At 37.8% G+C, this 72,089-nt stretch overlaps 3 protein-coding genes, 1 long non-coding RNA gene and 1 other non-coding gene across 8 annotated transcripts in view; 3 read left to right on the top strand and 2 right to left on the bottom strand.

Moving 5' to 3' along the window:
• Positions 1 to 17,296: 17,296 nt before the first annotated feature.
• On the bottom strand, positions 17,297 to 18,844 carry LOC140183914 (uncharacterized). Its single transcript, XM_072233744.1, has 3 exons — positions 18,746 to 18,844; positions 18,228 to 18,629; positions 17,297 to 17,511 (listed from the first exon to the last, which is right to left on the bottom strand). Exons 1-3 carry the CDS (start codon positions 18,806 to 18,808, stop codon positions 17,497 to 17,499), a joined length of 480 nt encoding a protein of 159 aa, XP_072089845.1. The 5' UTR covers positions 18,809 to 18,844; the 3' UTR covers positions 17,297 to 17,496.
• A 96-nt stretch (positions 18,845 to 18,940) lies between these two features.
• LOC140183913 (uncharacterized) lies at positions 18,941 to 19,648 on the bottom strand. The gene is made up of 3 exons (XR_011880498.1): positions 19,410 to 19,648; positions 19,121 to 19,324; positions 18,941 to 19,033 (listed from the first exon to the last, which is right to left on the bottom strand). It is a non-coding gene; the product is annotated as an uncharacterized lncRNA (long non-coding RNA).
• A 7,624-nt stretch (positions 19,649 to 27,272) lies between these two features.
• Positions 27,273 to 27,380, top strand: LOC112714685 (small nucleolar RNA R71). The gene has a single exon (XR_003159323.1). It is a non-coding gene; the product is annotated as a small nucleolar RNA R71 (small nucleolar RNA).
• Positions 27,381 to 47,020: 19,640 nt separating this feature from the next.
• LOC112799739 (protein MRG1) lies at positions 47,021 to 53,570 on the top strand. Of its 4 annotated transcripts, XM_025841774.2 has the most exons (11): positions 47,024 to 47,451; positions 48,117 to 48,170; positions 48,374 to 48,387; positions 48,860 to 49,005; positions 50,204 to 50,239; positions 50,898 to 50,938; positions 51,278 to 51,379; positions 51,845 to 51,924; positions 52,040 to 52,209; positions 52,655 to 52,739; positions 53,316 to 53,570. In XM_025841774.2, exons 1-11 carry the CDS (start codon positions 47,314 to 47,316, stop codon positions 53,404 to 53,406), a joined length of 957 nt encoding a protein of 318 aa, XP_025697559.1. In that variant the 5' UTR covers positions 47,024 to 47,313; the 3' UTR covers positions 53,407 to 53,570. The 4 variants fall into 4 exon arrangements, with proteins under 4 accessions (XP_072052399.1, XP_025697559.1, XP_072052395.1 ...); XM_072196298.1 differs by lacking the exon at positions 48,374 to 48,387 and having other exon boundaries at positions 47,021 to 47,451; positions 48,117 to 48,174; XM_072196294.1 differs by lacking the exon at positions 48,374 to 48,387.
• A 15,475-nt stretch (positions 53,571 to 69,045) lies between these two features.
• LOC112799716 (probable cadmium/zinc-transporting ATPase HMA1, chloroplastic) overlaps positions 69,046 to 72,089 on the top strand; it is a 9,720-nt gene continuing 6,676 nt past the window's right edge. Inside the window, exons 1-4 of the mRNA XM_025841760.3 lie at positions 69,046 to 69,896; positions 69,986 to 70,136; positions 70,250 to 70,434; positions 71,240 to 71,386. Of these exons, the coding sequence (XP_025697545.1) occupies positions 69,387 to 69,896; positions 69,986 to 70,136; positions 70,250 to 70,434; positions 71,240 to 71,386 (993 nt within the window). The 5' untranslated portion in view covers positions 69,046 to 69,386. The remainder of the gene's footprint in view (positions 69,897 to 69,985; positions 70,137 to 70,249; positions 70,435 to 71,239; positions 71,387 to 72,089) is intronic.

Below are 72,089 nucleotides of genomic sequence, written 5' to 3'. Positions count from 1 at the left end.
AAATGAAACTTTCGATTTTATAAAATTTCGGCAGCATCTCCTCTAAAACTCGGATTCTGCCACCCTTTTTGGGTCCCAACCAAACCAAACCAAATGCCTGTTAATCATTCATATCATTTCCAATTACCATTATCACAACAACAACACTCAACCCAAGGAAATTACAAAATCCAGAATTCAATCAACCAATCCTATAAGTCACAATTTAAACCAACTTCAATCAGCAGCATCAATCAATAATTAAGAATTCTCGGTCTTCTCAAATAGTTTCAATCCAAACCATTCCTCAAACCCTTTTTGAATCATTTCCAAAATAGCAAATTATTCTCAGTAAACAAACCATTTTCAAATATCAAGTCCTTTCCAAATTTGTTTTAAAATCAAATTCCGATATCAAATCGGGTTCTGTTCATACCCTAGGTCGAGCTCTCCGACCCGGGATGTTTTACAGACAAAGCGACCGACCTCTTTAAGGTTAGGAGGACCCGACCTCTTCTCAAAGAGGTCGGTCAAATCACAGGAAGGCTCAATAGAGGGCCCAAATGGAGGAACACACCCCAAATCCTAAGGCAGCCCAAAGCCTACAGAGAGAAGGGCGGTTCCCTTGAAGATAAGATGACCTCAATTAAAGATAAAATAAAGATAAGATAAGATAAGATAACTAACTTATCTTATCTAAGAAGGTCACTCTATGCCATTATAAATACACTGGAGCACCCATGTATAACTCATACTCTGATTCTACTCAATACCTGCTTAATACCCTTGCTAACTTAAGCATCGGAATCCCTTGCAGGTACCCCCACCCTCTGGAACGAAGGATCAGCACTACCATCGTGTCCAACAAGTCGGACACAGCGGCTCCAGCCATCGTTAACAGGTCAGATACAACAGCTCCGACCAAGTACCGAAGATCTCATCCAAGATCGACCTACAGTTTCAAGTAACCCTCGAAACATTGGCGCCGTTGCCGGGGACCTAGAAGTCATCCCAGTACCATGGCGGACGACCATGACAACAACCACGGCTCAGATCTAGAGGATAGAATGCCGCACAAAAATACAGACACTACACCAAAAGATACTCCCCAAATCAACAAAAAGAACTCCCCAAACGAGGGAGCCCTGGATGCATTTCAAGATCGGCTAAAACAACTTGAGGAAGAAGCTCTACGCCGACGAGAGGCTGAGAAGGACCTGCAAGAGAAATAAGGCGACATCGGGAATTAGAGAACAAACTCCTAAAACTTGAAGCCGATGTCAAGACTAAAGCCGTCCATTCCACTCCCGAAGATAGCACCCGCAAAGAGCAAGATCCATTCACCAAAGAGATCATGAAGACAAGAATCCCAAAAGACATTAAACTCCCAGACATGACCTTGTACGATGGCACTACGGATCCCAGCCATCATCTCAGCAACTTCAGGAGCAGAATGTATCTCACAGACACCTCAGATGCAGTTCGGTGCAAAGCCTTTCCAACTACTTTAACAAAAACAGCAATTATATGGTTTGATAACCTCCCTCCTAGATCCATCTCGAGTTTTGATGACATGGCCAAGAAGTTCCTGGCTAGATTCTCCATCCAAAAGGACAGCTAAACATGCGCCGAGCTTACTGGGAATCAGACAAGGAGAGAGGGAAACCCTGCGCAACTACATGGAGAGATTCAACAAGACCTGCTTGGATATACAAAACCTGCCAACAGAAGCCGTTATCATGGGCCTCATTAATGGCCTGCGAGAAGGGCCTTTTAGTCAATCTATATCAAAGAAGTACCATACGTCTCTGAACGAGATGCAAGAACGAGCGGAGAAGTACATCAACATGGAAGAAAACTCCTGATTAGGAGAGACCTCAAAAGCCGGGTTCACCTCTCGGGATAAAGATAAAGATTCCAGAAAGAAAGAAGATCGCCATGGAGATAAAATAAAAAAATACCACAATTACACCCCTCTTCGGATGTCTCTTGTGGATATCTACAGAGAGGTTTGCAACACAGAAAAATACCTCCAGCTCGACCACTCAAAGGCAAAAAAGGAGGAGGAAACCGGGCTGAATATTGTAAATACCATCGGATCCGAGGGCACTCCACCAACGAGTATTTTGACTTAAAAAATGTCATAGAAAAGCTCGTATGAGAAGAAAAGTTAGATCGATACCTGGCAACCCATGATTATGAACAAAGGAAAAGAAGAAGAGCAGAAGACTTCGGACCAACTGCGCGGTCATCCCGGACGCCAGAAAGACATATCCACATGATACACGGCGGATTCGCCGGGGAGGAATCTCCAAATTATCCCGCAAAAGACATCTCAAAGACGTATACCACGTCGCAGAAAGGAAGGAAGCACCCGACATCCCGGCAATCACTTTTACCAAGGAAGACGCATCCGGCATCGCGACAGGGCATGACGATCCCATGCTCATCACTATTATACTGGTAAACACAAATTTTCATCGCACACTGATAGACCAGGGGAGCTCTGCCGATATCTTATTCAAAACCGCTTTCGACAAACTTAGCTTGGAAGAAAAAGAGAGCATATCCGGACAGCCAGTTCGGGTTAGGAGACACCCCGGTTCAACCAATGGGATACATCCCGCTCCACACAACTTTTGGAAAGGGAAGTTAGTCAAAGACACTCAAAATAGATTACATCGTTGTTGACGTAAGCTCAGCCTACAATGCCCTAATAGGTCGGGTAACGCTAAATCAACTTGGTGCAATAGTCTCGACCCCGCATCTATGCATGAAGTTCCCGACCACCGAAGGAATAGCCACAGTAAAGGTAGATCAGAAGATGGTGCGCCGTTGTTACAACGAGAGTCTAAACCTTAGAGGTAGAAGAGAAGAATTGCATACAATCGAGCTTGGAGGAGTTCGGAGGTGGGAAGAGCTTCGCCCACAACCTGAAGGAGAAGTAGAGAAAATCCAGATCGGGAACACCCCAGACCAAACAACCAACATCGGCATACTCCTAAAAGAGGACATAAAAAAATCACTCATACAGTTCCTACGCGACAACGCCGACCTCTTTGCGTGGAAGGCCGCAGATATGCCAGGCATAGATCCCAAACTAATGTGCCACAAGCTAGCAGTCTACCCAGGATCTCGGCCGGTACAACAAAGGCGCAGAAAGCTAGGACCAGAACGCTCTCAAGCAGTGGAAGAACAGGTACGAGCTCTACTGGAGGTAGGCTTCATAAGAGAAGTCAAATACCCGCTATGGCTTGCTAATGTCATTTTGGTAAAAAAGTCAAATGGAAAGTGGAGAATGTGCACCGACTATACCGATCTCAACAAAGCTTGCCCGAAAGATCCTTATCCACTCCCAAACATCGACACACTGGTAGATGCTTCCTCCGGATACAAATACCTCTCCTTTATGGATGCATACTCGGGATATAACCAAATCCCAATGTACCCACCCGACCAAGAAAAAACCTCTTTCCTGAACCCAAAGGCAAATTACTGCTACATCGTTATGCCTTTCGGTCTCAAAAACCCAGGAGCCACTTACCAAAGGCTAATGAACAAAGTTTTTTTGGATCACATCGGAAAGATCATGGAGGTCTACGTGGACGACATGCTAGTGAAGACGCAAAATGAAGAGATGTTACTATCCAACCTGACACAAGTATTCAACACCATAAGACGACACGGCATGCGACTCAATCCCACGAAATGCACCTTCGCAGTGGAAGCTGGTAAATTCTTGGGTTTTATGATCACACAGAGAGGAATCGAAGTAAACCCGGACAAGTGCAGGGCCGTACTCGACATGAAAAGCCCGACTTGTATCAAAGAGGTACAACAACTCAACAGGCGATTGGCCACGGGAAGGAGAACCACTCATCTTGTACCTCGCAGTAGGAAATCAGGCAATAGCCTCAGCACTGGACCGAGAAGACAACAGTGGGTAACAACCCATATACATTATCAGCAAAGCATTACAAAGGTCCGAACAAAACTATCAGAAAATAGAAAAATTCGCTTACGCTCTCATAATAACATCTCGATGACTTCGTCCATACTTTCAGTCTCACACCATTAAAGTTCGGACCAACCAGCCCATAAAAGGAATCTTACAGAAAATAGACATGGCAGGCAGAATCTTGCAATGGGCAGTCGAGTTTTCTGAATTCGACCTTCAATACGAAGCACGGACGGCCATCAAATCTCAATATCTGGCCGACTTCATTGCAGAATTTACGGACACACTAGAAATCCCCGTAGTATGGAATCTATATGTGGATGGCTCCTCGAACAAAACGGGAAGTGGCGCAGGCGTCATACTTGAAAGCGACCAGGGGACCCAAATCGAACTCTCCCTCAAATTCGAGTTCCCTGCCTCAAACAATCAAGCGGAATATGAGGCACTATTAGCTGGTTTGAAGCTGGTTGGGGAGGTGGGAGCTCAAAAACTTATCATCTTCAGCGACTCACAAGTAGTCACTTCACAAATAACAGGAAGCTACCAATCCAAAGATCCCACTATGAAAAAGTACTTGGACAAAACCAAGGAACAGCTTGGACAACTCGGGGAGTATGAGATCCAACACATACCCCGAGAACAGAATGCCCGGGCCGATGCACTCTCAAAACTAGCCAGCACCAAACCAGGAGGCAACAATAGAAGCCTTATCCAAAAAACTCTATAAAAGCCATGAATCTCAGACGAAGAAAAGGTCCTAGCCATAACAGGTCGCGATCAGGGATGGATGACCCCCATAATTAATTACCTCATGACAGAGGCCCTCCCTACAGATGAGAAAGAGGCAAAGAGGTTAAAACGGGAAGCACAATACTACACCATCATAAACAATACTTTATACAAAAGAGGGATTTCAACACCATTGCTAAAATGCGTGCCGACTTCCAACACTAAGGATATCCTAAAAGAAGTACACAGTGGCATTTGTGGCAATCATCTCGGAGCGTAAGCACTAGCCAAAAAATTACTTCGGGCAGGATTCTATTGGCCAACTCTACAAAAAGAGGCCACAGAATTCGTAAAGACATGTTCGCCATGTCAAAAGCATGCCAACTTTCACACCGCTCCGCCAGAGGAGCTCATCAGCGTAACCTCACCTTGGCTATTTGCAAAATGGGGACTCGATCTTCTCGGACCTTTCCCTCAAGGGTTAGGACAAGTTAAATTCCTCATAGTAGGAATAGACTACTTCACAAAATGGATTGAGACAGAACCCCTAGCCAATGCCATAGCTCAAAGAAGTTGGAAATTCCTATATAGAAACATCGTCACAAGGTTCAGAGTCTCATACTCCATCACTACAGACAATGGTACCCAGTTCACAGACACAGGCTTTAGAAAGCTAGGGGCCGACCTAAATATAAAGTAACAATTCACCTCTGTTGAGCACCCCATGCCAATGGGCAAGCCGAAACTGCTAACAAAGTTATATTAGCAGGGATAAAATGGAGATTACAGGATGCAAAGGGAGCCTGGGCTGAGGAACTCCCATAAGTCCTATGGGCGTATCAAATGACTCCACATTCCACAACAAAGGAGTCACCCTTCCGATTAGCTTACGGAATGGAAGCAATGATCCCAGTGGATGTCGAAGAAAGATCACCCAGAGTAATTCATTTTAGCAAAATAGTCAATTCCCAACTTCAAAGGGAAAAGCTCGATTTACTTCCAGAAATCCGAGAGAAAGCTCGAATAAGGGAAGAGGCGTTGAAAAGACGAATGGCCTCCAGATATAACCGAAAAGTAATACAGCGGGCCTTTGTTGAAAACGACATTATCCTAATCCGAAATGACATAGGAACAACTCGACCCGGAGAAGGAAAGCTGGCAGCAAACTGAAAAGGACCCTTCCGAGTCATAGAAGTATTGGGAAAGGGCTGATGACATGTCATCATATACCTATTTTTCTATGCTTTTCATACAAGAAATTGATAATTTGTGCTTAAATATTGAATGCTTTTGTACTTAAATGATATATTTTCTTGATATTTTAATTTTATAGATCTTGTAGAAAATAAGAAGAAAAAGAAGCAAAGAAGCACAAAAAAAGGAGAAAAAAGGAGCTTTGGGGTACACTTTGAAGTTGGGGCACACTTTGGAGCCTTAGGCCACGCTTTTAAAAGCGTGGCCCATGACCAAATCAAAGAAGGAAGCAGCCAGCACGCACACTGCCCTGCTCTTGCCAAGGGCAGGGCAGAATCGTGATGCAAAGTGAGGTTGGAAGCAAGAATTTCGCCAAGGTAAAATCTGGGCGCTCACAGCATGACCATGCCTCCTTCAAAGGGCTATAACTTGAGCTACAGACGTCCAATTGATGTGCTTCCAGTTGCGTTGGAAAGCTGACATTCAGAGCTTTCCAACGATATATAGCAATCCATATTTGGCGTACAATTCAGGCAGGAACGAAAGGCATCTTTAAGGGCCATGAGGAAGCAAGAAACTAGGCCTTACTTTGGTGCCAAGAAAGCCAAGGAAAAATGGGTAGCGTGTGCATCGGCCAAGTCTCGAACACGGGACTTCAATTTAGAAACACTGCCCTGCCCTCTGCGAGGGCAGGGCAGCATTTTGTTGTGGCACGGCCAGCACCATTCTGGCGCACCAAGGAACAATTCGGTAGCACCAGCAGCACGCACAAGCACCAAACTGGCGCACCAGAATTTTCTGCCCTGCCCTCCGCAGAGGGCAGGGCAGCATCCTGCAGCACACACCAACGCACCACGCTCGCACCAAGGCCGCACGCATCAAATCCTGCCCTGCCCTCCACAAGGGCAGGGCAGCCTCCTGGGAGCAATATGGGCCAAAATTCAATTTAATTCAATTCTTCACCAAATTGAATCAAAGCCAACCAAACCCATTTCTCCTCAAATCCAAAGCAAGCAAAGCCCACATCATCACTCAAAGGCACATGGATCAATTAAATTAGGATTTTCATTTTTGTAATTTGTTTTAATTTCATTTTTATTTTTTATTTTGTAAAGCCTATATAAAGGCATCAATTCCATCTCACTAGGAGGCTCCATTAGAAAAAGGCTTGCTCTATTAGGGAGTAGTAGTAATAGATAGCTCTCTCTTAGTTTTCTTTTCTGTTTTTTTTTTTCTTGAGTGAGATTGGAGGAATTCTGTTTCATTCTCACTTTGAGAATTCTATTTGTTTACTTTCTGCAGATTTCTAAGAAATTGAGGATTGAATTTGAGTCTTCACTGATTGCTTCTCTTTTTTCTTCTGCAATTATTCTCTGTTGGATCAAGGAAGGGATTGAGATCTAGACTTGTTTTCTAGTCTCCTCCATCCCTGAGATCTTCAACTTTCCCTTAGCTATTGAAATTGAGCTGCATTTTACTTTCTGTTTCATTCCTCTTCTGCTACATTTACTTTTCTGCAATTTCCTTTCCTGTATTCTGCACTTTCACATCTTTGTTCACATTGAGCTTGATTTAATTTCCTGCACATTTACATTTTCTGCAATTTAAATATCTAGTTGCTTAATCTATTGCTCTCTTAAATTTTCTGCACCCAATCCCCTTTACATTTCCTGCAATTTACATTTCGTGCAATTTAAGTTTCAGCTCTTTTACTTTCTTGTTCTTTAAGCTTCCTGCCTATTTATATTCTGCAATTTAAGTTCATTGCTTTTTACATTTTGCTGCCACAATTCTCACTTAAATGTTAGCTTGACTAAACTAATCACACACTAAAGTTGCTTGATCCATCATTCCCTGTGGGATCGACCTCACTCTTGTGAGTTATTATTACTTGATGCGACCCGGTATACTTGCCGGTTGGATTTGTGTGTTGGAAATTCATTTTTCCACAAAAACACCATCAAGTTTTTGACGCCGTTGCCGGGGATTGATTAGATCAACAATGATTAAGTGGGTGAGAAGTCTAGATCAAGCATTTTCTTTGTTTTTGTTCTCTGTTCTAAGTTGAAACCAAGGTGTTTGTGTTTTTGCCTCACTAAGAAATTCTGTCTCTGTGACATGACTTTCAATTTTCAATGGTGTTGTGTTTTGCAAAATTCAAATGGAGTTCACCTCATCTTTTAGTCAAACAAACTTCATGGGATATTGCCCGCCATCACAATATGATTCAAGTCAGTATTCTAATTATGGTTGGGAATATCACCAGGAAGACACAAATTCTGAGCACTCCAATCCATGGAGATTTGCTTCAGAACCCCAAGATGAGCAAGAGAATTATGAGGGATACCAACCACCACCACAAAATGATTCATATCATTATCCTCATGGTGGATGGGAGTATCACCAAGAAACTGCAAATTCTGAGCAGTCAAATCACATGAAAAATTATCCACCCTCACTTCCCAGTTTCTCATTTGAAAACTCTTCATCAATTAACTATGCCTCAACACAAAATCCATCACATGACTCACAACCAACACAAACTTCCACAAGCCAAGGACTCTCAAGGATTGAGTCCATGCTCAAAAGATGTTGGGAGGAGGAAAAGAAATTCTGGAAAAGAAAAGAGAACTTCTTCACAAACATGGAAGTGCACACAGCTCAATTGTTGAGAGCAACGAAGAAAGTGGAAAGGCAAGATGAGGAAGCCTCTGTGTCAAGCAAAATTTTAATGAAAAATGAAGTAGAGGAGCAAGAAAGTGAGGAAGTCATTCCAAACTCAAGTGAAGCAGAGAAGTACATAGAGGAAAAGCTCATGGAGCCACCAATTCAAAAGGCTCTGGATGAATACAAAACTCCAATAATTCCAAGTCTTGAATTCAAGAAAGTGAAGGCAATTAACAAAAGCACCGAGAAGAGGATTGTGACCAAGCTACCAAGGACAACATTCAAGAGGAGGTCAACCACAAGCAATCCAACCCCTGAACCAATAGCAAGCAAGCTCAATCAAGCCAATTTCAAAAGAAAGCTTGCTGAAAGGAGACCAAGACAGGGGATAATAGCTGAAACTTCTCCTTCCTTGAAGTCATTCCTCTTAACAAACTGGAAGAAGAGGAAGAAAGGGAAGAGCAACATGTCAAGCTAATGACACTAAAAGAGCACTTGTTGGGAGGTAACCCAACCGTAGGTACATTTCTTTCTATGCTTTGTTTAAATTCAATAAATTGGCATATGGTTACATTCTAAGTTTGGTGTTGCCTTGCAACAAATTATTTTCAATCTTTTTGGATGATTGCATCAAATCAAAAATGAAAGTGACACACCAAGATTCTAAGTTTGGTGTGCCACTTATTCTCTATGCAACTCATCCAGCAACATCACTTGTCTGCATAATCATAGTGCCTTTGCATTGTTATTTTTCTTTTATTTTTGACATTTCGTTTGCATTCTCTTTGTTTTAGTTACTTTTTTTTCTTTTATTAACTGTTTTTGTAAATACATCACCAAGACATCCTTATTCATGACAGACTATTCATTTGGTGATTGTATTTAACAAATAACAGTTTCTCTTGTTTAGTTTTAGTTAAAATAAATTGACATATGATTGCATTCTAAGTTTGGTGTTGCTATGCAACAAAATTTGGTTCAAATACTTACAAGATACTTGCATCAATTCCAAGAGAAAGTGTCACACTAAGTTTTGTGTGCCAATTATTTTTTTTTATGCAATGTATCATGCACACCCTCTTATGTTTGCAATCAAAATGTCTTTGTCTCTTGTGCCTTGATTGTTATCTTTAATTTTGCTTGCTTAAAACACATGTGCTACTAACATATCATTGTGTAAGACATTCATGATCCATCTTAGCCCCATAGCCACTGTTCTAATTATTGCTTGAGGATGAACAAGCATATTGAGTTTGGCAAGGGAAAGAGGAAGAATAGAGGAAAGAGGACAACAATAATGAAGATGAACTACAAGGTTGTAGAGTTCCTTTTCTTCTCATTTATTTCCAGCACTTTAAATTGCATGATTGTCTTATTATCTTCTCTGTTTACATGTGTGGTATGACTAAGCATAGCTTGAATCTTGATTTGTAATATGTTTCTGTGGCATTATAACTACCAACTTGAATCCTGTGAGTTCAAAAGCAATAAAACATCATGATCATAAACAAACAAGGAATTAAAGAAGATTTTAGCATGTGCATAAAAGTTTTGGAAAGCTAGTGTGATTGATTGTTGCTCAATTGCATTGGATTTTATTTAATTGAAGCTTTTCATCTAGTATATTTTGTGAAATCTTTTGAAATCATGAAAACCTTGAAGAAGCAAATATAATTAAAGCAAGAAAAGAAAAAGGGAAGGAATGAGAAAGCTGAAGGCTCTGAGTACCAATGGCAATTTATTTGCTAAGTGCTTGTGGTGTTTATGTATCAAGCCAAATGCTTGAAAACAAAACACTTAGAAGTCAAGGCTAGGCTCAAGTGCAAAAGCACTCCCTCAAAGCTCAAGGTTCTGAGCATCAATGATTAGAGAGTCAAAGAAAAGAGAAAAAAATGAGCTTAATGAAGTCCTCTAATTAAATGCTTGTGGTGCTTATGTATCAAGTGGTAATACTTGAAAACAAAGCATTTAGAAGTCGTAGCTTTGTTATTAACTCATGGGGCAAAGCACCCAAAAGGAGAAGCTAATAAAAAAAAATCAAATGCTTGTTTCAAGGAAAAATTATAAGGAAAAGATTTCATAAATTGAGCTAGATAGAAGCATCAATCATTTACATTTCTTTTGTGATTGTAGCATGCTTAGAAAACTAGCTTACCATGAACATTGAGTTGCTATTCTTCTTACCTTGGATTGTCAATCTTTATTGCATGATTCTTTTCTTGCTTGGGGACAAGCAAGGTTTAAGTTTGGTGTTGTGATGACATGTCATCATATACCTATTTTTCTATGCTTTTCATACAAGAAATTGATAATTTGTGCTTAAATATTGAATGATTTTGTACTTAAATGATATATTTTCTTGATATTTTAATTTTATAGATCTTGTAGAAAATAAGAAGAAAAAGAAGCAAAGAAGCACAAAAGGAGAAAAAAGGAGCTTTGGGGTACACTTTGAAGTTGGGGTACACTTTGGAGCCTTAGGCCACGCTTTTAAAAGCGTGGCCCATGACTAAATCAAAGAAGGAAGCAGCCAGCACGCACACTGCCCTGCTCTTGCCAAGGGCAGGGCAGAATCGTGATGCAAAGTGAGGTTGGAAGCAAGAATTTCGCCAAGGTAAAATCTGGGCGCTCATAGCATGACCATACCTCCTTCAAAGGGCTATAACTTGAGCTACCGACGTCCAATTGATGTGCTTCTAGTTGCGTTGGAAAGCTGACATTCAGAGCTTTCCAACGATATATAGCAATCCATATTTGGCGTACAATTCAGGCAGGAACGAAAGGCATCTTTAAGGGCCATGAGGAAGCAAGAAACTAGGCCTTACTTTGGTGCCAAGAAAGCCAAGGAAAAATGGGTAGCGTGTGCATCGGCCAAGTCTCGAACACGGGACTTCAATTTAGAAACACTGCCCTGCCCTTCGCGAGGTCAGGGCAGCATTTTGTCGTGGCACGGCCAGCACCATTCTGGCGCACCAAGGAACAATTCGGCAGCACCAGCAGCACGCACAAGCACCAAACTGGCGCACCAGAATTTTCTGCCCTGCCCTCCGCGAGGGCAGGGCAGCATCCTGCAGCACACACCAACGCACCACGCTCGCACCAAGGCCGCACGCATCAAATCCTGCCCTGCCCTCCACAAGGGCAGGGCAGCCTCCTGGGAGCAATATGGGCCAAAATTCAATTTAATTCAATTCTTCACCAAATTGAATCAAAGCCAACCAAACCCATTTCTCCTCAAATCCAAAGCAAGCAAAGCCCACATCATCACTCAAAGGCACATGGATCAATTAAATTAGGATTTTCATTTTTGTAATTTGTTTTAATTTCATTTTCATTTTTTATTTTGTAAAGCCTATATAAAGGCATCAATTCCATCTCACTAGGAGGCTCCATTAGAAAGAGGCTTGCTCTATTAGGGAGTAGTAGTAATAGATAGCTCTCTCTTAGTTTTCTTTTCTATTTTTTTTTCTTGAGTGAGATTGGAGGAATTCTGTTTTATTCTCACTTTGAGAATTCTATTTGTTTACTTTCTGCAGATTTCTAAGAAATTGAGGATTGAATTTGAGTCTTCACTGATTGCTTCTCTTTTTTCTTCTGCAATTATTCTCTGTTGGATCAAGGAAGGGATTGAGATCTAGACTTATTTTCTAGTCTCCTCCATCCCTGAGATCTTCAACTTTCCCTTAGCTATTGAAATTGAGCTGCATTTTACTTTCTGTTTCATTCCTCTTCTGCTACATTTACTTTTCTGCAATTTCCTTTCTTGTATTCTGCACTTTCACATCTTTGTTCACATTGAGCTTGATTTAATTTCCTGCACATTTACATTTTCTGCAATTTAAATTTCTAGTTGCTTAATCTATTGCTCTCTTAAATTTTCTGCACCCAATCCCCTTTACATTTCCTGCAATTTACATTTCGTGCAATTTAAGTTTCAGCTCTTTTACTTTCTTATTCTTTAAGCTTCCTGCCTATTTACATTCTGCAATTTAAGTTCATTGCTATTTACATTTTGCTGCCACAATTCTCACTTAAATGTTAGCTTGACTAAACTAATCACACACTAAAGTTGCTTGATCCATCAATCCCTGTGGGATCGACCTCACTCTTGTGAGTTATTATTACTTGATGCGACCCGGTATACTTGCTGGTTGGATTTGTGTGTTGGAAATTCGTTTTTCCACAAAAACACCATCAAGGGCTACTACAAACTTTCCAAACTCGACGGACGAGAGCTTCCTAGATCATGGCATGCCTGCAACCTGAGAAGGTACTATAGCTAGGGATGATAAAAGATCTTGGACGAAGCACACTCTTTTTCCTGAAAAAGGTTTTTTAACGAGGCGCCCCGACAAGACTTACAAATCACCCGACTTAGGAAGTTAACTCCTCATGAATATTTGCATTCTTTTTTAATAAAATTTCTTCAGATTCTCTACAAACGATCATGTCGTATTATTCTAAAAACATTCATCGCCCGATTATAAAGCTACAGATCGACAAAAAGTGAAAACCAAATTCACTGTGCGATCACGACAAAAACAAGGACTAAAAATCCAAATTCTACAAAATCGGCAAAGATGAAAACAAGAATAATAGAAGAAGTTATAGAAAGTGATCCATAGAAAGGACCTGACGAGGTCCTAATAAAGTGGATTGCTATAAAATAACTTAAAGGTTGGCTGACACGAAGAGTCGGACCAACCACAACAACTCAAGTTATAAGTAAAGCCTTGGAAAGAGGTCTGGCCAACCCAATAAAAGAGGATTACTATAACTTCGAAGAGCCTGATATGATGAAGTCGGACTCCTACAAAAAGTTACAAAAAGATAGTCCCTGAAAGAGACCTAAAACAAGGTCCAAAAAAGAGGATTATCAAGTAACTCGACAAGGGCTCGACATGACAAAGTCGGCCCGGAAAGATAAAGTTACAAAAAGATAGTCCCTGAAAGAGACCTAAAACAAGGTCCAAAAAAGAGGATTATCAAGTAACTCGACAAGGGCTCGACGTGACAAAGTTGGCCCGGAAAGATAAAGATACAAAAAGATAGTTCCTGAAAGAGACCTAAAACAAGGTCCAAAAAAGAGGATTATCAAGTAACTCGACAAGGGCTCGACGTGACAAAGTCGGCCCAGAAAGATAAAGTTACAAAAAGACAATCCCTGAAAGAGACCTAAAATAAGGTCCAAAAAAGAGGATTATCAAGTAACTCGATAAGGGCTCGACGTTACAAAGTCGGTCCAGAAAAATAAAGCTACAAAAAATAACTCAGAAGAACCCGACATGACGAAGTCGGCACAAAAGACAAAGAGTTATCAAGTAATCTCTGAAAAGAGAATTGAACAAGGACCAGGTAGGAGAATTACAGAAAGGACTCATAAAAGTTCGACATGATGGCCACCCGAAAACCTCAAAAAGCAAATCCTAATAAGAGACCTCAGAAAAGGTCCAACAGAAATGGATTGTTGAAGATAACTTCGGGACAAAGAAAGAAGACCAACACACAAGGTGGATTCAGACTTAAAAAGAAGTTGGGCTACAAACATAAAGCAAATAAAGGTCCAATCCAAACACAAGTCGCAATAACAAACTCAAGAAACCATCAAGTCTGGTGACTAACTTGTTTAACGAAAATAAAGTTGCTAAAGCGAAAGCAACTGGAGAAGTACCCAAAGTCAGAAGCAGGCTTTACAAAATAAAAAGTTCAAAAGCCCACAGGCCAGGCTATACCAAAATATACCAAAGATAATTAAAGAGAATTCGGAGGTCCTCCACTAGTGGCATCAACATGAGGTGAAGGAGGACGAGTCTGGAGAGGCACCGCATCCACTGTCCCGTCGCCTCGATTCAAGATCTGACAATCAGGATCTGGCTCAACTACGGTCGAGGGGGCTGAAGCAACTGGCATAGCAGAAGCTTTAAGAGGAGGCGCAAGAGGAGGTTCAATGTCATCATCGGGATCATTTGGGATAATCTTGCCATCCTTTACTACGTTATCAAGACTAACGAGAGTCAAATCGGCATCAGGGGCAACAATCCAGAATTGTTCCATCAGGTTCTCATAAGCGGCAGTCACGCTGCCCACAAGGTGACCCTGGAGCTCGGCATAATTAACCCGAGAAGTTTTCAAGTCATCTCAGAGATGCACCAACTCCCTATAAGCTGAGACATAGCTATCCTTATGCTTCAATGCCATGTCCTCAGCCAACTTCAAGGAAGCCGCCAAGGCGATAGAGCTAGCCTTCTCACCCTCCAGTTCCTTTTCTACCTTCGCCAACTTCACCTCCAATTCCTCCTTCAGACCCTTGATCCGATCAAACTCCGATTTAGCCTCTTCCATGAAAGACTTCGTAGCATGAATCGGGATACCCTGAACAGTTCGGAAAATAGACGCACCCATATGTGCCATCTTCACACTGTTTCTGGTGATGAAGTCCAAATGCTAAAGAAGGGACACATCATCCATAGAAAGCGCACCGTAAGGGGCAACTTGCTGGTCAACAAACTCGACAGCATCAAAATTCGGGGCATCCAGGTTAAAAGGCTCATTTGTTTTCTGTTTTTTTTTAGGGAGGAGCACCAGAAGCAGCAGTAGAAGTTTGTGGAGGATCTACCAGGCGAACCCGAGGAGTAGGGATCACCCTCCTCTGCCCAGGGGAACCTGGTACAGGCGGTTTCATGGTGGTTTGAGAAGATCCCTCCCCTGCCACCTTGACCGAGATGTTTTGTGCAGCTGCTGCCTTCCTGGCTTTTTTGAAATCCTTCATGGAGTCGTTATTTTTTGACACTTCTGAAAAACAGAAAAAACAGAATCAGCAAATAAAAGTCATGAATCACAGGGATAAAATAGAATAAAATAGCAGGTCAGTCAATACCCAACACTTTTCGGACCAAAGAGGGGTCCCCCAGAAATTTCTTAGTATCCAGATGCGGAGGCTCCCCCCAATTATCCTCTAATACGCTCACAAAGGCCTGTTCGACCCCGTCCAACATCTCCCAAGTATACCGAGACACTATGACATTCTTTTGCCACTCAAGAGGAAAAGCAGGTTCATCATTTTCATCAAGAAAAAAGGGGTGAACCCCCTCGACAGCTCGTACTTTAAAGAAATAGTTTTTAAAATCCTTAAAGAACTCATCATACATGGCAAAGACCTTGTGCCCTTGGGCAAATCTAAAGGAAACCCAAGAAGCTTTCTTTTTTGAAGAGGCCCCAGGCTTTGCCGAAACAAACAAATAGAGGAAAAGAGTTAGAGAAGGCTTGATGTCTAACTCTTGACACAGCAGCTGAAATTTTTTTATAAAATCCCATGAATTGGGATGAAGCTGGGATGGAGAAATATTACAAGACCACAACAGGTTAGTCTCAAAAGCGGAAAAAGGAAAAGTAATGTCCAACAGACTAAAGAAGTGTTCATAAGCATAAAAGTAGGGACGCTCCCCCTCAATAGAAGTAGGAAAACAAACTCTCTCATTGGAATCAGGCGCTACCAGCTCGTAATTCCCTTCTTGGGCACTACTACCACAGACCCTATGGTGTTTTTGCAGCTCTCTACAGAAGTCGGAATCCACCACTGAAAGACATAGAAGAACCATGGAATCTATCCAATCGGCCATGCCCTCAGGGACTCGGGAAGACGTCTCAACAATATTTTTGCGAGAAGTCATAAGACCAACTAGTCCTACAATAAAGAAAAGAATATCGGGTTACTAAAACACATCTCGAATAGCAGCAAAACAACTCGACCACACAACCCAGTACATTACAAGCAACAAAAGGAGTCCCCACACTACAAAAAAAAGGCCTATGGTCACGGTAAAAAACCGTGACCATAGCTAGTGAAAAGGGTGACCATAGATCTATGGTCACGGTTTTGGACCTATGGTCACGGTTTTTTACCGTGGCCTATTCTCTCGTGGCCATAGGTCTATGGTCACGATTTTTTTATCTATGGTCACGGTTTTAATTTTCAAAATCTGACACTTTAGGCCACGTTTTTTTACCGTGACCATAGGTTAATCTATGGTCACGGTAAAAAACCGTGACCATAGCCTTATCTATGGTCACGGATAGCCTTATCTATGGTCACCCCTTCTTAAAACCGTGACCATAGATAAGGCTATGGTCACAGTTTTTACCGTGGCCATAGCCTCTATGGTCACCCCTCCTTAAAATCGTGACCATAGCCCTACCTATGGTCACGATTTTTACCATGGCCATAGACTCTATGGTCACCCCACTTAAAACCGTGACCATAGCCCTGTCTATGGTCACGGTTTTTCACCGTGGCCATAGCCTCTATGGTCACCCCACATAAAACCGTGACCATAGCCCTGTCTATGGTCACGGTTTTTCACCGTGGCCATAGCCTCTATGGTCACCCCTCTTTAAAACCGTGACCATAGCCCTATCTATGGTCACGGTTTTCACCGTGGCCATAGCCTCTATGGTCACCCCTCTTTAAAACCGTGACCATAGCCTATCTATGGTCACGGTTTTTTACCGTGGCCATAGGGCTATGGTCACGGATTTTCACCGTGGCCATAGCGTCTTATCCCTATCTATGGTCACAGTTTTTCACCGTGGCCATAGCCTCTATGGTCACCCCTCCTTAAAACAGTGACCATAGCTATCTATGGTCACAGTTTTTTAAAACGGTGACTATAGCCTATTGTTTATGAGATTCAATTTTTTTAAATTATAATCACATCCCAAAATGATAATAATCACAAAATAAATCTAAAAATAAGAAATTAAAGAAATCTAAATCATAAAAGTTTCATTATAAGATAGATATGTTTAATCTTTAGTCTAAACAACACAAATCCAAATAGAGTGAAAATTTTCCAATTACATGTAATACCTCAAAAAGTACATAACACATCAAAATATTACATTTACATAAGTAATTAAGGTCATTGTAAGACCCATCCCATGTGATATTTGTATGGAACATATTTTCTTCATCACATCATGTCTTCCTGCACGTAAAAGAAATAAACATGTTAGATATTTAGAAAAAATGGTTTTGATGATGCAATACATATGCAGCAAAAGAAGGGAAACACTCAAGAATTATTCACAATCATCATTCACTTCAAACAGCAGCTATTGCAAGAATGCAGCAGTATTGATAGCTAACACTCAGAAATTCACTACTGCACAAATAATTCAGAATTTTTTCATTCCAGCAGCAACCTACACAAGAATAAGGCAGCAATAATACTATGCAGCAGCATCATATAAACCAGTTTAGCACAAAAATAAAACAATAAAACAGCAACATAGGATCAATAACAGTTTAAACCTAATCAACAGCACCAAGCAAACTAATTTAGCACAGGATAGATCAATGAAGCAGAAGCATGAAACTAAATTAGAACAGGGCAAGTCATTACCAGCACAGGAAAACCAATTTCAAATAGAATAAACATCAGAGTTCAAACCTAAATCCACTACAAAATCAATTGACTACCTAACCACCTAATTCAACTAAGCTAACCTAATCAAACAACAACCTAATCAAGTAACACTATCATGGAGTTTAATCAAAGAAAATTTTTAACAGAAGAAACTAATTCCACTCAACTTTGTAAACTCAATCCCATTATTCTTGCAATTAGCTATCACTACGACAATTAAGTTCTCAAAAAAATACCATGTGACAAATTAACTAGAAGTTTTGAACAGTACTTACTTCCATATCCTTTGATACATGGTTCGATCCAAGTGAAGGAGGAATGCTTCGCCGCGCATCATTTGGTGCACTACTCGCGTCAGGCGGAGATTGTTGGGCAGCTTCTATCATTACTTGCACTTGTTCTGCACTCATACCAGGATTGACTTGTTGCAACAACGTCTTAATCAAGTTTGTTAAACCATCCAACTTGGAAGTTAAGTTATTTTGATTTTTCTCCATAGTTGAAACCACTTCATTATGTTGTTGCTGCATTTGTCGGATTTCCTTTTCCTTTTTAAGAGAGGATTTTGTGACTGATCGACCATAGAAACGAACTCTTCCATGTCTCTCCTTTCCAAAAACTGTTTGAACTGCTTCATCATCATTGTATCCTGCTTCTTTCAAATTTTGAAGATGTTCCTATTACACACAAATAGGATCAAAATAAATGCATGCACCCAACAGCTTTAGAATAAATAAAAATAGCTAACACATTTCTTGTTTGGTGTACTTTTCTAAGAGACCAGAAAACTAACAATTGTCTCTTGTGTTCCCGAATCAGCCTCTCCTTTTTTGCTCGTACGAGTTACAACAAACATCTCAGATTGTGATGGATCTTCATTGTCCTCCTTCTTTGCACGCTACAAAGAAACCACCAACATGTGACTAAGTAAACACACATAACTATAAAAGATGCAAAAATACTTGAAATAAAAAGCACAAAAAAATACCAATTCAGCGCGTACTAATTCAAAACTAACTAGACCCATTCGATGATTCCATTTTTGTTTGGATCTGTTTTCACGATTTTTGTCAGAAATAACCTACATTTGTTGCAATATAAAATTAGATAGAGTTAGTTAAATACACGATACCATCATTAAAGCCAAAGAGTTGTGAAAATAACTTACTTTGATGATATCAAGTCTCCAAAATTGAACTAATTTTCGAAAATGCAGTTCAGGTACAGTCATTGGACGATTTTTCATCATCTCTCTAAATGAGTTGTACGGTGTATAGTGATATTTCTTTATGCGTTTCTTAAATTGCTTCCATGCCTCTCCAATGGTATCTATTACCCAAGGCTCAGCATCACTAGGAATGTTATATTTAGACTACAAATAAACAATGAATAATGTTATTTTACCATACATGCTAAGCCTATTGTAAACAATTTAAAAAGGAGAATGATCGACTCACCTTTGCATAATCCAACATCGAAGTTTTAGTCTCAATGGACACAGCTTGCCAATTAGTATATAACAATGTGACCAAATTAGAGTTTCTTGCAAGTGTTCCCAAGAACCGACTAAACAATTGAACCTGTGTCTTTGTTGGGCCTATGGGTTTGCCATTGTACCATGTTAACTCTATTTGTGTCTCCAAAGCATGAATATGCTTGAGTTGGGTAGGACCACGAACTTTTTTCTTTTTGGTACCTATTTCCAATGTCGTTACTAGAAAATATTAACAAGAATACTAATCTAATGAATAAAAGAGTAATCTACTAAATACAAGAGTCAGGTTGGTGCGTTTCACTATTTGCTATTGAAGAAAGGGATAAAGGCATTACCGAGTTGACTATCACTACTATCACCAACGGTTGGATTGAGCTCATCATAATCATATTCATATTCTTCATCATTTTCATCTAATGATATCCCATATTTTTCAAAAAAATCGTCTAAAGTCATAGCAGGGATAAGAGACTCAATCTTATGTTCTTCGTTGGCATCTTCTTCATTCGATTCCTTTATCGGCATCTTATTGGTCGGCTTCTTGCTTTGACCCTCAGCGTCACTGGTATTTATCTTGACTTTATCACCCTCCACCTTTGATCTCTTCATTGGCACATTCTTCCTAGACAGCTTCTTCCCACCTTGATCCTCATGTTCAATGGCTTTCATCTTGACTAGATGATTTTCTTCGTTGGAATTCTTTGTTGGCATCTTGATTTGATCCTCACCGTCTCTGATGATTGTTATCTTCTTGGTTACCATTTTGCTTTGACCTTCATCTTCACCTCTTGTCAACACCTTTTTCGGTATCTTGCCCTTTTTCCTTGTCTCATGTTTACTACTATTAGCCCCACATGCAGCTAAAACATGTTCCCTTTTTATTTGAAATTGTTTTAGCAAGGAATAAGCACTTGTGAATTGAATTTTTCCTAAATTTTTTACTGGACTCCTCATCTTCAAGGGACTTCTTTGTGACTCTATTTGTGATAGAGTCCTTAACCTTTTTCTCTTGGAATTTCCTTCATTGTTCATCCTGTATAAAAAAAAGTCAAATAAAGCATCAATACTAACATTGCCAAAATTAAAAGAAAGAAGAAACATTATAACACATTAGAAAATAAAGTAAACAAACATGGTAATGCATTAGAAAATAAACATGATAATGCATTAGAAAATATAGTTAACAAACATGGTAACGCATAAGAAAATAAGTTAAAAAACCAAGCATCATGGACAATTTCTGCACTACCTCAAATTCAGCATCACTATCAAAATCATCAGACACTATTTCTTTGTCTTTAGGTTTGATCTTGTTCGGTGTCACATCAACAATAGTAGGTCGCACACCATTTGGGGGCAAGCCACAATACAAGAACCCAAGGAGATTTACAAAGATTCACACCCCAGCAACAACGTTCCCCTTTCAAACCAGAAACAACAACCAAAGCAGAAATCATCAAAGAAAACATCGTCTTCACCAAAAGAGAAACTACCAACAGAACCTAAAACCACTAAAGGAACAACCTTTTTCAAGTAGCGGCAACATGCAAAACCCTAGAGACACTAAACGGAAGGGCGAAAAGAGGACCAGAACATGTACATCACAGCGGCAGTCAAGCATGGCAATACGAAAAGATTCAGACTTTCTGGTTTGCGGAATTGTGATCACTACAACTTCGCACAACTAACCAGCAAGTGTACTGGGTCGTCCAAGTAATAAACCTTACGCGAGTAAGGGTCGATCCCACAGAGATTGTTGGTATGAAGCAAGCTATGGTCACCATGTAAATCTTAGTCAGGCAAACTCAAATGCTTATGAATGATGAATAAAACATAAAGATAAAGATAGAGATACTTATGTAATTCATTGGTGGGAATTTCAGATAAGCGTATGAAGATGTTTGTCCCTTCCGTCTCTCTGCTTTCCTACTGTCTTCATCCAATCCTTCTTACTCCTTTCCATGGCAAGCTGTATGCAAGGGTTTCACCGTTGTCAGTGGCTACCTCCCATCCTCTCAGTGGAAATGTTCAACGCACCCTGTCACGGCACGGCTATCCATCTGTCGGTTCTCAATCAGGCCGGAATAGAACCCAGTGATTCTTTTGCGTCTGTCACTAACGCCCCGCCCTTAGGAGTTTGAAGCTCGTCACAGTCATTCAATCATTGAATCCTACTCAGAATACCACAGACAAGGTTTAGACCTTTCGGATTCTCTTGAATGCCGCCATCAGTTCTAGCTTATACCACGAAGATTCCGGTTAAAGAATCCAAGAGATATCCACCCAATCTAAGGTAGAACGGAGGTGGTTGTCAGGCACACGTTCATAGGTGAGAATGATGATGAGTGTCACGGATCATCACATTCATCAAGTTGAAGAACAAGTGATATCTTAGAACAAGAACAAGCGGAATTGAATAGAAGAACAATAGTAATTGCATTAATACTCGAGGTACAACAGAGCTCCACACCTTAATCTATGGTGTGTAGAAACTCCACCGTTGAAAATACATAAGAACAAGGTCTAGGCATGGCCGAGAGGCCAGCCTCCCAAAGAGGGTTCAATCATAAAAACATGATCAAAAGCTCCCTAAATACAATAGTAAAAGGTCCTACTTATAGAGAACTAGTAGCCTAGGGTTTACAGAGATGAGTAAATGACATAAAAATCCACTTCCGGGCCCACTTGGTATGTGCTTGGGCTGAGCAATGAAGCATTTTTCGTGTAGAGACTCTTCTTGGAGTTAAACGCCAGCTTTGGTGCCAGTTTGGGCGTTTAACTCCCATTCTTGTGCCAGTTCCGGCGTTTAACGCTGGGAATTCTGAAGGTGACTTTGGACGCCGATTTGGGCCATCAAATCTTGAGCAAAGTATGGACTATCATATATTGCTGGAAAGCCCAGGATGTCTACTTTCCAACGCCGTTGAGAGCGCGCAAATTGGGCTTCTGTAGCTCCAGAAAATCCACTTCGAGTGCAGGGAGGTCAGAATCCAACAGCATCTGCAGTCCTTTTTAGTCTCTGAATCAGATTTTTGCTCAGGTCCCTCAATTTCAGCCAGAAAATACCTGAAATCACAGAAAAACACACAAACTCATAGTAAAGTCCAGAAAAGTAAATTTTAACTAAAAACTAATAAAAATATACTAAAAACTAACTAGATCATACTAAAAACATACTAAAAACAATGCCAAAAAGCGTACAAATTATCCGCTCATCACAACACCAAACTTAAATTGTTGCTTGTCCTCAAGCAACTGAAAATCAAATAAGATAAAAAAGAAGAGAATATGCAATAAATTCCAAAAACATCTATGAAGATCAGTATTAATTAGATGAGCGGGGCTTTTAGCTTTTTGCCTCTGAACAGTTTTGGCATCTCACTCTATCCTTTGAAATTCAGAATGATTGGCTTCTTTAGGAACTCAGAATCCAGATAGTGTCACTGATTCTCCTAGTTAAGTATGATGATTCTTGAACACAGCTACTTATTGAGTCTTGGCCGTGGCCCAAAGCACTCTGTCTTCCAGTATTACCACCGGATACATACATGCCACAGACACATAATTGGGTGAACCCTTTCAGATTGTGACTCAGCCTTGCTAGAGTCCCCAACTAGAGGTGTCCAGGGTTCCTAAGCACACTCTTTTTGCCTTGGATCACAACTTTATTTTTTTCTTTTTCTTTCTTTTTCTCTTTCTTTTTCTTTTTCTCTTTTTTTTCGAAATTTTTTTTTTGTATTCACTGCTTTTTTCTTGCTTCAAGAATCATTTTTATGATTTTTCAGATCCTCAGTAACATGTCTCCTTTTTCATCATTCTTTCAAGAGCCAATATTCATGAACCACAAATTCAAAAGACATATGCACTATTTAAACATACATTCAGAAAACAAAAGTATTGCCACCACATCAAAATAATTAAACTGTTATAAAATTCAGAATTCATGCAATTCTACTCTTTTTCAATTAAGAACATTTTTTATTTAAGAGAGGTGATGGATTCATAGGACATTCATAACTTTAAGGCATAGACACTAAGACACTAATGATCACAAGACACAAACATAGACAAACATAAGCACTAAAATTCGAAAAACAGGAAAATAAAGAACAAGGAAATTAAAGAACGGGTCCACCTTAGTGATGGCGGCTTGTTCTTCCTCTTGAAGATCTTATGGAGTGCTTGAGCTCCTCAATGCCTCTTCCTTGTCTTTGTTGCTCCTCTCTTATGATTCTTTGATCTTCTCTAATTTCATGGAGGAGAACAGAGTGTTCTTGGTGCTCCACCCTTAGTTGTCCCATGTTGGAACTCAATTCTCCTAGGGAGGTGTTTAGTTGCTCCCAATAGTTTTGTGGAGGAAAGTGCATCCCTTGAGGCATCTCAGGGATTTGATGATGAGAGGGGTCTCTTGTTTGCTCCATCCTCTTCTTAGTGATGGGCTTGTCCTCATCAATGGGGATGTCTCCCTCTATGTCAACTCCAACTGAATAACAGAGGTGACAAATGAGATGAGGAAAGACTAACCTTGCCAAGGTAGAGGACTTGTCCGCCACCTTATAAAGTTCTTGGGATATCACCTCATGAACTTCTATTTCTTCTCCAATCATGATGCTATGAATCATGATAGCCCGGTCTATAGTAACTTCGAACCGGTTGCTAGTGGGAATGATTGAGCGTTGGATAAACTCCAACCATCCTCTAGCCACGGGTTTGAGGTCATGCCTTCTCAGTTGAACCGGCTTCCCTCTTGAATCTCTCTTCCATTGGGCGCCCTCTTCACATATGACTGTGAGGACTTGGTCCAACCTTTGATCAAAGTTGACCCTTCTAGTGTAAGGATGTTCATCTCCTTGCATCATGGGCAAGTTGAATGCCACCCTTACATTTTTCGGACTAAAATCCAAGTATTTCCCCCGAATCATAGTAAGCCAATTCTTTGGATCCGGGTTCACACTTTGGTCATGGTTCTTGGTGATCCATGCATTGGCATAGAACTCTTGAACCATTAAGATTCCAACTTGTTGAATGGGGTTGGTAAGAACTTTCCAACCTCTTCTTCGGATCTCATGTCGGATCTCCGGATATTCACTCTTTTTGAGTGAAAAAGGGACCTCGGGGATCACCTTCTTCAAGGCCACAACTTCATAGAAGTGGTCTTGATGCACCCTTGAGATGAATCTTTTCATCTCCCATGACTCGGAGGTGGAAGCTTTTGCCTTCCCTTTCCTCTTTCTAGAGGTTTCTCCGGCCTTGGATGCCATAAATGGTTATGGAAAAACAAAAAGCAATGCTTTTACCACACCAAACTTAAAAGGTTTGCTCGTCCTCGAGCAAAAGACGAAAGAAGAGAGGAGAAGAAGAAGAAATGAAGAAGAAGGGAATGGCTTTGTGTTCGGCCAAAAAGGGGGAGAAGTGGTGGTTTGGTTGTGTGAAAATGAAGGAGTGAAGATGGGTTTATATAGGAGTGGGGGGGCTCATGGTTCGGTCATGTATGGGTGGGTTTAGGAGGGAAAGTGGTTTGAATTTGAAGGGTGAGGTAGGTGGGGTTTTATGAAGGATGGATGTGAGTAGTGAAGAGAAAGATGGGATTTGATAGGTGAAGGGTTTTTGGGGAAGAGGTGTTGAGGTGATTGGTGAATGGGTGAAGAAGAGAGAGAGTGGTGGGGTAGGTGGGGATCCTGTGGGGTCCACAGATCCTGAGGTGTCAAGGAAAAGTCATCCCTGCACCAAGTGGCAAGCAATAATGCGTTTTGAGCCAATTCTGGCATTAAACGCCGGGCTGGTGCCCATTTCTGGTGTTTAACGCCGAATGCTTGCCCTTCTCTGGCGTTTAACGCCAGTCTGGTGCCCCTTTCTGGCGTTAAACACCCAGAATGGTGCCAGACTGGGCGTTAAATGCCCAACAGCTAGCCTTACTGGCGTTTAAACGCCAACACGCTCTCCTCCAGGGTGTGCTGTTTTTCTTTCTGTTTTTCTTTCTGTTTTTGCTTTTTCAATTGATTTTGTGACTTCTCATGATCATCAACCTACAGAAAACATAAAATAACAAAAGAGAATAGATAAAATATAACATTGGGTTGCCTCCCAACAAGCGCTTCTTTAATGTCATTAGCTTGACAGTGGGCTCTCATGGAGCCTCACAGATACTCAGAGCAATGTTGGAACCTCCCAACACCAAACTTAGAGTTTGAATGTGGGGTTCAACACCAAACTTAGAAGTTGGTTGTGGCCTCCCAACACCAAACTTAGAGTTTGACTGTGGGGGCTCTGTTTGGCTCTGTTTTGAGAGAAGCTCTTCATGCTTCCTCTCTATGATGATAGAGGGATATCCTTGAGCCTCAAACACCAAGGATTCTTCATTCACTCGAGTGATCAATTCTCCTCTATCAACATCAATCACAGCCTTTGCTGTGGCTAAGAAGGGTCTGCCAAGGATGATGGATTCATCCATGCACTTCCCAGTCTCTAGGACTATGAAATCAGCAGGGATGTAATGGTCTTCAACCTTTACCAGAACATCCTCCACAAGTCCATAAGCTTGTTTTCTTGAGTTGTCTGCCATCTCTAGTGAGATTTTTGCAGCTTGTACCTCAAAGATCCCTAGCTTCTCCATTACAGAGAGAGGCATGAGGTTTACACTTGACCCTAAGTCACACAAGGCCTTCTTGAAGGTCATGGTGCCTATGGTACAAGGTATTGAGAACTTCCCAGGATCCTGTCTCTTTTGAGGTAATTTCTGCCTAGACAAGTCATCCAGTTCTTTGGTGAGCAAAGGGGGTTCATCTTCCCAAGTCTCATTTCCAAATAACTTGTCATTTAGCTTCATGATTGCTCCAAGGTATTTAGCAACTTGCTATTCAGTGACATATTCATCCTCTTCAAAGGAAGAATACTCATCAGAGCTCATGAATGGCAGAAGTAAGTCCAATGGAATCTCTATGGTCTCATTTTGAGCCTCAGATTCCCATGGTTCCTCTTTGGGGAACTCATTGGAGGCCAGTGGACGTCCATTGAGGTCTTCCTCAGTGGCGTTCACTGCCTCTCCCTCCTCTCCAAATTCGGCCATGTTGATGGCCTTGCACTCTCCTTTTGGATTTTCTTCTGTATTGCTTGGGAGAGTACTAGGAGGGAGTTCAGTAATTTTCTTGCTCAGCTGACCCACTTGTGCCTCCAAATTTCTAATGGAGGACCTTGTTTCAGTCATGAAACTTTGAGTGGTTTTGATTAGATCAGAGACCATGGTTGCTAAGTCAGAGGTATTCTGCTTAGAACTCTCTGTCTGTTGCTGAGAAGATGATGGAAAAGGCTTGCTATTGCTAAACCTGTTTCTTCCACCATTATTGTTGTTGAAACCTTGTTGAGGTCTCTGTTGATCCTTCCATGAGAGATTTGGATGATTTCTCCATGAAGGACTATAGGTGTTTCCATAGGGTTCTCCCATGTAATTCACCTCTTCTATTGAAGGGTTCTCAGGATCATAAGCTTCTTCTTCAGATGAAGCTTCCTTAGTACTGCTTGGTGCATTTTGCATTCCAGACAGACTTTGAGAAATCATATTGACTTGTTGAGTCAATATTTTATTCTGAGCCAATATGGCATTCAGAGTGTCAATCTCAAGAACTCCTTTCTTCTGATTGGTCCCATTGTTCACAGGATTCCTTTCAGAAGTGTACATGAATTGGTTATTTGCAACCATTTCAATCAGCTCTTGAGCTTCTGTAGGCGTCTTCTTCAGATGAAGAGATCCTCCAGCAGAGCTATCCAAAGACATCTTGGATAGTTCAGAGAGACCATCATAGAAAATTCCAATGATACTCCATTCAAAAAGCATATCAGTGGGACACTTTCTGATTAATTGTTTGTATCTTTCCCAAGCTTCATAGAGGGACTCTCCTTCCTTCTGTCTAAAGGTTTGGACTTCCACTCTAAGCTTACTCAATTTTTGAGGTGGAAAGAACTTTGCCAAGAAGGCATTGACTAGCTTTTCCCAAGAGTTCAGGCTTTCTTTACGTTGTGAGTCCAACCATATTCTAGCTCTGTCTCTTACAGCAAAAGGGAATAGCATAAGTCTGTAGACCTCAGGGTCAACCCCATTAGTCTTGACAGTGTCACAGATTTGCAAGAACTCAGCTAAAAACTGATGAGGATCTTCCAATGGAAGTCCATGGAACTTGCAATTCTGTTGCATTAGAGAAACTAATTGGGGCTTAAGCTCAATGTTGTTTGCTTCAATGGCAGGGATAGAGATGCTTCTCCCATAGAAGTCGGGAGTAGGTGCAGTAAAGTCACCCAGCACCTTCCTTGCATTGTTGGCATTGTTGTTGTTTTCGGCTGCCATGGATTCTTCTTCTTTGAAGATTTTTGTTAGGTCCTCTACAGAGAGTTGTGCCTTGGCTTCTCTTAGCTTTCGCTTCAAGGTCCTTTCAGGTTCAGGATCAGCCTCAACAAGAATGCTTTTGTCCTTGCTCCTGCTCATAAGAAAGAGAAGAGAACAAGAAAATGTGGAATCCTCTATGTCACAGTATAGAGATTCCTTGAGGTGTCAGAGGAAAAGAAAAATAGAAGGCAGAAGTAGAAAATTCGAACTTATCAAAGAAGATGGAGTTCGAATTTTGCATTAAGGAATAGTGTTAGTCCATAAATAGAAGGATGTGAGAAGAGGGGAAGTAATTTTCGAAATCAAGTAAAAGATTTTGAAAACATTTTGAAAAACACTAATTGATTTTCGAAAATAAAAGTGGGAAAGAAATCAAGTGATTTTTGAAAAAGAATTTGAAATTAGAAATCAAAAAGATTTGATTGAAAGTTATTTTGAAAAAGATGTGGTTAAGAAGATATGATTGGTTTTAAAAAGATGTGATTGAGAAGATATGATTTGAAAAACATTTTTAAAAAAATTTGATTTTGAAAATTAATGACTTGGCTATCAAGAAAAGATATGATTCAAACATTAAACCTTTCTCAACAGAAAAGGCAACATACTTGAAATGTTGAATCAAATCATTAATTGATAGCAAGTATCTTTGAAAATAGAAAGAAATTGAATTTGAAAAAGATTTGATTGAAAAGATATGATTTGAAAAAGATTTGATTTTGAAAAGATTTTGAAAACTTGAAAAAAAAATTTGCATTGAAAACAAAATCTTCCCTCTTGTGCCATCCTGGCGTTAAACGCCCAGAATGGTGCACATTCTAGCGTTTAACGCCCAAAACTCTACCCTTTTGGGCGTTAAACGCCCAACCAGGCACCCTGGCTGGCGTTTAAACGCCAGTCTGTCCTTCTTCACTGGGCGTTTTGAACGCCCAGCTTTTTCTGTATAATTCCTCTGCTGTATGTTCTGAATCTTCAATTCTTTGTATTATTGACTTGAAAAGACACAAATTAAAAATATTTTTGGATTTTTAATAGTGAGGAATAATCAAAATGCAACTAAAATCAAATAATAATGCATGCAAGACACCAAACTTAGCAATTTGTATGCTACTGACACTAATGAGAATGCATATGAGACACATAAACACTCAAGTCAAGAGGAATTAAAGATCAGAGTAATGAAATCATCAAGAACATCTTGAAGATCACTAAGACACATGAATGAATGCAAGAAAAACAGAAACATGCAATTGACACCAAACTTAAAATGAGACTCTAGACTCAAACAAGAAATTTTTGGATTTTATGACTTTATAAATTTTTTTTTTTTGCTTTTTTCAAAAATTAAGTGGAAAAAGAAAATGAAGGTATCAAAATTCTTAATAAGAATTCCAGGAATCATGCAATGTTTAGTCTAAGACTCCGGTCCAGGAATTAGACATGGCTTCACAGCCAGCCAAGCTTTCAAAGAAAGCTTCGGTCCAAAACACTAGACATGGCCAAAGGCCAGCCAAGCCTTAGCAGATCACTGCTCTAATAGCAAGATTGATAGAAATCAACAAGCTCTTGTGATGATAAGTTGAAACCTCGGTCCAATGAAATTAGACATGGCTTCACAGCCAGCCAGATTTCAACAGATCATCATGAAACTCTAGAATTCATTCTTAAGAACTCTGAAGAAAAAATACCTAATCTAAGCAACAAGATGAACCGTCAGTTGTCCATACTCAAACAATCCCCGGCAACGGCGCCAAAAACTTGGTATGCGGAATTGTGATCACTACAACTTCGCACAACTAACCAGCAAGTGTACTGGGTCGTCCAAGTAATAAACCTTACGCGAGTAAGGGTCGATCCCACAGAGATTGTTGGTATGAAGCAAGCTATGGTCACCATGTAAATCTTAGTCAGGCAAACTCAAATGGTTATGAATGATGAATAAAACATAAAGATAAAGATAGAGATACTTATGTAATTCATTGGTGGGAATTTCAGATAAGCGTATGAAGATGCTTGTCCCTTCCGTCTCTCTGCTTTCCTACTGTCTTTATCCAATCCTTCTTACTCCTTTCCATGGCAAGCTGTATGCAAGGGTTTCACCGTTGTCAGTGGATACCTCCCATCCTCTCAGTGGAAATGTTCAACGCACCCTGTCACGGCACGGCTATCCATCTGTCGGTTCTCAATCAGGCCGGAATAGAATCCAGTGATTCTTTTGCGTCTGTCACTAACGCCCCGCCCTCAGGAGTTTGAAGCTCGTCACAGTCATTCAATCATTGAATCCTACTCAGAATACCACAGACAAGGTTTAGACCTTCCGGATTCTCTTGAATGCCGCCATCAGTTCTAGCTTATACCACGAAGATTCCGGTTAAAGAATCCAAGAGATATCCACCCAATCTAAGGTAGAACGGAGGTGGTTGTCAGGCACACGTTCATAGGTGAGAATGATGATGAGTGTCACGGATCATCACATTCATCAAGTTGAAGAACAAGTGATATCTTAGAACAAGAACAAGCGGAATTGAATAGAAGAACAATAGTAATTGCATTAATACTCGAGGTACAGCAGAGCTCCACACCTTAATCTATGGTGTGTAGAAACTCCACCGTTGAAAATACATAAGAACAAGGTCTAGGCATGGCCGAGAGGCCAGCCTCCCAAAGAGGGTTCAATCATAAAAACATGATCAAAAGCTCCCTAAATACAATAGTAAAAGGTCCTACTTATAGAGAACTAGTAGCCTAGGGTTTACAGAGATGAGTAAATGACATAAAAATCCACTTCTGGGCCCACTTGGTGTGTGCTTGGGCTGAGCAATAAAGCATTTTCGTGTAGAGACTCTTCTTGGAGTTAAACGCCAGCTTTGGTGCCAGTTTGGGCGATTAACTCCCATTCTTGTGCCAGTTCCGGCGTTTAACGCTGGGAATTCTGAAGGTGACTTTGGATGCCGGATTGGGCCATCAAATCTTGGGCAAAGTATGGACTATCATATATTGCTGGAAAGCCCAGGATGTCTACGTTCCAACGCCATTGAGAGCGCGCCAATTGGGCTTCTATAGCTCCAGAAAATCCACTTCGAGTGCAGGGAGGTCAGAATCCAACAGCATCTGCAGTCCTTTTTAGTCTCTGAATCAGATTTTTGCTCAGGTCCCTCAATTTCAGCCAGAAAATACCTGAAATCACAGAAAAACACACAAACTCATAGTAAAGTCCAGAAAAGTGAATTTTAACTAAAAACTAATAAAAATATACTAAAAACTAACTAGATCATACTAAAAACATACTAAAAACAATGCCAAAAAGCGTACAAATTATCCGCTCATCACTTTCCAACATAGATACAGGCAAAATCAAAACTTTATTGAAGAATCACATTCCGAAGCAAATAATGAAGCAGGGAAAAGAACCAACCTAAAGAAAAGAGGAAGCCCTGAAGAAGATGATCGCACTCTAAAAACAAACACCAAATGATCGCCAAGCAAACGTCGCAGAAATGAGAAAATCACAGAACAAGGAAAGAGAGAAAGAAGGTTACGAAGAAAAGAAACCGTTTTTTAGATATGAAGTTCAAAAACAAAGAGACCCAGAGAAAACAGAGCATCAAAAACCAATTAATGGGGCATTAAAAACCCTTGCACGTTCCCAACGCCAGGACGTTAATCCAAAGCACGCGTTTTCAAAAGGAAGCGAAACGTTCTGCATTCAAAAAAGGAACACCTACAAGGGCGAAATTGACAAAATGCTCGAGTTTGGCTTCACCTGAAGGTTCGAAGTCCTAAAAACTAAGACTCTACCTCCAAATAAAGACCGAGCTCGAGCAGGGGCACTGTTCATACCCTGGGTCGAGCTCTCCGACCTGGGATGTTCTACAGACAAAGCGACCGACCTCTTTAAGGTCAGGAGGACCCGACCTCTTCTCAAAGAGGTTGGCCAAATCACAGGAAGGCTCAATAGAGGGCCCAAACAGAGGAACACGCCCCAAATCCTAAGGCAGCCCAAAGCCTACAGAGAAAATGGCGGTTCCCTTGAAGATAAGATGACCTCAATTAAAGATAAGATAAAGATAAGATAAGATAACTAACTTATCTTATCTAAGAAGGTCACTCTATGCCATTATAAATACACTAGAGCACCCAGGTATAACTCATACTCTGATTCTACTCAATACCTGCTTAATACCCTTGCTAACTTAAGCATCGGAGTTCCTTGCAAGTACCATCCACCCTCCGGGAACAAAGGATCAGCACCACCAGCGTGTCCAACAAGTCAGACACAGCGGCTCCAGCCACCGTCAACAGGTCAGATACAACAGCTCCGACCAAGTACCGAAGATCTCGTCCAAGATCGACCTACAGTTTCAGGTAACCCTCGGAACAGGTTCAATATCAAATCAAATTTTAATATTAAATCTTTTTTAAAATCAAATCATTTCCAAAATTAAACTAAATGCCAATATTAAATCTCTTCCAATAATTCAAGGAAAACCACTTTAGCAACATCAGTCAATTAATCAGAATATTCAACTTTCTCAATCGCTCAATCAATCAATCGAACTAATAATCTCATTCATCCAAAGCAACTCAATTCAATTCATAAGACTTACGAAATCACAAAAATGTATTTTACGCATTAATATCGATTTATAACAACTCTGGAAAGTAAAATAAGTTTAAGAAAAGCGCCCCTACCTCGAATAATCAAAACCCCATAGATCAAATACGTCAAAGAAACCTCTTTCTCTTGACTCGTACTCAACGGCAGCTGCATCCACCGCTCTATTTACTACCACAACAATAGAAACGGCTTTTATTTCAACCATGAAATTACCGAAACTCGATCCCAGAACGTCAACATCACAAAATTTTCAAAAATCTATAGCAGAATAATAGTGGAAAGGATACCAATGTTAGAATAACTTACTGCAGCTATAGAAAATAGAACGATGGAGCAACAAAGAATAGAATTAGGGACCTGTGAATCCGTCCTAGTGGCAATAACACTATTCTGATCGGTAAGACATCAGAGACACCAGCAAAATCAGAATAGCGGAGAAAAATAGAAATGGAACAGATTAAGAAAGGAGGAAGTGGTTACCGGTAAATCTGGCCCGGTTCCAATGACGGTGTACAGTCGAGTAACTAGCAACAATCAAAACCCAAGAAGACACCCAGAAAGACAGAGGCCTCAGCTACATTCTCCGGCGGCTAGCGCAGCGGCGTGAAGCTCTAGCGATGCAACAGCAAGGTTTCAAGCGGCAGAGGTAGCATGGAGCTCCCTGGCGACGGCTGGACACGGCCACAGTGGCAAAACTGGCTTCTCCCTTCCCGCGCGCACGCTCTCCTGTCGGTCTCTCTCTCTCTTCGCGCACTCTTTTCTACTTCACCCATGGCTGACGGCGGCGCAGCAAGGACGACGACGGCGACTGGGTGGTGTGATCCACTCCTCCTCGCGGCTCTCTCTCTCTTCCTCGCTGACTTGCGATGGCGGCTCGTAGCGGATCGGTAGCAGCGCGGTCTCCTCTTTCTTCTCCTTCCTCGGCTCCCTCTTTCTTCTCTGTGCGACATGACGGTACGGCGGCAGTGACGCCTGTCGGTGCGGCCCTCACTCTCCCCTCCCCTTCTTCCCGCGGATCCCTCTCCTCTCTTCCCTTTCTATTTTAGCTGAAGCTGCAAGTGTTGGTGTTTGTCTTGTTTTTTTTTTTTGCTGATGGGGGGCGGCTTAGGGTTTCATTAGGGTAGAGGAAAAATTGTGGTTTAATTAGTGTTAGGGTTTGTGTATGGAATTGGGGATTTTGGGTTTAATTTGGATAAGATAATTTTAATAAAATTGGAGCATAGAATATTAATTTGAAAAACTAATTTAATCTCTAAAGTTACTTTAAAATATTATTTGTGGTATAAAAATACTAATTGATTCTCAATAAATTACTCTAATTGAAAATACATGGTAATATAATTAATTTTCTTTATCTTTAAACTTAAAGTATTAAATGATATAAATATAAATTATCTAAAATGAAATCATATAAAGTTCTTATTATTTCATAACTACCAACTTTATAATTTAAATATAGAAAATAATTCAATAATTATAAAATTAAACAAAATTCTAATTTAAATAGTCAAACCTTATTATTTTTGAATTTCTAGAACTTTAAATCATAAATAGAAAAATAATCCATAAGTATAGAGTTTGGATAAAAACCTTAATTTATTTCAAATCCAATTAATTGCCTTTAATTATTTTCAATAAAAATAATTTCTAAAATTAAAACTATAAATAAATATATGATTTGAGATTAGTTCAAAATAAGACTTTTCAAAAGTTTTAGATCTTACAAACTGTGTCAATTTTCCCGAATCTGTCAGGGTGCTCTGCAAGACTTGGAGGAGTGAAAATGTATCAAATATGAAGGAAGACTCCGGAGTGATATTCTAAGCTCAGTTATTGGGCCTATGGAGATTCGAACTTTCTCTGAATTGGTAAACATGAGCCTTGTTGTTGAGGATTGTGTGAGAAAGGCGGCTTTGGATAAGGATGACCATCAGACATTTGTTAGGAGAGATCAGGACAGAAACTTTGCACCGAGGGGCCAAGAGTTTAAGAAAAGTGGTAGTCACCAGAGGAATGATAAAAGGAAGCAAGTAACTAATTACTCAGAGGATATGAGGTGCCAAAGGTGCGAAAGTTTCCACCCGAATGGGCCGTGCCGAAAGGGTTTAGGACTGTGTTATAAATGCAGGATGCCAGGTCATATCTCTAAGGACTGTCCCCACCAGAGAACTCAGAACGCCGATCGAGCGTAGTCACCATGCGGAGGTAATCACAAAATTACTAATCTAAATTTAATTGCTTATGATGATCTTGGGATGCCACAATTAGTTTTAGTTTATGACAAAGATGAGGACTTTGAGTTAAAGATGCCAGGCTTTTATCGATGACTTGAATGCACATCTACTAATTCCTTAACTTATAACGGCTAAATTTAAAATTCTTCTTTTTTTTCCTTGCTGATAGATGGTTTGTAGGGATACCAACATGCCACGTATCACGGAATTATTTCAAATGTTCAAATCAATTTTTACCATAGGATTTGTGTCAATAAATCTTTATGACTCAACTCATCCTTTCTTTTAGAAGTTGTACCAGGGTGCTATCTCGGATTTATTCCTAAACAACAGCCTGATCATTCTCTGAACTCAATTCCTAACGCACATGAATCTATCCTTTCAGCGGTGAGCTTGACCTTGTTACAATATGAACAAATGATCCATGAATTTTGAAAATTTGTTGAAAATGTAGTACTCTCCTTCGTAACCTTACTATGTTTAATCACCATGCTATACATCCTTCCGCTTTTTAGAAAATACCCTTGTGTTGTTTTAACACTTTTAAGCTTAAGATTCTTTTCGAAATCAACTCAAACTTAGTTAATACCTCGTACAACTCCTTGATATAATAATCATGATGCTAGCTCCTTAAAGCAAGAATTCGGGACGAGGGAGATGATGAGTATAAGCATGCGACATCAAGTAGAGTTTGGAACCTTAGTTTCTACCGACTGCATTTCCTGGGATTAAGTCGACAAGCTAGGATATACCATATATACATACACCTGAATGCGAAAGGGAGCCTTCGAACCTCAAAAAGAAGATCAACCTTAAAGCTAGCATTCGTGATACTTGAACTTAGCAAATCACTCAAAAATACTGCAAAGTATTGTCGAAGGACTCTGGGGGCACGTAGAAGAAACGTCGTTGTGTAGTGATGGACACTCTCAGCAGAAAGTCTCCAAGTGATGTATGAAGGACGAATAAGGAGAAGTAAACGTTAAGTAAGTGGCATTCTAAAGTGGAGAGTTAAGGCAATTGTTGGAGGCATTAGATGGGATTGATTACGAGTTTCAAGAAATTGTAAGACCGAGAGAGTTTGGGAAGCACAGTAAAAAGATAAGGAACTATCAAGAATATTGAAGTCTGTTGACCAAGGGAGTCAAGAAAAGAGCGAGAAGGATAGGAAAAAAGTGTAGAGGATTAAAGAGAGGACTTATATACCAAATATCAAGAGTTTGAGGCAGGGTGCTAATTTCTTCTGTATTAATGTGGACCTGGAGAAATTAAGTGTTTTAGATATTGGATTGATAGCCAAAACAACAAAAAGGGACTAAATGAAATTTGAGTTAAGAGTTATAATTGTGCAAAGCCATCAGAGAAATTCTGCTGACCAGAGAAAGAACCTAGAGAGTCAAGGAGAAGCTGTGTATTCTTGAAAACTACTTCGACAACCGATAACAGATGAGCAATCAACATAAAGAAGTTTAACCCAAAGTATGTTGGGCCGTTTGATGTATTAGAACAAACTGAACTAGTAGTATCTCAAGTGTTTTTATTATCGTACTTTTGAACTTGCGCAACGCATTCCTTACCTCGCAGCTCTGGAAATGTATTTCTCCATGCAACTTATGTCTGAGAACCTTAACCAATTCAGTTCAAAAAGATCTAGAATTTCGAATGACTCCAATTAGGGATGACAATGTCAACATTAAGAAACTCCAAAGATAGGAGGTCTCATTAGTAAAGGCAACATGAGAATCAAGTCGAAGAGGAGAAGCATGCCAGAGGATTTGAACTGGGATGAGAGTGAACTAACTGCGCTTGGTCGTAAGTAGTTGAATTTTGGGACGAAATTCTAAATTAGGTGGGCCGCAAAATTAGTAAATAATTAGCTAATAAATTAATTATTGATCAAGAAAATTAGAAAATGGGATTTTATAGTTTAATGAGGTAGAGCTAATTAAAATAAGAATTCTGATACTAATTTTAAAGAATCTAGCCCAAGATTGGGTCGAACGGGACGAACCGGTTGAACCGAATCCAAGTGGGCCCAAGCCTACCAACCTAACCCCATGTATATAAGCTTAAATCAAGCTTTCTTCTTCATTCATGCTTCTGTCCGCAGAGAAGAGAGGGAAGGGAAGCAAATATAAAACCCTTGCCACTCAAATATTCAAACTTCCATAACTTTTTATCCGGAACTCCAATTGACAAGCCGTTTGTGGCCACACCTTCGTCTCGGAGTTCTCTTCAATTTTATCTAAATAACATGTTAAGTATTTCTATAATTCATGTCCAGTTATCTGTTCCCTCTTTCTTCACGAAATTGGTTTGAGTTTTGAGTAATTTTGATGATTTTGGTGGTTTAGGTACAATCTAACATTGGTTAATTATTGGATTATACTCCAATCATCAATGGGTAAGGTAAAAAAATTCTAAATCCTTGTGGTTTGTCCAATTTTGTGTACCCTAGTGCTAATTTAGTGAATTGTATGAATTAGATTGAATTTATGTTAAATTGGAGGTTGAATTGGAGCTCTTGGAACAAATTCTTGGTGGCTGGAATCATTGGAGTTGATTGAGAACCTTGAAGCTTGAATTTTAGTGGTTTTGAGCTTAGGGAGGAATCAGCCAAGATATGATTTCGGTTTCTCGTAATTAAAATATAATGTGTCATGAAAATGTAGGTTAGTTGACTATAAGATAAGAGTTGAATTGTTGATTAGTGATATTGATTGATTATGTGGATTGGAAATTGTTTGATGACCAATTGTTGAGAATTTCTGAATTTTGATAATTATATTGGATTGTTATTGTTGAGGTGGTTATTGATGTATTGTGATGGCGATGAATTTGGTTGGTAGTTGATTTGGAATTGATTTTGAGAAGTATTAAAGGGGTTGAATTTTGAAATAATAAACTACTTGTAGAAAATCTGAAGTTTTGAAATGAAACGGCAACTTTGAAAGTGAACCAGCATCTTAATAGTGATTGGAATTATATGAGACTAAAAGCGAAGTGAACTACAACAAGTATAGTTAAAAATATTTAATTTTAAAGGTTTCGTATTAACTAGAGAATTATTTATGATTTTTCAAAGTTGAATTATTAAATTTGATTTTCTGCATTACTTTTAAAACGAAGTCAGAAACTTTGAAAAACTATAACTAATTTTGTGATGATCAGAATTGCGTGGGACCAAGTTTGGATTAAACTTGGAAATATAGAGAATTGGACTGAAAAATTTGAGACATTTTTGTTAAATGTACAATTTACAGCAAATTTTTTAAGTTAAGTTGATAAATATGTCCTACAGCAGAAAAGTTCAAACAGGGCAGCAACTTATTTGTCTTGTTGTGACTCCTACGAGCTGAGTTTTGGAGTGAAACTAATTTTGTTTTAAAATTTCATTAACTTTATTTATTGCTCTAAAATTTCAAAATTTTAAAGGTTAAAGATTGGGATTTGTGAATTTTTGAAAATTGGTGATCAAAACCAGAAAGAATCAGTTTTCAGCAAGTTATACATCAACTTCCAATGCTTGTAACTCTTAGAATTGAGTAGAAATTGGCCTTTAACCAAGACACACTTGTTGCTAGATACGTTAGGAGTTTTCAAACCAAACTTTAGCCTAATTGAAGTTTTGTAGTAAAAGTTATACAAGTTGAAAGATACTAAGCTGCTTGATTTTTAAAACCGATTTTGAATTATTTCTATCTAACTTTTAAATTATGTAACTTCTTCATTAAAAATGATATTGACCTGGAACCAATTGAGAAAGAAACTTGGATAAGTTAAGTTTAACCATATTAATTTTGAAGGTGGTTGGATTAATTTGAATTTTATATAGAATATTGAATATTACACAATACTGCTATTTTTCTGGTTTTTAAGCACTGCAGAGCAGACACAGTTTTTCTTCTATTCCCGAGGCTAGATTGATAATAAAATTATGATTTTTAGTTTATTAGAAAGTTTAATCTGAGACGGTTTCCTAGACATAAAGTTTGTGCAATTCCAAATTTATTTGGTATTTTAAAAATAGAATTGAAATTAGGCTGCCGATGTTATTTTGGTAACTACCTTGGGTATGGATCTTAAGGAAAGATTCCTATATTATTATCAAATATTTTTGAGAATGTACTATTGTAGTACTTGCTGATAAAAGGTTGCTGAAATGTTGAGAAAGAGGTTTAAATATGAAATTGTTTTTAGCTTGACTTGGCAAGGTTCGTGGTGGTTTACCGCTTCCTATTGTTGAGACGTATGTGGGGTTCGTGGTGGTGTACCGTCTACATATTTTTAAAAGAAAGAGAATGTATGTGGGGTTCGTGGTAGTGTACCGCCCACATATTTTTAAAAGAGAATGTTATGTGGGGTTCGTGGTAGTATACCGCCCACATGTGTGTGTTGTTTTTCTAATTGAAGATCTTGCGAGGTTTGTGGTGGTGTACCGTTCGCAATGGTGGGGTTCGTGGTGGTGTACTGCCCACCAATTTTCAAGAGGACGATATCTAGGTTAGCTACCGGATGTGTTGGGCTCTGGCAAAGTAACCGACACGTGAGCTCACGGCTAGTAGGAAAGGCATGCATTGTATGCATTTATGTAACTTGTTTGGTTTGCACTACTTGGGTTTGCTTACTTGAATATCTATGCTTATTTGCTATATTTGCTATGTTTGAATATCTACTTGTGCTTGCCTTGTCTGCTTTGTCTGTATGTACATCGGTATTTCGGAGGATTGGAGAAAGAAATAAAGTGCTTAGGGTTTAAGTTAGATAGAACTAGGAATCCTTAGACACCTCAGTCTGTTTATGGTTTAAAATGTTAATTTTAAGTTTGAATCTATTGTCAAAAGTTCTAGGATTGACTTCGACTTTTCCAAAATCTTATATGTTAGTTATATGGGCACCGTTACCATGCTGAGAACCTTCGGTTCTTATCCCATACATATTTTGTGGTTTTCAGATGCAGGAAGTGAGGCACCTCGCTGAGACTTACTGGAAGCTTCTGATAGCAGAGATCCTTGTCTTTGGGGCTTTATTTTAGATATATGTACATATGTAGATACTTTTATCTCCACTGCTTATGTGTGCGATATATTAACTTCCTCTTAGGGGTTATTTTGGAGAAATATGTTCTGTAACTCTGTATTTTTAGTTTATTCTTGGGTTCTCTTATATATATATGTTATATACTTATGTGCTCAAGCCGGTTTATCTTCGCGAGCCGAGTCTTGAGTTTTGATATTTGTACCTTGGAACTCCCTTTTGGTTATATCTATATTAGCTTCTCTTATCTTTTCCATTTATCGCTTACGTAGCGTGAATGTTGCGCTTTTCATTTTACCGTTTTCAATTTTAACTTTTCCTCAAAGGCTCCTAGTTATAAATCTTTTCACTATATTATGTATATAAATTTTTCCTTCTTTTAGAAATCATAGCGCCTCGCCACCTCTGTTTTACATCCTAGGTGTAAAGCTCTGTGTGGTAGGGTGTTACAGTACCTATCCTGCCTCTACCCATCCCTATGAAAATTAAATAACATTTTAATTTTTACATATTCATATATAAATTAAGATAAAAATTTAAAATTCATACCTAAATTAAAATACAAACATAAGATTTATACAATGTCAAATAACTTAAAATTTAAAAAGTTAATATTTGATCACTATAAATTTAAAACCATAATAAAAAAATTGCTTCATTAAATATAAAAAAGTCTTCAAATCTTCAATCCTTATTCTTTATCACTTTTCACATCTTCATCATCATTAAAAATTTGAAAGTCAAGATTCAAACCTAAAAATCAAAAGAGATAACAATTAATCAGATTAATTAGTATTATGTAAAAAATTAACATGAAATTCTATTAGTTGCAATTAAGAATTTGTTTCTTCTTCTCTTTATACACAATAGGATATGATCAATTGGCACTGTTGAACTCAGATTAAAATAGAACCATATTTTTTTATTTTTTTATTTTGTTTGCCTCACAGAGAGGTGCACCGGGTTCAAATCCTCTTGGAGGAATATAGAACCATGCTAAAAGTGTGTACCCATGTAGTGTGTGTGAGTATGTTGTGTGAGTGTGTAGTACATGGGTGTAATACCTAAAATTGAGAACTGTCCAATCTACTTGACAAAAAAAATCTATTACATTCTATTTTACTCTTATTCTACATTATTTTGTTTATTTTGTGTTTTGTATTTCTTTCACGCTGATACAGAACTGGTTAAGATTGACATACATTGTTATGTTCAAGGGGATGTCGTTCTTGAGTGTATTACTCTAGAAAATGATTTGAATAGTGAAAAATTGATGTTTTGTGTGATGTTTAATACATGATTCATAAGGTCAAATATTTTGATACTTAACCGTGATGACTTTTACATATTATGGGATACTAAAGACGACTTTCCAAAAGATTTGTTGTATCATTAAAATGAATAATAGATTTTACTAAAATGGTCCACTAAATACAAACTCAAAAAAGAATATGGTCCATTAAAATAAATAATCAGTTAATTAGATTTTAATAAAAAGTAAACACAACACAGTTTGTTCTACATGCATGCATTCATTAGAGCAAAGAAAACAAACAGAATGAATGTAACATCGAAGGTTTAGTTTCAGATAAATTAAAGCCACCTTTCTTTTTCTTATCTTCTCTGTAAAAGATCTAAAACATAATAGAAATTATCTAACCAAACACAAAATTTCAATCAAAATAAGAGAAAATAATAAAAAAACAAAACAAAACAAAAGTTAATGTTAAAAATCAACAATCTCTAGTCAAATTCTAACAAGAACTATGATGATCATGATAAAAAAAATGGATACCATATAATTGAAGCTACCTGATCAAGCAAAAATAAATAATCAAACTTAAAATTAAAAATAAATAATAAAAAATAACTGAAGATCGATATAGAGGTGAATTGAAGAACAAATCAATCAAGAACTTCCAAAAAAAACACAGAGAGCATAATGTGAGAGAAAGGGGGCATTCAGATTCAAACATTCAGTTTATATTTTTTCACACATTCATAATGTGAGACAGAGACAGGGAAAACTTATCAGTTACCAGAGGAGGAAGACGACGACAAAGAGGGCAGCGCAGCGCAGCAACGACTCGGCAATGGGCTCGTCAAGACGGCAGCGCAGCGGCGACAACGACGACTAAGCGAAGGCTTCGGCGGCGCAGTTGTGGCGACTCGGCGAAGGCTCCGGTAGTGCAGGGACGATGACTCGGCGAGGGGCTCGGCAGGACGGTAGTGCAACGACGGCGACAAGCTTGGGTGCAGTGACAGCGACAAGAATTGAGCTTGACTGTGAAGAAGAAGAAGTGACTTTGTAGAAGAAGTGACTTTGGTTCTCTCTTCTCTGCTAGGGTTGGGGTCTGAAGCCTAAAGGTATAAGTTAATGAGTATGAAGGCATGAGGCTGTGAGGAAACCTTAAAATCTTAAAAGTGTATGTGTGTGTGGACGAGTAGGGGCGGGTTTACCTCGATCATGTCCCCTCCTGCTCAACCACCTATCTTAATTGGAACCTGTCCCGAATGGATAGGGGTGGATCGGGTACCCATGGATTTGGGTACTCTTGCCACCCCTAGGCCCAAGTCATCGCATCAAAGCCCTGCTCATAGACACCCACTGATTCGATGATTTTCCATTTTTTAGACTTCAGTTCAAGATTAGGGGGTGGAAGAAGAGCTGTTTGCTTTACCGATCTAAAGGGAGGGGGAGTTGATTGAGGAGGCGCGTCAAAAATTATTTTTACTGAGACAGACGCTCTTGAGTCTAACTTGGAAGGGGAGGAGAGATCAGCAGATTCACCGACTTCTTTTAGTTGTATATTCTGGGCGACAACGTGCTTCTTAGCTGTCTGAAGAGTTTTTATAGCAGCCTTAGGAGCCATCTTATATACATGACATGAAAGTCGGGTTAAATTTGCCATCCATAAAATAATTAAACAAAAAAATATCTGCAAAAATTAAGTAAAGGCTACCTAGCTTGGATTAAAGTTGACTTGAATTTTCTAAAAATCTCTCAGTATTCAAATAAGGAGCTTGACCGTAATACTCCTGGAACAAAGCCACTACACTCTCTTTGACCTCATCTAGCTCATCCAAGTTATATTTCAATATTGCAGGGCTCTCCTCCCAATACAAAGGGAAAAGGGGTTCATCTCTCTCACTCAAAAAGAAAGGTCAGACACCCTCCACAGCTCGGATCTTAAAAAGTAATTTTTAAAATTATGAAAGAAATCATCAAAAATGGCAAAGACTTTCCTCCTCTGAATAGTTTAGAAGGAGATCCAGCCTTGTTTTTTGGAACTAAAAGGTTTGGTGAGAAGAAGAGGTAAAAGAAGACCTTTAGAGAAGAAAGAATGTCAAGTTCCCGACAAAGAAGCTAGAAAATTTTTAAGAAATCCCAGGAATTAGGATGAAGTTGGGAAGGGGCCACGTTAAAAACCCTAAGAACTTCAACTTCAAAGTCGGAAAAGGAAAGACTAATATCTAGCTTTGTAAAAAAGGAATCGTATACGAAGATAAAGTGATGTTACGACCTATCGAAACGGGAAAAAAACTCTCTTTTTAGGGTCAGCCATTACAATCTCATAATTTCTCTCATCCTCCTAACTTAAGTATAGCCTATGATGTCTACGAAACGTCTCGGCATACTCTTTATCAATAATAGGGACAGGAGTATAAACATATATATCTACCCAAGACATGTCGGAAGGTACTTTAGCGGACATGTTGTAAATTACTGAACGAGACATAAAAAATTATACCTACAATCCAACAAACAAAAGGAAATCGTCATAACAAGTCGGATATATTAAAGCAATTACAACAATAATAAGAAGTCGGGTCATTATCAACAACACCAACAAACACTTATAGAAACTCATACACCCAACATCTACATTCACATTACCAAAAATAGAAATAGCGTCATCTTCAATAGCTAAGGTGACACCATTTGGGGGCAACACAGCATAAAAAAGATCCCACACTCAAGACTCACAGTAACAATCAAAAGTCCAGATTCAATAAAGAAAAGAAGCAAAGTTTTTCGAACTTCTCCAAAAAATAAAGCAACAACACCACTTAGAGTACAAGAAAACAAAGACAAAAATTCAAAAAGATAAGAAATGCTAACCTTGAAGGAACACAAATCAGAACAGAGCGCTTGAACAGCAAAGACACGAACATTCCACTCCATGAGCATAGACAAATCCCTTCTCTTCAAAATAAAGAAAAATTTGGATTCAAGAATGGATGCAAAAATGAAGTTGAAGAAATTTTTGAAAGAAAGAAAATGGGCAAACGTTTCAGAAGAAAAAGCGAAAAAGGATAAAGAGAAAGACTTTGGGTATTTATAAGATACAAGGGGCAAAAGAGTAAATCCACATAGCCTCATTAATGACGTACGCAGTTCCCAAGGTAACTGCAAAAGTAACATGCGTCGTACCATAAAGGGACACAACATTTCAAAATTTTTCAAAAACACTTCGAGTATCTGACCTACCAAAGACGGTATACCCGAGCGTGGGAGGCTAAATCTACAAATGTTCGAGCCCGACCTTATAAAAGCCCGGGCTCAAGCAAGGGCATTGTTTATACTCTAACCCAAAATAAAGCCGGACCCAAAAGGAATAAAAGCCCACCCAACGAAGGTGGCCTCATCTACTCCTACCCGATCTCATAGAGGTTGGGCGCGATGACGGAAGTTCATCCTTATTTATATAAATAACTAACTCCCAAGACATCTCCTACCTATCTAGAAGGAAGATCTAAATAAATTTCCTAGAAAAGGGTCACGGTCATCCACCATTCAAGGCGAAACTACTCTAAGAGGTGGTTATCTTTTCTACTATAAATACACTGACAAACTCAGGTATATTTAGAACTCAATCAAGTAAAAAAAACCTGCTTTGAACCTTTGTTAACTTAAGTATTGGAGTCCCTTGCAGGTACCACCCGCCACTTCTCACGAGGACTCAGACGGCGGCACCTCGGTTCTAATACAAGTCGAACCACTGTCATAGAAGAAGCTTGGACCTCATGTTCAGGCCCAAATAAAACCCAATTTCAGGTAACCCTTAGAACAGTTCCCAATGTTGAAGATAAAGCGAAAAAGAAAAAAATCAAGGCATAAATTAAAGTATACGCAATCCAATGGTAGCAACAGTATTTTTGGCTTTGCAAGTTCATAGATGATTGACGAGAGCAAAGTTGATGGCAAATGCAAAGTAGTATAAACATGTGGTTGTACTCGAGTCTAGCTCAGTTACTAATCCAAGAAACGGTTTATTCATTGTTTGCAAATGGAAGGTACATATGAGGTTAATCTATATTGTTCATGGTTCTATAATTTTCTTGATACCTAGGGTTTATTTTATTTTCACTTGTAGACAAAAGATTGCCAGTATTTTGTACGAGTTGATGAAATTGAAGGAAAATGGATAGAGTTGGTCAAAACTCTAACTAAGATAAAAAAAATGACATCCATGGTACTGAAAATGCAAATATGATTTAAGGAACAAATAATGAGGACAAGGATATGAAGATTGTGATGAAGCTAGATAGTGTTACAGGAGAAATATGTTCCATTAGAATGAGGCTTGCATTACTATCGGTGGGATTTTTCTTGTGTTTTACAAATCATGGTTCTTAGTTTTTAGGATGTAGTTGAGGCTTTCTAGGTTTAGACATGAATGTTCTTGGTTTTTTTTTTTTTTGTCTCGGTTGAAGGTTGAGTAGGTGTTGTTAATGAGTTTAGATGAGAGTTTATTTTAACATATGTAATCTTATTCGATTTTATTATTGACAATTGTAGATTTAAATAATATTAAATGTTTTTATTTATAACCCTCTTTTAATTGTGATTATGACAAAATTAATGATGTAGTAATAATGATTTAACCTGAAAGCATGAATATAAATAGCTTAATGATAGTTAGAATCAACATAAGCTTCAATACATAAACCATAATTAAAATCTAATATCATAATCCAACTGAAACCTAATAGTAGTCATTACATATCAAATGTCTTGATCAAAAGAGCTAGTTTTTAAATTGAGTAAACTACCTATGAAACAACAAAATTAAAATTGTACCAATAAAAGATGGGTTTCGTATAACAAAACTATTCAAATCCTAAAAAATTACTAAAAAAATTCTAAATTACTTTTTTTAGCCTAATCTATCACATTCTAATCCTTAACTCCTTTTATGGCTTTATCACCACTAAAATTCTTTCTTTTTAACTCTCATCCATATTTACTACAACCGTCAGTGTCACTGTCATCACAACCATCACCGCCGTCGCCTCCTTCTCCTTACCACCACCATCCTCCCAACAAACAACCAGATTTAGAGGTTAAAAATTAAATAGAACCATAGCAACACCACGAAACCATAACCAAATACCAGTCACCGCCACCATCCCTATAACCATGGTCCTTGTCACTGTGATAACTGCCACCTCCGTCACCACCGTTTCTATTGTATCCATCTTCATAATAGCCACCACCAATCCACCACCACCATATCTACAACCTCTTCCACTTTTAAAGCCATGGCCATCACCTCCGCAATCGCCACGGTACTGATGCTCGTTGATAGTGATGTTTTGGCAGTCAAAGTTAGAGCCATTAGTAAGGATAGTGCCTCTAGTGATAAGTTTCGTCGACAGTAACAGCAGGTGCAGTGGTGGCGGAACAGATCCTCCTTCATCGTATCTCCTCCTCTTTCACTCTAGTTAACCTGAGCTCTCTCTCTCTCTTCGTTCTCTGTACTTCCAATTACGACAGCGACGACAAAGCTCTCCTCCGATGGCAGCTCTAACAGCAGCGACTTCGAGGGAAGCTTCGGCAACGATAACATATCCTTTCTTTTCTCTCGTCGCATTTTTGTCGTTCTCTCTCATTTTCTCTGTTTCAGGCTTCTCTCACTCTTCTTTCCTTGCTCGATGACAATAGCAACGGCCACTCCCAATACAATTTTCTATACTCTTCTATGATATTAGGAATTAATTGTATTACTTACCATATTTGCAGTGAAAATAGAGATTGGGAATAACGGGTGGGAAAAATTAATATTAGAAGAAGGGTTATTTAGAATTTTTAGATAATTTCTAGGATTTGAATAGTTTTATTGTATAAAATTTATTTTTTATGAATATAATTTCTGTTATTTTATAGATAGATCTGTCAGTATTTAAATTTTTTATAGATAAAAATAATAGTTTACTCAAATTTAATGATTAAACTATCAATTTCATTTTGTTAGAAAAACTAATTTATCAGAAATAAAAGTTATAAAGCCGACCGGAACAAATTTGGTGTTTAGGTCCTTTTGAAAAATAACCACATGCACCCCTACGAATTCTACGATTACGAAATAATGTTTCACTAGCGTTGCTACTTGCTAGCTAGGAACAAGTGATCCAAACCAAAGTGAAGACAAAGGCAAAAGGAAAATGAAGTGAAAAAAAAAAAAAACGAAAACAAATAAACCCCTCAAGAAAGACTAAAACTGCCTTATTAATCAATTGGTCGAGCGAGTGGTTTTGTTCTGTAATAGTGCGCCTCTTCCCGCCCAGTTACTTGCCCTTCTCTCTCCGCACTCCGACGATGGGAAATTCGTCCAAGGACGATTCCGCCACCTCCGGCGACGCCTCCGCCGGCGACGTTCAGCCCGCAAATTCCAGCCTTTACTCTGAGGGCGAGAGAGTCCTCGCCTACCATGGCCCTCGAATCTACGAAGCCAAGGCACTTCAAACTTTTCATTTCATCCTCTTTTATTTTATTTTATTTTTTTGGTGAATTTCCAATTTCAAATACGCTGTCGTTTTTCTCGATTTCCGTTTTCTTTTCCTTTTGTCGTTTTTCTGGTTTTTGGAATTTGCTCATTCCCGTGACTGTTAAATTAAAAAAAAAAAAAAAAAGAAAGAAACAGGACTTTGTTGTCGCTCACTGCTTATATTTCCGCACAAGGCTTTTTTCACCGTTAGAGATTTGTTTGTTGTGTCTGTAAAATGGTCCATTCTCATTGCCTTCATTGAATTGTGAATTACACTTTTTTTTTTCTCTTGAAGGATAAAGCTTCTTCTAAGGTCTTGGCGGTTTTGCATTTATAATTTATGAAGTTCTAGTGGCAATTTTATCACCATCATAATTGTATAGTAGTAATAATGTTTTAGTAAGTATTTTTTTAATGTTTAATTGTAAATGTTTGCTGCTGGTAACGGATAAGTATTCTCACTTCTCTCTTTCATTTGAGACTAGAGAATACGAAATTGCATTAAGATGCTGAATTGTGAGTTAATTTAGGGTTTCTTTGAGTTGATGTCTTGTCTTTCTACACTCTACATGCATGCACTTAATGCAAAGATTTTGGTCATTTTGACATAATTTAGTGCATGTTTGACCATCAGGTGCAAAAGACTGAGATCCGAAAGAAGGAATGGAGATACTTTGTTCACTACCTTGTAAGTTCTGTTACATCTTGGTTTCAGTCCTCGTCATTTTCATATGAATTACTTCACTTCATGAGTATGAATAGCTTTGCTTTTTAAAGATGTTGTCTAACTTGGCAAATTTGAAATCTTAAATAACTTAAAATGTGAAAGTTTAAAGTGATACCTTGATTTGCTATTGACTTTTGGTTGCATTACTGTTTTCTATTTTGCAGGGATGGAATAAAAAGTGAGTATCTTATCTTTCTTTTGTTTCATTTCAAGTTCAGAGTTAAAAAAATAGAGGTACAAGTGGCATCAATGATGATGCTCCAAAGTTTCAGTACACAATGTGTTTTAAATCATTATCTTTGTTCATGTTTTTCTAATATGATAAACTAGTAACAAATTATTAAGAAGTGCTAGCTGACTCCTGCTAAGGCTCTGATGTTGTATTAAGTAAGAAGCATTAGTTGACATTTGCCAATTTTTCAAAGTTGGCTTAAGTCTAAATGAAAGTGGTGTATAAGGTATTTGTTAGTTAATAAAAGTTATTTGACAATCTATATGTAGGGCTTTGTAATGATTGATCTATAGGTGTTAAAACACAGCTTTCTTGATTGTTGCTTGTTTCCCCATAAATGCTTGCTAAAAATGAGAATTATGGCTTTTAAGAAGTTAACATACTCATTATCGGGACGCTTTCAATATATTTCCAACAGTTGGGATGAATGGGTAGGTGAGGATCGTTTGATGAAACACACTGAAGAGAATGTCCAGAAACAGCAAGCTCTAGACAAAAAACAAAGCATAGACAAGAATGTTAAGTCTGGTCGTTCAAATCAAGCAAAGGCCAAAAGTTCTATGGGTAAGTAATTGTCTCTTTGAAATGGCCTTGATTTATTGTGACAGTTTCCTGGAGCTTTTGCTTGCCTTTGTGATGAATCTCTTTTAGCAAGGAGGTCTGACATCCCCATATTCTGAAAATATGGAATTATGCGCTCATTTTTTGAATATCATTTCATTTAAGGCTCCTTTATTGCATCTAACACAAGCTACAAAGGTGTACTGGGCACCTTAAGGCATTTATTTTCCCTTTTGTTTGTATTTTTTGGTAGTTTGGATTGCAAGAGAAGGCAGGCTAGGTATTGTCTTGACTCTTGAAGTCCTTTTTCATATTTATTGAAAAAGAAATTTTATTAAGGACTAAGGAGAGAAAATGTACAAAAGATGGTAAAAGTTCCTTAGATTTGGGGACTTATAGAACAGCACATGCCAATCCCTTTGAATATCAACTAGAGGAACATCCTTAAGTAAACCCTAAACCCTATTGGGTAGTCCTATCCCAAATAAAATCAGTAGTGGAAAAGGAATCATTAAAAAAACCCTTAACTTCCTGTCCTATCAAATGCATCAAACTACAGAAACCAAGAATTGCCATAGAATCCTTGTTTCTATGGTCAAGCCAAACTGCTAAGCTTGGTGGCTAGAAAGTGTACATCAAACTCAACATTATCTGAAGATACCAAAAGCCTGATCCAAAATGTTAGAATTTTTCCATTAGTTTTGAAAAGGTTCTTAAGTAGTTATGAATAATATGTTCTCATATATATGGGAAATTGTCAACTGATTTCCGGAAATATTAGTCAATTATATTTTTTTGAACACAACTGGGTTTTTATTGGGAAATGGTTATGAAGCTTTAAACATGAAGAGTTTGAGAAAATGGGTCAGTCAGATACTAGCATGTAAGAAGCAAGTGGGAAGTGGGAATAATATTAGCATGTTCTGAAGATGCAAAGAGTGAATTTGGCTTTGTTATAAGCACCAAACCACTTTTCTTTCTTAAACAAGATTTTGAAATTGATACAGAAGACTTAAATAATATGTTATTCTATTTGTTGATGTCAAACCTGTTATAGATACTTCACAAGATGTTTACACAATTTCACAGGCACCAGATCATCATTCTGCTCATTTACCTCAACTCTTGGACTTGGACATATTATATCTTGATACTTCATATTGTTAGCATGATAATTTTACATTTGATTTGGATTCTGTAGATGCAAAAGTGGATAAAGAAGACATCAAGAATAACGGTATTATTCATTAAACTTGACCTTAACTCTTCATTTTGTTTTAATTTTTTTTTAGCATATCTGTTCGTTTCTAAATTTTATTATTATTATTATTATTATTATTATTATTATTATTTCAGCAAAAATGTAGTTTCAGGGTTTCTTTTATTTATTTCTTTGTTTTAAGTTTACTTTAAAGTTCTACTCTGTTTTTGAATATATATATATATATATATATATATATATATATATATATATATATATATATATCCTACTGCGAAAAGAAAACCTGATTCAGTTTTCTTTCTTGTTATATACTACATGAATAATCTAATCTGTTGATAGAAATTAAACCAATAATTAATAGCTGCCATTAGTAGAGTGGAATTATAGTTAGCTAGTTAGTAGGAAAAATTATTATAGCCTATAGGATGGTTAGAAGAGGGCTATGACAACCTGTTTAGGAGACAAGTTTGTTTATAATAAAGCACAACACAATAAGCACCTTTGTAGTCTTCATTTTTCTTGATATCTGCTTTGAAACTGGTAATAAACAAACAAGTTGAGTCTCTAATATTCTCTCCTTGTTTGAACACATTGTTGTTGATTTGTTGAATTTAAGACTAGTCTTATTTCTGCTTGCATGACTAATATATCTTATATGTCAAATTCTGTGCAGTACCAAAAGGGAAGAAACGAAAAACTGATTCAGGAGCTGAGGTCTGGTTTATATCTTGGTGTAATTGCATTGCTTGCATGTTCTTTTATTCTAATATCCTGGAATTTCCACCATTCTACAAATTAGATGTTCCTTGCTAATTCATTTTATATTGCATATGGAAAGACAAAATAGCACAATAAATTTAATGTGTTTCCATAGTGCAAGGCTGAAACAAAAAGTAGTATAAGTGGGAAGAAATTCAGATTTCGTGTTTTACTCTTCATTTCTTTGATATTTATCTTCTTGTTTGTTTGGTGTTTAATTGGATTATTGGAATTTCTTTTGTCACTTTCTCTCAATTGAAAATCGTCTGCTAAGCTTGGTTTTCTAATCAATAGAAGGGAAGCGTGACAGTTGAAAAGCTTGTCAAGATTCAAATTCCTGCAACATTGAAGAAACAACTTGTTGATGATTGGGAGTATGTTACTCAGCAGGATAAGGTATAAGGAAATATCTAAAATACACTTCAGCCGGGTTAGATTTAATGCATCTTCCTTGTGAAGTTTATTAATACTAGCACAAATCTGCTTTCAATTTTTCAGGATTCATTACCCAAATATTCCAATCTGATTGGTTCTCGAGTCTTTTTCTATGATGCTTTTATATTCAACGAAAATAGTATGATTTATTATATTTCTGTGCAAATAGCTAAATAAGAGGATTATTACACAGAAATTTTAAGGTTGCATTATAATGAGATATATTTACACCTCTTAAATCCTCTATTTTGCATTTTTGAGCTTTTGTTTTCATCTTATGTAATTGATGGCATTGTTTTTGTTGTAATGCTGTGTTTAGAATTTTGTCTGAATACTTTGCTTACTTATCACTTTCAATATATAACCTGTTTTAAAACGCTTGAAGTAGTACATCAAGTGTTGATTTACTGATGCCTGTCCCTGCAGCTTGTAAAACTCCCCCGTTCGCCAACTGTGGATGAGATTCTAACAAAGTTCCTTGAATACAAGACAAAGAAGGATGGCATGTAAGAGATTAGTTATTAATAGAAAATTTATACTATTCCTCTGTAAATAGCTGTAAACTTTCGACGTGCTATATATTAATGATGAAGTCATGTACAATATGTCTCTGTGATACAGGGGGGCTGATTCTATTGGTGAAATTTTGAAAGGAATAAGGTGTTATTTCGATAAATCTTTGCCTACAATGCTCTTATACAAAAGAGAACGCAAGCAATATAGTGAAGTTGTTGCAAATGATGTCTCTCCGTCAACCATATATGGAGCTGAACATTTATTGCGCCTCTTTGGTATGTTTTACTTTACGCATAGTTTATGCTGGAAAAGGAGGACACAATGTACACACACACGCTAGAATTCTTTTCATGTTTTGGGGCTCTTCCCTTTAATGAGTTCTTTCAATTTAGTAATAGATGAATGCTTGAGATTTATTTCATGAACATATCTTGAAGGTTAGGGCCTCCTGCATAGGTGCAAGAATATAATCTAGATTTGTTATATGCTTACTAACCAATGGATTTCCTTGTGATCTGAACTTTCATGTTGCAAGATATTTCTATGTTATTGTTATTATTTCCAGCCATTGCAATGATGGAATATTGGTAGGAGGCCTTTTTTGCTGTAGCATTTGACCCCTGTACCTGACCTGTGACTATGATCAACAAACCCTGATGAAATATTTTATCCTTTGTTCTGCAAAGCGAAAGACGATCATATATTTTGTGATGCTTGCAGTTAAGTTACCTGAGCTTTTGGTGTATGTGAACATTGAAGAGGAAACGATGACTCGCTTGCAGCAGAAACTACTCGACTTTCTCAAGTATAAACTGAAACCTGCCTCGTTTTGCTCATATTCTAGATAATATTGTTCTGAATCCTTAATTCTTTATTGATATCTCTCATTGAAGTGTTCTCAATAATTCATAGCACACTATTGTTCCAGTGCTCCTAGAATAAAAGTGAATATGATATAGAATAGAACACTACAATGTAATTTGATTTATTTAGTCAAGCTCACTTTGTGGGATAAGGGATAAGGTTTCTGCTTTATATTGCTCCTAGCGTAAACAATGACAATCAGTCTCACCTTTGTCGTCTTTACCTTTCGTACAAGCTTGTGATGATTGTGCTATGAAAAAGTGAATTTCTGCGCAAATAATAGAGTCGATTTCAATTTCTATTTGTTAAATGTGCACCTTGGTATTTTTGTTTTTGGCACCAGGGGTCTCTCGCCGTTATACTTGAAAATTTCTTGTTGCAAATGTTCCAATTATTTCGTTATGGTTCCACTACTTTTTGTTAACTTGCAAAAGTTCCACTACTTCCAATTATACATGTAGATCCAAATTATGTATGCTTCTATCTTTAGTTTTTGGCCTGATTAAATTCGTTGCAGGTTTTTGCAAAAGAATCAGAGTATTTTCTTTCTGTCAGCATATGATGGTGCCAAAGTATCCGAAGGAAAAGGCAAAGGCAAGGATGACTGAGAAGCTTTTTGCTCAGTTAAATTGAAGTCTTTCTCATCTGTTGTAATATGAATGATCAATTAGCATATACAAATAGCATATTTTCCCTGAAAAATCCTTGGGAGAAACTCGATTGTTGTTGTAACAATATCGACTAGAGTCTAATCCATTCTTTGATTATTCAAGCTTACAATGTGTTAATGAACTATCGATGGCTCACGTCTTGTGAAACTTATGACCTCATTATGTTCGTTTTTTGTTCGGTTGGTTAAGTGATAAATCCCTTTAGTCTTTAGAATGGTTACTTTATATTTGTGTCCCGTAAAAGATAAAATGGAGTAAATACAGAAAATCTTCCCGACAAAATTTAAACGCCAATCTAAAAAAAAAAATAAAAACGAAAAAAACCATTTTTAAGAAATCGGAGGTGGAGATCCCTTGGGTGGTTGCATGAGGGATTTTCAGACCCACCACCAGCGTCCACTTGGGATTGGGTGGAGGAGTTGCTTGGAGATAAAAAGGGGTGGCAAAATAGGTCGAATTCGATAAGCCGACCCACCGAACCCACCAATAAAGGCAAGCGAGCTAGGATTTTGAACCATTCAAAAAAGAAAAAACTGTCAAACCCACTCTGCTAAACCCTTGGGTTTTGGCGGGTGGGTAGATCAATTGCTAGGTCAAATATTTTTTTTAAATAAAAGAATTATTAGTGCTATAAAAATTAACAATCATATAATTTTTAAATTATTTGTTTTACTTTATATTATTTTTTTAAATTTATTTTATTTATTTTATTTTAAACCGTTGAGTTTGAAAAACTTAAAATATGATGATGATGATCAAACATTATTAAAAAATATTAATTACAAAGTTATTAATTTGTTTTTTTTTATTTCAATTGGTTGTTTAATAATTTTGTTGATTATTGGGCCAAAAATCACATGAGTCCAATATAATGAGAAAGTATTCAACCTTGGTGCAAAAATAATTCCAAGCAAAGTGGCTGAATTATTTTTTGCATAAGCAAATGCTTATTGGGCCAGAAAACTAATGTGAAGCCCAAAACAATGCTTCCTTTTGATACAACAATTTGTTGGTTCGAAATTGAAGAAAAAAGGAATTGAAGCATGCTTGGTTCGGTTACCTACTCCTTTTGTGGAATGGAATTCAATATTCAATTGAATTAATTACTTGCCTTGGTAACTGAAAAAAGGAAATTAAAAGTGATTTGATGGCATTTACTGCTCCATACGTAACTATGCATAGGGGAATGGAAGTGGAATTTAATTTGTTTTAATTTCATTCATTACATCCAAAGCTTTTTCTCTCTTCTCTCTCCTCTCTCTCTTTGCATTCAGTCATGTCATATAGGAAAGAAGAAAGAAGAAGTTATCAGAAAAGCAGTAAAGCTATGAAGAAGAAAAAATGCTAGGGTAAAGATGGCCTTTGAGAAAAGAAGATCTAAAGCATGTCATGGCTAAAATTTTTGGCACTAAAGGCAACATGTGAAGAAGAAGCTTCAAGATCTTCATGCCAAAAATGTTGAAGATCGGACTCGATCAAAGAAAAAGATCTATATGGTAAAGCTCATTTCCGTTTTTGTTCATCCATCACACGAGGTAGCTTCTGGAGCTACATGGAGGAAGAAGCAAATATGGGAAAGAAGCAGCTGTCAAGGATCAGAGATCCATCAAGGTTGAAAATCTTTCTTGGAGCCAAAGTCAAGAGGAAGGGCTCAGATTGATGAAGCTTGATGAGAAGGGATGATAGAGAGGTACATGCATGTTGATTTGCTTTCGATTTTTCCTCTCTCTTCTCTCTATCCGAACCGGCCTTTGTATTGAAGAAGAATGTGGTTTGGTTGAACCGGTTTCAACTTTGGAAGCTTCCCCTTCTATAATAAAGGTGAACGGCCAGGGTTGAGACAAGGAGAGAAAGCACAAAATTCTCATAGCTACTCGAAGCTATCTGAAGTTCTTCTCCTTCAATGGATTCTATTTTGTATTTTCTTTAATTTTGTCTGTCTGAGTCTCATGGTGAAAAAGCCAGTGAGAGAAAAAAGGTAGAGAGTGCAAAATTAAAGAAAAAGCCATAGATGTCTGAGAGTTCCTTTGTACATCTGTGTTGTGTTTCATGACCCTGTGGAGATTCCCTTTCAAGTCGGGTTAGCACTTTATGGTTGAAAGCTTGGCAGTTGTCCAAGTCAAGTTCAGTTTTGGGGATAGATTCTGGACTTGTCCCAGATAGGAATGGGTAGTTCCTAGGAAAAAATTGGTGTATGTAATCAGTTGATTATAGTGAAATTCCATCACAGTCGTGATGGAGACTAGATATAGGCTGTATTGCACTTAGCAGCCGAACCAGGATACTTCTGGGTGTGATTCTCTCTTTCTCTTCTACTCCATTTCTGTTTCTGTTGCGTAGGAGACAAAATTAAAAAATATCTCCTATCTGTTTATGAGACAAAAAGAAAATATTTCTTGACTTGTTGTGAGACAAAAAGCAGAAGTATCTCCTGAAGATATCTTAAAAGGCAGAAAGTAATACTCAGCAAAAAAAAGGGGCTAAGATTCAACCCCCCTTCTCTTAGCCACTGATTACCATCAATTGGTATCAGAACTTGGTCTCGAAGAGATCAAGCTTTGCAGCTAGGAGAAAAGATCCTGATGGTGGCTAACAGTGGCTCAAATCTGGTTGCTTATACTCTGATAGAAAGGCAGTCAAGCAACAGACCCCCATTCTTTAACGGAAAGAACTATAGTTACTGGAAAAAAGAATGAAGATATTTGTTCAATCTGTAGACTACAGACTTTAGAAGATTATCTTGGAAGGTTCACAATTTCCAACCATTACAGGAGCTGATGGTGTGGTTACACTCAAAGGCGAAGCCGATTGGAATGAAGAAGGCAGAAAAAAAGTAGAGCTCAACGCCAAAGTTGTCAACTTGCTCAACTATGCGATCAGCTTCGAGGAATCCGACGGGTATCAATATGCACTACAGCAAAGGAAATCTGGGATAAACTTCAAATCACTCATGTAGGCACAACCTTAGTGAAGAAGACTAAAATAGACATGCTGAACAGAGAATATGAAATGTTCTCAATGAAGGAAGGAGAAATGATAGATGAACTGTTTGAAAGATTCAACGTCATCATCACTAGCTTGGATGCTATGGGGATCACAGATCTTGAATCTGTGCTTGTGAGGCGAATATTGAGATACCTCACAAAAGAGTGGGAAACCAAAGCAATAGTGATAGCTGAAAGTAGTAACATTGATACTATGACATATGATGATTTAAGAGGAAATTTGCTTGCTTTTGAAAACACATATTTAAAAAAAGATACAAAAAAGAAAGGAATTGCTCTCATATCTGTTACTGAATCTCTGGATAATGAATCCAATAATAACTCATCTGAAAATGAATTTGTTTTGTTTGCTAAGAAATTCAGGAAAATGGTGAAGCTGAAGGAACAAAACAAAGGAGGCAGCTCAAAGAAGCCAAAGAAGGATCTCAGCAAAGTAATCTGTTACGATTGTAAAGAAGCTTGACACTTCAAGTCTGATTGTCCAAAACTGAAGAAGGAGGACAAGCCAAAAAGGGGGAAAGAAGAAAAGGCTCATGGCATCTTGGGAAGACTTAGAAAATGACTTTGATGAAAATGAAGAATCAGAAATCAAGTCTCAAACATGTCTCATGGTCAATCACATAGAGTAGGTAGTATTTCTTGATCCTTCCACTGAAGACCTTCATCTTATGATTGATCATCTTTCTGAAAAGATTAAATGTTTTCTAAGTGAAAACCAAGATCTTGAGTCTCAAATTGAAATACTGAAAGCTGAAAATGGTTTTCTTAAAGATAAATTAAGGGAAGCCAAAACTGTTGTTGATCTTGTTGAAGAAATCAAGCGGTTAAAGGCTAAACTTAAAAGCTGTGAATACCATCATTCTGTAACTGCTAATATGAACTGCTAATATGAACTATTTTGAAGAAAATGAGTGGCTGCATAAAGAGATAAGAAGACTTAAAGAAGACTTAACCAACTTTGCTCAAAGTTCTGAAAATTTAAATCAACTCTTGGCAAGTCAAAAACCTCTTTATGATAAAGCTGGTTTGGATTTTCATAAATATGCAAAATCTATTGAAAAACCTTCTTTTACTAACATGGCGTCATCTTCAAATAACATAAGGTTTCAAAACTCAACAAGCTTTAGAAAAACAGTAACTCATAAATTTTGTAGATTATGCAATCGGAATGGACATTTTCCTATTTGGTGTTTCATTAGAGAAAAGATGATTGGGGATAAGGTTTACAAAATTGTTTGTGATTATAATGGCTTGGGAAAAAGAAGATGGTTTGACATCAAAGGATCCAAAAAGATTTGGATACCTAAGGTCACTTATGCTTGTTTTGTAGGTTTACCTAGCATCCTTGAGAAAAGACAACATGTGGTATATGGATAGTGGGTGCTCTAGGCATATGACCGAAAAGGCAACATTATTCATCAAGCTTGATGAATATGATGGAGGTTTTGTCACTTTCAGTGATAATGGAAAAGGAAAAATAGTGGCCATAGGTAAAGTGGTAAGATTTTCTCTTTTTTATAAATGATGTCTTACTTTTTGATGGATTAAAATACAATCTACTAAGCATTAGCCAATTGTGTGATCTTGGTTATGAGGTTATCTTTAGAAAATTGGATTGCTTGGTTATTTGTGAAAAATCCGGTGAAATTTTGTTTGAAGCAAAAAGATGTAATAATGTGTATGAATTAACTCTAGAGAATTTAAAAGATCAAAAAGTAACATGTTTTACTTCTCTTGAATCTGAAAAATAGCTTTGGCATAAGAAATTGGGTCATGCAAGCATGTACCAAATTTCTAAGCTTGTTAAGAAAAATTTGGTGAAAGGAATTCCTAACATTAAATTTGATAAGGATATTACTTGTGATGCTTGCCAACTAGGCAAACAAGTAAAATCTTCTTTTAAACCAAAAGATGGAATTTCCACTAAGAGGCCATTAGAAATGTTGCATATTGATCTTTTTGGTCCAACTAGAACTCAAAGTTTGGGAGGTAAACACTATGGTTTGATGGTGGTGGATGACTACTCTAGATTCGGTTGGGTTCTCTTCTTAGCTCACAAGAATGATGCTTTTCATGCTTTTTTCACTCTTTGTAAAAATATTCAAAATGAAAAAGATTCAAAAATTGCCCACTTGAGAAGTGATCATGGAAAAGAATTTGAAAATCAAGATTTTGAAATATTCTGTGATGATTTTGGTATTGTACATAACTTCTCATGTCCTAGAACTCCTCAACAAAATGTGGTAGTTGAAAGAAGGAATAGAAGCCTTCAAGAAATGACTAGGGCAATGCTTTGGAAAAGCGATGTTCCAAAATTTTTGTGAGCTGAAGCTGTAAATACAGCTTGTTATATTTTGAATAGAACCATCATTCGAAAAGGTTTAGAGAAAACTCCATATGAGCTTTGGAAAGGAACCCCTCCTAATCTTAAGTATTTCCATATTTTTGGTTGCAAATGTTTTATGCTTAACAATAAAGAAAACCTTGAAAAATTTGATCCAAAATTCTATGAACGAATACTCCACCACTAGCAACACTTTTAGGATTTATCTCAAGGAACATAGAACAATAGAGGAATCCATACATGTATCCTTTTGTAATTCTAATTCTATTCCAAGTGTTGTGTTAGAAGATGATGCAAGTTATGAAACTGAAGTGAACCAAAAAACCAGTCAAGATATTCCCAAGTCTGTCCAAACTGTTAAACTTGTCCGTCCAGAATCATCTCATCAAAAGGAATGAGACATTTCAGTTTTGTCTCCTGAGCAAGCTAGAGAAGCTAGAACAGAGTTGACATCTGAAACTCATCAAGGCAGAACCTTACCTCAAAGGCTATGAGAATGGAAGTTTCTGAAGGGTTACCCTCATGATTTCATCATTGGTGACTCATCCCAAGGCATAAACAAGATCCTCAAGCAAGAAGCAAGCCGAACAAAGCAATGTTACTTTCTTGTCCCAATTGGAGCCTCTCAATGTGAAGCAAGCTCTTGAAGACCCCTCATGGATTAAAGCCATGGAAGAAGAGCTAGCTCAATTGGAAAAGAATGAGGTTTGGACACTTGTACCAAATCCAAATGGTAAGAAGGTAACAGGTACAAAGTGGATCTTTAAAAATAAATTGGGTGAGGATGGTAGTCTTGTTCGTAACAAGGCTAGATTAGTGGCTCAAGGTTACGATCAAAAGGAAAGAAATGATTTTGATGAGTCATTTGCCCCGGTAGCTAGAATGGAAGCAATTAGGTTGCTTATTGCCTATGCTACCCACAAGGGTTTTAAGATGTTCCAAATAGATGTTAAATGTGATTTCCTTAATGGCTTTATAGATAGAGAAGTATTTGTGGTATAACCCCCTGGTTTTAAAAGTAAAGAATTTCCAAATCATGTTTTTAAACTCTCAAAGGCTCTTTATGGCCTTAGGCAAGCCCCAAGAGCTTGGTATGAAAGTCTTAGTGCCTTCTTGTTGGAAAACCATCTTCAAAGGGATACCACCGATACTACCTTGTTTATAAAAGTATCTAATGATGATATTTTACTTGTTCAAGTTTATGTGGATGATATTGTGTTTGATTCGGCCAATGAAACCTTGTGTGAAGAGTTTGAAAAACTTATGACTAGCGAGTTTGAAATGAGTTTAACGGGTGAATTAACCTTTTTTCTTGGTCTTCAAATTAAACAAACTCCTAGTGGTATTTTTATTCACCAAGGTAAATATGCAAAAGAATTAGTCAAGAAATTTGGCCTTGAAAATTCCAAACCAATGGGAACACCTATGCATCCAAACACTAAACTTGATAAGGATGAAAGTGGCAAAGATGTGGATGAAACTCGGTATAGAGGAATGATAGGCTCACTTATGTATCTTACATCCTCTAGGCCGGATATTGTTCAAAGTGTGGGTGTATGTTCAAGGTTTCAATCTCACCCAAAAGAATCTCATCTTTCGACCGTAAAAAGAATCATTAGATACATTAAGGGCACATATGATCTTGGCTTGTGATATCCTAAATCTAATGAGTTTTGTGCAGTAGGATTTTGTGAAACAGATTATGTGGGTGACTGGGTGGATAGAAAAAGCACTTCCGGAATGTGTTGCTTTCTTAGAAGCTCACTTAACATGTGGTCAAGCAAGAAACAAGCCACCGTTACACTATCCACAGCTGAAGCTGAATACATATCTGCTGCAGCTTGTTGCTCACAATTAATTTGGTTAAAAACTCAATTAGAGGATTATAAATTGAAAATCAATAGTATACCATTATTTTGTGACAATATGAGTGCAATAAACATTCTAAAAACCCTGTTTTGCACTATAGAACTAAGCACATTGAAGTAAGATATCATTTTATTAGGGAACATGTGTAAAAAGGTATTATTGATATTCAATTTGTGAAATCCGAAGAGCAACTGGCTGACATCTTCACTAAACCTCTGTGTGAAGATAGGTTTTGTTCTTTAAAGAACAGTTTGGGAATGATGGATTTGAATTATGTTGAAAAATTGTGATTTTTATGTTTCTGTTGGTTTTTGTCTCGTAGGTAGCAGAGAGACAAATCTGGGCATATGATGAACAAGCTGTGAATTAGGGGGAGACTGGACCTTGGTGCCTTTGAACTCAAACCCAACCAATTTCCTTTGATCCATTCCATGATACTGGCCCGTTTTCATTTTTTCATCATGTTTTGATTAAAATATTTTTAAATATTTTTTGGGAAGGTTATCACATCATATCTTCATAAGGGGAGTTCATGTCAAATCAAAATCTTTTCCCTTATTCTCTCCCACATTTCAAGAAAAAGGCCTTTCAGTTATTTGTTTTAATTTTTAAAATTTTCTTGATTGAAAATCGTTTCTATTAAATGCTCATTATTTTAAATGATATTCTCTCCACTCCGCATTTAATGCAGTGTAACCTCTCCTCACCTTCCAACCTCTTCGGCCTCTCTTCATCTTCTCATTCTCTACTTCATCTCTTTCATCATGAGAAAGAAGTTAGCCACACGAAGAAGCAACCAAACTCCTTCCGTAAAAAATCCTCCATCCTCCTCTACTCATCAAACTCACACTCATATTCATATTCACTCTCTTTCATCCTCATCTCCCTCTTCTCACTCAACCGGTTCCATGAGAAAAAGAGTTATTCATCCAAGATCCTCATCTTGCAAGAAGGATGCAAAAGAAAATGGGCCAATGCCCGAGGAAGAAGAAGCGTCGCTGTCTCCACCACCACGTCCCTCTCCACCTCCACGGTGCTCCACACCCCATCCCTCAGGCTATTCTGCACCCCCTTTCAGCGATCAAAGCGCTACACTCTTCACAACACCCGAGAACCCCCGAATCTTGATTCTCTTGAATTCAAGAACAAGTATGGTAAGAATCATTCTCACTTTGATCCTTATCGGTCATCTCATGTGCTGCTTATGAGTTCCATTCTAAGGTGTTGGTAAACCGTCAATTATGTGTTTCTTTTGCTGTTAACTTGGAAACTCTTACTGAAAAGGGCATTGATTTTTCACAAAATTTTCAAGATTTAAAATGGATACCAATTTTTAAAATCAGAAAGCCTGTTTATCCCAACTTGTAAGAGAGTTTTATGCAAACTTAATCTTTCATGACGGTGAACTTCACTCTTACATTAAAAAGATCTATCTTTCTTTAAACCATGAAACCATAAGCACTGCCTTGGGATATCAAGATGAGGGGGGCCCGAGCTTATATAACTGGAAAATGGGATAACTAAGTTGGTATTTTCCTTCAAAATGCTCTGGCTAGGGTGTGTGAAAACTTTTCGTCTCTGGATGGTTCCACCTTGACTCATAAAGCTCTCGGACCTATGAGAGCTCTGTCGCATCGAATCATTACACATGCCATCATGCCACAAAGTGGCTCTTGTCAGAGAGTCATAGTTTGTGATACTCTTGTGTTATTTGCCATTCTAACTTCTTCCTCCATATCATTTGCATATCTCATGATCAGACATATTTGGGACTGTGTTTAGAGTGACAAAAAAATGCAATGCATATGAAGACTGCAGAAAAGGACGCGGTCCATACCGACGAGGAAGATGACCTTCTTGACTCTGATGTCAATCTCTCTGATGCCTGAAGATTTGTTCTTTGCTGCTCATGGACACAAAATTTCTTTGGTGTTATGGACTTAGTTTATTTTGGACTGCTTTATTTGAACTATTTATTTTGATTTGGATGACTGTAACCATAACTTAACTACTTGTTCTGTTTAATGATTATGGATTGCATTGCTTCTCACAATTTTTTGTAGGGTCCCTCCTTGATGATAAAAGGGGGGAGGAAAATTAAAAAGAAAAAAGAAAAAGGGGTTGATCTGTTAGAATTAGGATTGCAAATCATCCAATTTTTGTGCTCTGGTTTCTGATTTTTTATTTTCTGATGATTATTGCTGATGCTCTGTTTTGATAACTGAATGCTGGCTATAGGTTTCATTTTCCTGATTAATTACTTTTATTGGCAGAAAATATTTTGATTGGCAGGGATTAGTAGCTTTGAATATATTGCTGTAAATAATATGATGAGTCTTGATCTATTATTGTTATGTACTCTGAACGTACTCTATCATACTCTACTTTACAAGAACATTATTTGAGCAACATGTTATCTGAAGGATAACAAATTAAGTCTTGATTATTTGCTCAAAAATAATTTTTTTAACATGTTTTTATTTGAAAGGTTCCATGTGGTGAATACATAAATTTCTTTTGGAACTACTTGAAGCATGTTATAGGTACTACTTCCATTGGATAAAAGCACACATTAAGCGGGAGCAATATGAACAATGGAAAGGGGGAGGATTCAAAATCTTCAAGGGAGTTCTCTTAATCCTTAAACCTTTTTCAATTCATTTTTTTAATAATGTTTGTCATCAAGGAGGAGATTGTTGAGTTTGAAAAACTTGAAATATGATGATGATCAAACATTATTAAAAAATATTAATTACAAAGTTATTAAATTATTTTTTTATTTCAATTGGTTGTTTAATAATTTTGTTTAGTGTGCAGATTTTTATTTGGCCAAAAGTCACATGAGTCCAATATGATGAGAAAGTATTCAACCTTGGTGCAAAAATAATTCCAAGCAAAGTGGCTGAATTATTTTTTGCATAAGCAAATGCTTATTGGGCCAGGAAACTAATGTGAAGCCCAAAACAATGCTTCCTTTTGATCCAATAATTTGTTGGTCTGAAATTGAAGAAGAAAGAAAGGAATTGAAGCATGCTTGGTTTGGGTACTTACTCCCTTTGTGGAATGAAATTCAATATTCAATTGGATTAATTACTTGCCTTGGTAATTGAAAAAGGAAAACTAAAAGTGATTTGATGGCATTTACTGCTCTACACGTTACTATGCATAGGAGAATGGAAGTGGGATTTAATTTGTTTTAATTTCATTCATCGTATCCAAAGCTTTTTCTCTCTTCTCTCTCCTCTCTCTCTTTGCATTCCGTCATGTCATACAGGAAGGAAGAAAGAAGAAGTTATCAAAAAAGCAGTAAAGCTATGAAGAGAGAAAAAGGCTAGGGTAAAGATGGCCTTTGAGAAAAGAAGATCTAAAGCATGGCGTGGCTAAGACTTTTGCCATTAAAGGCAAGATGTGAAGAAGAAGTTTCAAGATCTTCATACCAAAAATGTTGAAGATCGGATTCGGTCAGAGAAGAAGATCTCTGTGGTAAAGCTCATTTCTGTTTTTGTTCATCCATCATAGGAGGTAGCTTCTGGCTACGTGGAGGAAGAAACAAATATGGGAAAGAAGCAGTTGTCAAGGATTAGAGATCCATCAAGGGTTGAAGATCTTTCTTGGAGCCAAAGTCAAGATGAATGGCTCTGATGAAGTTTGATGAGAAGGGATAAGAGAGAAGTACATGCATGTTGATTTGCTTTCGGTTTTTTCTCTCTCTTCTCTCTGTCTGAACCGGCCTTTGTATTAAAGAAGAAAAAGGTGGTTGGTTGAACCGGTTTCAACTTTGGAAGCTTTCCCTTCTATAATAAGGGTGAACGGCCAAAGGTTGAGAGAAGGAGAGAAAGAATAGAGTTCTCATAGTTACCCGAATCTATCTGAAGTTCTTCTCCTTCAATGAGTTTTATTTTGTATTTTCTTTAGTTTTCTCTGTCTGAGTCTCATGGTGAAAAAGGCAAACAGAGTAAGGTTTGTAAGAAAAAGCCAGTGAGAGAAAAAAGGCAGAGAGTGCAAAATTAAAGAAAAAGCCATAGATGTTTGAGAGTACCTTTGTACATCTGTGTTGTGTTTCATGATCCTGTAGGGATTTTCTTGCAAGTTGGGTTAGCACTTTGCAGTTGAAAGCTTGGCAGTTGTCCAAGTCATGTTCCGGATAGATTCTGGACTTGTTCCGGATAGGAATGGGTAGTTCCTAGGGAAGAATTGGTGTATGTAATCAGTTGATTATAGTGAAATTCCGTCACAGTCGTGATGAAAACTAGATGTAGGCTACATTGCACTTAGCAGTTGAAATAGGATACTTCTCAATGTGATTTTCTCTTTCTCTTCTACTCTATTACGTAGGAGACAAAATTGAAAAATATCTCCTATCTGGTTACGAGACAAAAAGAAAATGTCTCTTGACTTGTTATGAGACAAATAGTAGAAGTAACTCCTGAAGATATCTTAAAAGGCAGAAAGTAATACTCAGCAAAAAGGGGGCTAAGATTCAACCCCACTTCTCTTAGCCACTGATTACCATCATAGACTTTAATATAATACTCAAATTATATGATTTTTTTCTTAAAATAAAATAATTTTATTGATGGATATTATTTTGTATAATTATATTAAAGTTACAAATTTAGAAGATAGTAAAAAATTGTGTTATAATTTGATTTTTTATTTAATTTTTTAATTATTATTATTTATTATTTTAATTAATTTTTTTAAGATTTAAACCAGACTAGCCTGCCAACTTGCCAATCTACCACAAAGCGAAGCCGGCTAGCATTTTCAGCTCAATCACAAACTAGGAAGGAGGTTTTTCCATGAAGCTTACATGAATTAGGTAAAAGATACAACATACTCCTAATGCAGATCTTGGAGACACTATTTTAGTATGTATGGAAATATTATGATGTTGATCGAGGGATACTTGATAATAGATAAGTTGAATAGCCTTGTTCATATTTAGTGACTTCTTCTGGCAGGTTTTGACAGTTTCATGCAGTTGTCATGGGGTTGGTCATTCCAGCATGGACCTACAGATTTGTATGTAGTGTGACATAGCAGGATACTATAGACATCGCCAAAGGCATCCTTTTTAAGAATATGAGGATAAACAAAAAGACAATGATTGAAATTGAATAAAAAGATAAATTGAAATTGAAAATAGAAAGTAAAAGAGATAGATTGAGGTTAAATACAAAGGAAATCACTCTACTTTTTATATAATTTTTTGATGTAACAAAGAGACTCACTCAATCTCACTTATCCACACCATAATTTGGAATAAATTGAAATTGAACGGACGGAAATTATTCTACCTTCTATCTACAAGAGAGAGACTTGTTCAACCTCATTCGTCCACACCAAGATTTTATCACGAAACCAAAAAGTAATTTTTACTCCATTTAATTTCTGTCTGCTGGCTACAGTCATGTCACGATTTGAAGCACGTATCATTATGACAAAAAGCTAATGATAAATAAAAAGAATAAACATTAAATCGAAAACATGAAATCTAATATAAAATGATATGAAATTGAAGATAAACAAAAAGATAAGGATTGAAATTAAATAAAAAAGATAAACCGAAATTGAAAATATAAAACAAAAAGATAGATTGAAATTAAATACAAAAGAAATTATTCTATTATCTATACAATTTATTGATGTATTCATTCAATTTCACTTGTTCACATCATAGTTTCGGATAAATTGAAATTAAATGAAAGAAAATCACTTTATCTTCTATCCAATTTCAATTTGAATTCATTGTCGTCTTGTTTTATATACCCACCTTATCACTTTTGCTCACTAATTAGATATACCACAAATTAGATATACCACAGGTTTCCTGAGTGGAGACCTAGTGGGAGAGATATCCATGCGTTTCCATTAATGTATGTATCCCACTTGCCTACACAACCCAGACCATTTCTTCTAATGCTCAACTAGATTCATCTCATTCCTAACCCTTGTGGATATCAATTTGTCCTTGATTGATCGTTGCATGAATGGATTAGGTCGTAGCTGTTTGTCATGCCACTCTAGCTATAACTTTGTCTAGAGTTGGTGAAAACTCCACATCGTACACCTTGAACACAGATTTTATCATATATACAAGGTCAACATACTTACCCCCACTCAATTCTCGTCACCGCACATGCGGAAATTACATGTCGACAAGAAAAATGCAATGCTTGGAATAGACCATAGTCATACACTCAAGAATTGAAGCGAACACAGTGTAAAGTATTATTCGAGCCCTCAAGTAGATCAAGATCTTCCACACTAAATACCAACAATCTCCAATCATAGTGTGTCACCTGCATTTTGGGTAGTGATTCAATACTCTTCTCCACAACTACGAGGAGGCATTGTGAAAACTGATGGCCGATTGCAAGTTAGGCTTGTACCTCCTAACCCTTTCGAATCTACAATTGTTGCAATCTCTCGTAAGAGGCTCGCATGATCGCTACAACAAGTAGGTATCGAGTTCCCTCAAAACGGTGTTGATACACTCAATCAGGTTGGTGGTCATGTGACCATACATTTTTTCAACATCGCAATGCTATAGCCAAAGCGCTCATGTATTATTCCCCCTAGTTTGGCTTGGAGAGGGTCATGAAATTGGACACCATGTGACAGATGCAATACAATGACGAGCACTTGGTGGACATCATCCACTATCTTTGACATTAAAAGTGCACGAATAAACTGAGACCTGTGAGAGATTACAAGTAGACCTTGTTGTGGGATAACTTATTACCTCAAATTCTTCAGGAAAAAGACCAAGACTCGGTTGATACAAACTCCACAATCACGAATCTAATGGGGTAAATGTTCCAATTACCATCTTGTGCAATGGTCATTAGCAAAGGCTCTTCATATTTTCCAAACAAATGAGTGTTGTCGACAAAGACAAAGTGCTTGTAGTGCTGAAAAGTCTTAACACATGACAGGAATGTCAAAAAACCTTATCAAATTGTTCCTAGGTGGCATTGTTGCAAGGCTTGCAACAACTTAGGGAGCATGTTATACGTCTCTTCTCAGTTGTTGTGTATCTTTGTAATTGCCTTGCTTTTTCATTCACATTTTTCGGTAAGAAGGCTTGAAATAATAACTATTATATGAAACTTTGTAACATCGGAATGAAAATAAAAAGATTAGTTTGGATAAAAGGCATAATCATGCCACTTATCACCGTGATATCCTAGGTTACAATCTTCCACTCCATCCCCAATGCCACACAGTGGATCCTCCTGCATTACATCAATATCTAATGTGTGATAGTGACAAGGGACACTAGAGAGGTTTAATACGAAAAGTGGTGCGGGTAAAAGAAACTTGCATCCCAGTGGTCTCTCGATAACAAACTCATCCTTTGTCGAGATGCTAGTGGATGCATCGTGTCAGTGATGTAATCCTCCTTCATATGTTCACTTGGAGTAGTGTAATACAAAGGAGGTGTTGTTATTGGTGGATCTAGCTGTGCAGAAGTGGATGGGCCAGCACCACTGCCACCAATCTCGTTGGCCTCAGTGTACAACTCCAGGCTAAGATTTTTTCATGTATATCGAATATTGTGTGCACATGATTATCACTTACAAGCTAGAAAATCTTAATTCTAAATTATCAGCTGTCCAATACTGCAAGAAGCTTGTACCTAAGATTCTTAATCTATTTCTGATCGAATGATCCTATATTTATCAATATTAAGTTCTTCAGCCTGTGAAGGGTATCAAAATGTCGAGTCTAAAACAATATCGAGTTGGGGCATTTAAATAAAACCCTTTTTCATTTTCTTCCTATAGCTGAATTTGGATAAACACTCACAACAATATACTCATCAGTAGTCCCTTCGAGGATATCCGATAAAAAAAAATTATACTCACCAATAGCCATTTTAAAAAAATATTATAAGAGAATAAAAAGGTAGTGCAAACAAGATAGTTCATAAACTTTAAACCTTAAATACACATTACAACAAGATAGGTTTAAAATAATTTATACTCATATTTCAAGAGCAAATGATATATTTGTATAAAATTTTGTTACTTATTTGGTTGACATTGTAAACGAAACATGTTTATATTATATCATTTGCACTTATAATGAGATAAATAATAGAGAAAGACTCTATATGAATTCATAAATATTATATTTATTTTATGAATAATGTTATGAAAATAATTTTTTTAATTAATATCAACTAATTTTTTAAAATAAATTTATTTATCTTAAATTTAAACTTTACATTATAAATTTATTTTATTTTTTAAATAAAAGTTTTTAGAATTAGAAAAAAAAAGAAATTAACTTATGATGATTAACTAAAAATGAGTTCTTTATATATTTTTTAAAATTATTTTTAAAAAAATCTCACATCTTAGTGCTCGTGGTAAAAAAGGGCACCCCCTACGGCCCTGCCCAAACCACAAAGAGACAAATTTAGCTCCGACGGCCCCACGAGGCGCGTGCCGGGCGTCTTGGAATGGGCACACTATGTGGTGAGGATGGCATTGGCATGACGACGAACTGAATGGTTCATTTTCACTCACATCCACCCACCACTGCACTACCCCTCAATTCTGAAGGCCCAAACCACCACCACCAACAACAACAAACTAACAATCACTCCGCCATAAACCACTTCCCAGTCCCTTCGAACCCCCTCGATGGCCTGAACTTCCTCTAGTTTCCAAGTTCTCTACCACAACATGGAATCAATTCCTTACACGATCCCTTCTTCTAAGCTCCAATCACTAATTTTTTACAAAACACCCACCAGAACTCGATCCTCCAAGCTCCTCCCTCTTCACCCTCCCCCACTTCCAATCAAACCCTTCTATTATTCACCTAAATGCCTCCCTCTCCGTTACCATCGCCTCCGCTGCCTCGCTCACTCCAACGCTAACCACCACCATCACAGCCACAGCGATCATAACCACCACGAGCACGACCATCACCATCACCACCACCACCACCACCACCACGCGCATCATGCCATCGACAGCGCTAACCTCACGGGACCACAACGAGCGATCATCGGGTTCGCGAAAGCCACGAGGTGGATGGACTTGGCCGATTTCTTAAGGGAGCACTTGCATCTTTGCTGCTTCTCAACAGCTTTATTCGTGGCAGCTGCCATTTGCCCTCACACTTTGCCAAAGCCTCTCGTTAAGCGCTTCCAACACTCCCTCATCATCCTTGGATTTCCTTTGGTTGGGGTACGCAACAATCAACCAAAACCCTCTCACTCCGTTTTCTTTCTCTTCTCTTTTCCCCGTTTAATTCTTTCTTGTCTTTCTTTCTTTAGGTTTCGGCTTCGCTGGATGCTCTAATTGAACTTAGCAGTGGAAAAGTGAACATCCATGTACTAATGGCGATGGCTGCTTTTGCGTCTGTTTTTATGGGAAACTCTTTGGAAGGAGGGTTGCTTCTTGCCATGTTCAATCTCGCGCATATAGGTGAGCTATTTTGGAAATTCGAACTAACATTATATGCTCAAACTTGTTTTTCGGAAGTGAGATTTGGTTACTATGGAACGAGATTGATTTGCTTGAGTGAATTGTTTCTGCAGCTGAGGAGTACTTCACTGGACGGTCGATGATCGATGTTAAAGAGTTGAAAGAGAATCATCCTGAGTTTGCACTTGTTCTTGACACCAGTGGTGATAAGCTTCCTAATACATTCAACTTGGCGTACAAGAGTGTTCCTGTGCATGATGTAACTGTAGGATCATATATCCTTGTTGGTGCTGGTGAGGTAAGTTATGATAGAATCTATTGCTTACCTGCCTTGCATTAATTTTGAAGTTTGAATTGGTTGAATATAATTATACCTGCAACCAACGGCTGGAGTTCTTTAGAATTTCTGGGGTTTTAATATATAGTGAAACCTGGTGTGTTTGGTTTTTTACTTAATAAGCCCAAACTGAATTAATAATGTAACAATACAGTTGATATCCAAAGATAGAAGAATTAAAGAGTGAACGGAGTTAAAACTTAATTGTCTTCAGCTTATCTTTCTCTATAGTAACAAATGTACCTATAAGTGTGTGTTTTACTGTTCTTCAAATTAAGAGGCATAAATAATTTTGGGTAGGATGAATGGCTTTAATGGCCTTAATAGTTAGTCTAAGGACATTACTATCATTCAAACAGCATGTGGATGATTACGAAGGTTTTTATTTTTATTTTTTATTTAAATACCACACACATTATTCTTATATGAAAAATGCAGTAGATTATCCATATATAGTTTGTTTTGGAAGGGTCTTTTTCAAAATTTACTCATAGAGAACAGTAATTCTGTTAGTCTCCTTGCAATTTCTTATCTCGCTCTTCTCTGTTTTTCTTTTATAGAGAACATTTCCTGTCCGCTGTTATCTTCTTAAAAGAATATTCTTTCCCGAAATGAATGAGAAAAACTTATAGTCCATTAGTATTTTCATACAAACATCAAGGAGAACATTTTTCATACATGATACAGACTCATTCATGCACAATTTGGAGTCTCAAGTCTTATACATCAGACTATTGAAGTATAATGGGGATGGTATTGTGATTAGTCTGTGCCTGTAGATTGCGAAGTTTTCCAAGGCAACGCTACAATTACCATCGAGCACTTGACAGGGGAAATCAAACCATTGGAGGCCAAAATTGGAGACAGGATACCTGGTGGTGCAAGGAACTTAGATGGGAGGATAATTGTAAAGGTATGTTCAATTTTTTACGATAATGTTGCATATTTCAGTAGGTGTATTTATATACAAGGTAATGAAGGGAAGCCCTGGAACAACTGTTGAGTTGTCTCCATGTAACTTCAATGTCACTGATTCAAGTTGTCGAATCAGCTGCTGAATCATATATCAGTTAAACTGCCTAATTACACTCTTTGGGTGTTACTGTTCCTCGGATCCTGTGATGCTTGTGTACCGGGCTGCCTTTTTTTAATATATACAAGTTAGTGGCTGTAGCAGTAGCTTGGGCTGGGTGATGGTACTTTTGGTGGGTGACTGGGACACGAAGGTCAAACTGGTAGATTAATGAATTAATGGGTGGGAATCTGCGGTAACAGGAAGGTGGCTTTGGTTGTAAATATCTTAGTCTTTTCTTTCAGTGAAAAGGAAATATTTTAGTTTTCTTATAATGTTTGTTTACTTTTTCTTAATAGAAAAGAATCTTTATAGTTCATCTTGAGAAGCTAACTGTAATGTTCTGGTAGACCGCTAGTTATGAGGTAGCCAGGTGGCACTAGGGACTAGAGGAGTTAGTGGTGGTGGTTTGTCAGGCAGTTATTAAGGATTGCAATATGTTGAAAGTGGAATTTGATTCCTTTATTATTAGTAGTACAATGGATATTTTGGTGATCTAGTGTTGAGTTTGACATGATTGAGCTTAAGGATAGCGTGATCAATC

Source organism: Arachis hypogaea, chromosome 1 (assembly GCF_003086295.3).
Source record: "Arachis hypogaea cultivar Tifrunner chromosome 1, arahy.Tifrunner.gnm2.J5K5, whole genome shotgun sequence".
In the NCBI taxonomy this organism is placed as follows: Eukaryota; Viridiplantae; Streptophyta; class Magnoliopsida; order Fabales; family Fabaceae; genus Arachis; species Arachis hypogaea.
This window is presented reverse-complemented; position numbering and strand designations above follow the sequence as displayed.

Coding starts and splice junctions, on each gene's coding strand:
- LOC140183914 (XM_072233744.1), bottom strand. CDS start 18,808: ATGTTTGTTGTAACTCGTACGAGCAAAAAAGGAGAGGCTGATTCGGGA. Junction 18,630..18,745: donor CGGGAACACAAGAGACAATT/GTTAGTTTTCTG, acceptor TGTGTGTAATAG/GAACATCTTCAAAATTTGAA.
- LOC112799739 (XM_025841774.2), top strand. CDS start 47,314: ATGGGAAATTCGTCCAAGGACGATTCCGCCACCTCCGGCGACGCCTCC. Junction 50,240..50,897: donor AGAAGACATCAAGAATAACG/GTATTATTCATT, acceptor AATTCTGTGCAG/TACCAAAAGGGAAGAAACGA. Junction 52,740..53,315: donor AAACTACTCGACTTTCTCAA/GTATAAACTGAA, acceptor AATTCGTTGCAG/GTTTTTGCAAAAGAATCAGA.